Raw genomic sequence first — 59,731 nt, 5'->3', positions numbered from 1 at the left:
ACAAAATAGGAATGATTCATTATTCATAGTAGGAATTATTATTATTTAAAATTTAAAGATGAAAAAGAGGCTTGAGGAGGTTAAACAACTTACCTAAGGTCACAGAACTAGCTCCAAAGCAAGATTCTAGGTCTATCTGGCTTCTAAAAAATCCCTCATTTTGCTTTTTTTTTCTTTTCATTTTAATTTTTTGGATACAACTTTCTCATATTGTCTCTAGCCTAATCACTACCTCCTATTCAGTCTCTGCATCTGTGCCACCTGCCTCTTCCTTCCCCCTCCATTCTTCCAGTCCATAGGTTCTTCTTTTGGTTTCACTTATTTCCATATTTAGTAAAGATTTATTATCAGCTCTTTCAAGGAAGTACTTCACAGCAGGCTCCCCTCTTTCATTGCGCCCACCACATCTGACACAGCCTCCTCCCTACGCTCTCTTCCCAGCTGCTAAGAAAAGGGGTGGAGGAAAAAAAGAATTGTGCTGGGGGGTCGGGGTGGGGGCGGGGAGGGCGAAGGGTGGGAGGGGGAGGACGAAGGGTGGGGGGACCCCCAACCTCCGGAAGTGCGAATACAAAAGACTTCTTGCATTTTTGAGTTTTCCTCCGCGTATCTGTGTTGCTTTCTGGTTCTAATAAAATGAACTAAGTCAGTAAAAAGTGCTTTGTAAACTGTAAAGTGCTCTCCAAATGTAATGGGCAATTACTCACTCTCCCTTTGCATGCCCAAGGCTTCAACTGAGTGAGCCACACAATAGGTGTTCCAAGCAGAGGATGCCACTCGTGTGTTTGGGTAAAAGGAGTAACGCTCTAATGTGGACTTGGCCCGAGGAAATCTCTGCTTGTCATAACTGCCAAACCCCAGCTCAAAACTTCATCAGAATTGCCACGTGCGAATAAGACAGGAAGAAAAGGGTATTAGCCTGAAAACTCCCTGTTTAAAAATCTCTTTCGGAGTGTTTCACACCTCCAGCTCCCAGGAAGTTTTAAGTTCTTGCAAATGTCCTCCCTTTACCTTCTTAGCGCCCCGGCCCCATGCCTTCCCTCCCGGGCCTCTCAGCTTCCTCGCCGACCCAGCCCTCGGACCCTCGCCCCGAGGGCGGAGACTACAAGTCCCGGCGTGCCCCGCGCGCCCGGCCGGGTGCACTGGGGCTGGGCGCGTGGCGACCGGCGAGCTCTGCACCGGGGAAAGCCTCCCGGCGCTGGCCATGCGGGGAGGTAAGTGATCACTCGTGCTACGAGGGCACTGGGAACGCGCCCGTCCTACCCCACCCTGTCCAGGATGGAAGGAAACGAAGAAAGCCACGAGAAAAACTGCCCTGCCCTCCCTCGTCTCTGCTGTGTGTCCGGTGCTCCTGCAGCTTGTTGTACCCCCCGAGTGTGTTATCTGTCACCCCGGAGTGGAAGTGGGGGCAGAAGCGTGCCCGGCCCCGTGGAGCGCTGCGGCTCCCTGGGGGCTGCAGGGCGGAGCTAGCAGGAGGGGACCAGGAGATGGCAAGGCTCGGCTGGGCGCTTACCGAGCGCCACACCTCCCTACTCCCTTTCCAAAGATGAGTTCGCCTGGGGAGCCCCCCAGTCCCAAAGACAAACGATTTCTTCTTGAAAATCTTAGCCAGAAACTTTCCCCTCTGTCACCAGTGCCACAAGCGAGTCGTTTGGCTGTCGGACGTGACCGCTGATTCAAGAGTCTCTCCGGCAGCCCCTCTCCTGCCCTATGTTCTGCCCCCACCGCCCCCTCTCCAGGCCCTCCTCAGTTTCCCCTAGAGACCCTCTAGGGCCCTGCTGAGCTCGGCCCTCCCTTCGGCGACTTCTTGAGATGACTTCTGCAGCGCTGTGTACCCAGGTCTGCGCTCGGCGATTCGGGCTGGAGACGCCTGCGGGCGGATACCTGGAGGCAAGGCAGGGAGGATGGTTCCCCCGGGAGGGTGCTTGCTCACTGGGGGATGAGAGATCAATAAAAGAAGCCGATTGAGGCACCAGTTTCCCATCCTTCCTGACCCATCTCCCTTCCTATCTGAGCCCATTTCCAAGTGTCCCCGAAAGTACTGCTCCGAAATTTCAGCACGAGGACTTCTGAAGTTACTTTAGCACATCCCATGATATCCCGGATTAGAGGGTCTTGTTGGTTTGCATCTCTATCTCTCACTCCTCTTACACACACAAACACAAACACAATGCATACTGCACATTCTGCAAACACACGAATACCACGACACTATGCACACCACAAACACACACATATACCACAGGTACAACACCCACACATATTACACAGCATACGCTTATCACACATACTGCATTTAAGCTATGCCCTACACACACACCAGACACCACACTACACACAAATAGACTTAATTTTTATTAGCAGAGGGTTAATATCACTTTGTGGAGGGAGTGAGGAGGAAGTGGTTGAGTACTAATATAGATGCTTATACCCACAAATGTCAGTTTACTCCAAAATTAGAAATTAGCTGATGAATGAAACCTCCTGTTGTCAGGATATGTGGCTCATTTTTTATAAAATGGGATTGATTTTTCACAACACGTTCTGAAACCCACACCCTTGTCTAACAGGCAAATTTTGATCACAACAGGCAAGACAGTAAGGGATGTCCTCTTCTATACGTAGGAAGAAATTCTTGGAGGAACAGAATCCTTTCTCCTGTGAGGGTGTCTGAGAGTCAATATAACTACACTTGCTTTGCCTCTCTCCTTTCAAGAGTGGTGGGCTGAACCTAGTATTGTTCTAAGCACTGCCATGACAGTGCTGTCAGGGTACTCTCTTCTCTATCCCTTGCCCCCAGGACTCACAGCCCAGCCCCCTTCCATTTGAATTTAGTTGGAAAACAGTTTAGACACCTCAGATCAACTTCAAAAGCATTATGGAATCTGTTGGTGAAAGAGTCCTCTGTCTCCAGAATAGTTCATCATTTTGATCATTGGTGATAAAACAAACCAAGAAAAAAACCCACTTGTTTGAGCTGTGCTCAAAAAATAGTACTCAAAAATAAAAGAATATTTAGAAGTCTTCCCTAAATTATTATTATTTACTCTTTCAAGGGGGGCCATGGCAAAGATGTGCAGAGAGAGCATTTGAAATTTTTCTCAGTGATGATCTTCCAAGAAGTTGAAAATTTCTAATACCATTCCTGCAAGAAGTAAGGGGAAGAAAATTGACTTTGAAAATCAGACTGCAAATTTAGATCATAGTTGCTGATTTTCTAGTACCCTTAAAAATTGCTAAAGAAAAGAGAGACCAGCAGCTTTTTCCTCAGTTCTGCCCACTCTATACAGTATTTCAGCAGGAGATGACTTTTTCTAGGATCCTTCTGCCCTACCTTGAGAGATTTTGTTGACATCTTGACCTAAAAGTGTGCAAATATTGATTGTTTATTTCAGTGACAACCATTTATGTTCCTAGTTATATACAGTATGTTTGTGGAATGGGAATGTTTCCCTTGAGCAGTAGTTCCTAGTCAAGCAAGAGAACTGTAAGATTGATCAGGGTAACTTAATCAAAAGATCATGCCTGGCCTTTATTCTACCTTCCCCTTTCCTGAACTGGGACTTAGGATGGTGGAAGATACTATGAATTTGGGGGTTGGCACAAATCCTTTTTTTCATATGTAATTAATAAAGTAGCAGGTGCTCATAGAAAAGAAATGTTGGATTTGTTGAATTATGCTTTTTACGCAACTGGGGAAATCTGGTAAAATGAAACCTCCCAGACTAATTGTTTTTGTTTCGTAGAATAAAGTTTGTTTTATTTTGAGCTTTTGGCTGACTTCATCTGGTAGGATGAATGCCAAAATTAAAGAATGTGGGCGTCCTCAAGCGATCTGGTCATCTCCTTTGCATCCTCTCTGAAATATGTTACTTCCTGCATAATGAAGTAAAAGGATTTTCTGCTGGGCAGTACTTTCCTTATTCTCACAAAGAGCTTGAAAGCCAGCCCTGGGAATTTTGTCAGCAAAAGAGTAACACAGGACTGCAGCTTCTGGGTGTTCACTGAATATAGCCCATAGGCACTGGACTTTCTCTTATTTTTTCTCCCACAGGGAAGAAAAAAAATAGTTTGACACATGACATTCATGCTCAAAACAGCAAAGACATATGATACAGAAACAAGGAGGGGGAGGGAGAAAATAATAGCCTCTTGATACAGTTTGTTTTCCTTTGATCAAGACAGGTGCAGAGAGAATTCTGCAGCTTGGGGACTTGTGATTCATTCACTTCCACTAATTGTGCTGAAGGTAGTTAGCAAAAGTGAACAGGCACACTGTAGCTTTAAAAAGTCAGCCATGAACCAGAAGGCAGTTGGTGCAGCTTGTGTGTGATTCCTAACGTCATGTTGGCTGAGAGCCAGCCTGGTTTTATTTCACTGTGTCAAATTGTACCTCCTTATTGAATTCCTTTGCCAGCCTACTTTGTGAAAGAAAACATTGGGGTTTCTTTGGCTGTTCTTGATAAGCCATTAAAAAATGACATGTTTTAGTTGCTTCTAGGTAGGTTTTCTTTTTACTCTTCCACAAGAAAAGAAAATAATAATAATAAGACAATGTAGTGTGGTGTTGCAGAGTATCATTGTGAGTGTTTTGTTTTGTTTTGTTTCTGAGATGCTTAGAAAATGGTGAATGTGTAACAGTTTCCAACTGAAGTGAAATCATTCTTTTGGCATGGAGCAAGCAGCACTATCTTCTGTCTACTCTGTAACGGTGTGTGGATGTATGTTAATATCTAGATGTATATTAAATGTTGGATTTCTCTATGAATGATCTAAGTGGTGTAGTGACTGGAAGTTTGTGTGTGTGTGGTATGTGTGTGTGTGTGTATATCAGCAGTGAAGATTATCCCACACTTAACAGTATTATTTGTTAATCATCTACTTCAGTAACAGTGATAAAATCTTGTGAATATACTAAATGATGCACTTGTCATGTCAGAGTAATCCCTAGGGAAGAAGTGCCGAAGTATAAAGTGATTTGAGAGGAAATGTATTTAATTTATGGCTTCAGCTGTAGAAGAACAAGCACGTTTCAGAACTAGTTTTTTTTTTTTTTCAGCAGTTTTGTTTGTAGCTTTTTCGTCTTGCTAATTGCATATTAATTGTAGAGGGATTTTATTTTTTCTGTGTTCTTCCTACTAAACAAAAAGACAAAGTGATGGATGCTACTATATCTCCTTGAATGTTTTGATGATTTTTACATAAATCTAATGAGCTGCCTACCCTCTCTTACACACACACACACACACACCAGCAGCACCTTTCTGTGTTAAGGGCTATCTGACATTTTCGTGAGCTTCCAGCTTTACCAGAGCATGGCCATCTCACAGACAGGTTTTTAAGGTTTTCATTGAGAATATATGAGGTAGGGGAATACTTGCTGACAAAAGCTTTAAGTGCTCTTTTGCATCGCAGTGAAAAAATAGAGGAGAAGTGGGAGTGGACAGAAAAAAAAAAAATACAGTAAGAAAAAAAGAAATCACAGCCCGAGGTGGAAAGGGGAGGAAAAGGGGGATTGTTTTTGTCGACTTTGACTCATTTATGAGTTGCAGTGTCTTAAGTGAGAGCTTGGCACTGGGAGAAGCTGTGCCAGTTCACACAGCACTTGTTTTGAACAAGGATTCAATTTCATTTGCAAATGCTTATTGTCGAGGCAGGGAGTGCCAGCACAGATGAAAGCACCCCAATCTGTCTCCTCCAATTCTTTAGGTTTAATCACATCTCTCCAATCGCTGAGGGAACTGGAGATTTAAGCAAACATATACGTGAATTGGTGTGAGGCTGTAAAAGGGACCATTATGTTTCCGATTCAGAGTATATATTCTTCTCTCACTTTCAAAGAATTAAACACGAGCTTTTCTCCCTTATTGATTAGTTGCTGAAGTAAAGGAACCCTGCAGCCTCCCCATGCTATCTGTTGACATGGAAAACAAGGAAAATGGCTCTGTCGGTGTAAAAAAGTAAGTGAAACTGGCTTGTGAGTTCTGCTTCTGCAAACAACAGAGGGACTTGGGTTCTATTTTTATACTTCTTGCTTACCTACTACAATACACTGTGGGGGCTGTCTTGGTTCATTGGTCTACACTGGCGACCAGCTTCCCCTCTCCCTTCAGCCCCAATTGCCTTTTTCTGTATTCCATTTCTAAGAGATGACTCAGACATCAAAGTGCATAAAGGGTTAGTGTATCAGGCTTTAAAACAGGGAAGGTTGAAGATTCCAGTCCTGAATTCTGTATATTGAAACAAAAACACAGAGCAAACACAGACTCTGCCTCCCAAGTCCATAGGCTACATGGAGTATGGGGCAGGGGGGCGGTATGTGTGTGTGTGTGTGTGTGTGTGTGTGTGTGTGAGGGGGAACAGAAAAGAGAGATTGCGTCTTTTTAGAATAAAACCACCCATCTCAAAAATGAAAGCTATAGGAAGGGAGGGAAAAAAGTGTCAGAATACTAAGTTTAACAACTTCTCTGTCCTCATTTTATGAACTGTTCCTTGAATGTGAAATATTTCTGCATATACCAAAGTCTCTTTTTTATATCTGCTCTTACAATTGAAACTTCTGATTATATCTATTGTGAGTTATATGCTTGATACTTTTAAATAGGAAAATTCAGTTGCATTATGTGGTGTATTCTGAAACATGCTATGTATTTTAGACATAAAATATCTGTAAGTATATGAAAAAATATTTATTGTAGGAGTTATATTTTGGCTCTAACCATATTGCTTACAAGGAAGAAGTATGCTCCAAGACAGTGTTGTCTGTTTCATTTTTTCCCTGTCATTTTAGTTTAAAATCTCCTTCAACTTGAGCTTTGGAAGAAGCTAATGTAATCTGTAGAAGTTGTTATAACTGAATGAAAAAATAGTATGCTATATATGTTTATGAATAGAAGGTATCTTTTATATTAAAGTTACATTAAACTTAATAAAATCTGCTTTAAAATTTTCTCCTGTAATTTATATATCAATGCCATGCTTCCATGCTTGTTCCCATGTTTGAAGTTTGGGGAAGGTAGGTGGAGGAGGAATGAAAGAAACAGATGCTTTTTGTAATGTGTCGGTTAGACCAACTGCTTCCAGTAGTACCCTGGGCAGTGATGAAATGACCTACACAGATATTGTCCACCGTGGTAGCCATGAGCTGCGTGTGGCAATTACAAACGTGAAATATGACTAATGTCTGATGAACTGAACTTTTAATTTTATTCAATTTGAATCCATTTTAAAAGTTAACAGCTTCATTGAAATATGATTGCCATATAATAAACTGCATGTGTTTAAAGTATAAAATATGATAAGCTCTGACATTTGTATACACCCATGAAACTATTACCAAAATTTAGATAACAAACATATCCATCATCCCCACAGGTTCCTCATAAACCTTTATAATCTCTTCTTCCTGCCCTTCTCTGCCCTTATATTCCCCAGGCAACACTGGTAGTCTCTCACTGAAGATTAGTTTATTTTTCCTAGATTTTTATATAAATCGAATTATTCAGAATGTACTTTTTTTAGGGGGAGGGAAGGGGTCTGGTTTCTTTCTCCCAGAATAATTAATTTAGGATTTGTTTATGTTATAATATGTATCAATAGTTCATTGATTTTTATTACTAAGTAATGTTTTATTGTATGGATATACAACACTTTGTTCATTGTTTGTCCACCCACTTGTTCATAGACTTTTGGGTTGTTCCCATTTATTAGGGATTACAACTAAACTGCCTTGGTCACTTGTGTACAAGTGTGTGTGTGAACATATACATTTTTCTTGGATAAGTATCTAGGAGGGAAGTAACTGGGCCACGTGGTAAGTAAGTAAGTGAAGTCGCTTCCGCTCTTTGCGACCCCATGGACTGTAGCCTACCAGGCTCCTCTTTCCATGGGATTTTCCAGGCAATAGTACTGGAGTGGATTGCCATTTCCTTCTCCAGTGGATCTTCCCGACCCACGGATCGAACCTGGGTCTCCCACATTGTAGACAGACGCTTTACCATCTGAGCCACCAGGGAAGGCCACGTGGTAGGTGTATGCCAAACTTTGTAAGAAATTGCCAAACTATTTTCCGAACTAGTTGTGCCATGTTACATTCCCACCAGCAGTGTGTGAGCATTCCAGTTGTTCTGTGTCCTCAGGAACTTGGTGTGATTGGGCTTCTTCATTTCGTTAGGTGTGTTTTGTTTTGTTTTTTAATCTGAAGATGCTTTGTGTAGTATGACCATTTTAACAACATCAATTCTTCCAATCCAAGAGCATGGTATATCTTTCCATTACTTTGAATCATTTTGAGTTTCCTTTATCAGTGTTTTAGATAGTTCTCTCCTTGGTTATTAGGTATGGTTTTAATTTTCATTTCTGTAATGACTGAGGCTGTTGAGTTTTTTTTTTTTAATGTGCTTGTTTTATCTACAGATCTTCTTAAGTATTGTTCAGATCTTTTGCCCATCTTTTTATTGGGCTGGTTTTTTAGTATATTATTATGTAGAATTTTTACATATTCAGGTTACAAGTCCTTTGTTATATACATGATTTGAAAATATTTTCTTGTTGTATATAATTTGTTTTTTCATTCTCTCTACAGTGCCTTTCAAAGTGCAGAAGTTTTAAATTTTGATGAAGTCCAGTTTATAAATTTTTTATTTTATGGATAGTGCTTTTAGTGTCACTTATCTAAGAAATATTTGCCTCGCTCAAGGTCACAAAGATTTTCTCTTATGTTTTCTTAGATTTGGGACTATAATTTTTGAGTTAATTTTTGTATATGGTGTGGAATAAGGATTAAAGTCTTACTGTTGATAGTGGTTTCGGTTGTCGGTTTTTTTGCCTTTGGATACCCAATTGTTCCAGCACCATTTGTTGAACTATCCCTGCAACTTTGTTGAAAAAAATAACTGATCAAATATCTGTAGCTCTAGTTCTGGACTCTATTTTATTCCATTGATATTTTGTATGTATTTATGAGAGTCCCATGGATGGAGGAGCCTGGTAGGCTGCAGTACATGGGGTCGCTGAGGGTTGGACACGACTGAGCGACTTCCCTTTCACTTTTCACTTTCATGCATTGGAGAAGGAAAGGGCAACCCACTCCAGTATTCTTGCCTGGAGAATCCCAGGGACAGGGGAGCCTGGTGGGCTGCCATCTATAGGGTCACACAGAGTCAGACACGACTGAAGTGACTTAGCAGCAGCAGCAGCAGCATCCCAATACAACACTGTTTGGGTAACTATACCTTTATGATAAATCTTGAAATCAGGTAGTATTATCCACTCAACTTTGATTTTTTTTTTGGAACTTGTTTTGGCACTCTTAGGTCCTTTGCTTTTCCATATAAATCAGCTTTTAAATTTCTACCCCCAAAAAATGCCTGCTGGTCATTTGACTGGCATTTCATTGAATTATAGATCAATTTAAGGAGAATTGACATTTTAACAATATTATGTCTTCCAACTCATTAACACAGCATTTCAATCCATCACTTAGGTCCTCTTTAATTTCTCTCAGCAATGTTTCATAGTTTTCAGTGTGCAGGTCTTGCACATATTTCATCAGATATATCCCTCCATATTTCATATTTTTACACTATAATTAATGGTTGTTGTTGTTTAGTTGCTAAGTCATGTCTGACTCTTCTGTGATCCCATGGACTGTGGCCCACCAGGCTTCCCTGTCCATGGGATTTCCCAAGCAAGAATACTGGAGGAAGTTGCCATTTCCTTCTCTATGAGATCTTCCCGACCCAGGGATTGAACTTGCATCTCTTGCATTAACAGCAGATTCTTTAACACTGAGTCACCAGAGAAGCCCCATTATTGATAGTGCTTTTTAAATTTAAATTTCTAGTTGTTTATTGCTAGTATAAAGAAATATGGCAGGTTTTTTTTTAATGTTAATCTTGTATCCTACAACCTTGCTAAACTCACTTATTACTTCTAATGGCTTTTTCATAGACTCTGTCAGATATTTAACATAGACAGCTATGTCTTGTGAATAAAGACAGTTTTACTTTTTCTTTCCCACTGTGGATACCTTTCATTTCTTTTTCTTACTTTATTGTGCTGAATAAGATCTCCAGTAAAAAGTTGAATAGCACTGGTGAGATTAGACATCCTAATTTTTTTCTCAATCTTAAGACAAGAAAAACTTTTACTTTTTTTCTTGTCTTTCTTTTCAGCCTGCTTTTAAATTTTTCTCTGGGTCATTGATTGTTGAGCAATTTGATTATGAGACTCAGTGTAGTTTTATTCATCTTTCTTGTGTTTAAAGTTTGTTTTTTGGGAGGGGGAATCTATGGGCTTAGTTTTTATCAAGTTTGGAAATTTCTTTTTTTTTAATTTTATTATTTTATTTTTATTTTAATTGGAGGCTAATTACTTTACAATATTGTGGTGGTTTTGCCATACATTCACATGAATCAGCCATGGGTATACATGTGTTCCCCATCCAGACCCTCCCTCTGACCGCCCTCCCCATCCCATCTCTCAGGGTCATCCAGTGCACCAGCCCTGAGCACCCTGTCTCATGCATGGAACCTGGTCTGGTGATCTATTTCACATATGATAATATACATGTTTCAATGCTATTCTCCCAAATCATCCTGCTCTCACCTTCTCCCACAGAGTCCAACAGTCTGTTCTTTATATCTGTGTCTCTTTTGCTGTCTCGCATATAGGGTCATTGTTAGCATCTTTATAAATTCCATATATATGCATTAGTATACTGTGTTGGTGTTTTTCTTTCTGACTTACTTCGCTCTGTATAATAGGCTGCAGTTTCATCCACCTCATTAGAACTGATTCAAATGTATTCTTTTTAATAGCTGAATAATATTTCATCGTGTATATGTACCACAGCTTTCTTTATCCATTCGTCTGTTGATGGGCATCTAGGTTGCTTCCATGTCCTGGCTATTGTAAACAGTGCTGCGATGAACATTGGGGTACACATGTTTCTTTCAATTCTGGTTTCTTCAGTGTGTATGCTCAGCAGTGGGATTGCTGGGGGAAATTTTCAACTGTTATTTTTTAAATTTTCTTTGGTCTTTCTCCACTTCTCCTTTGGGGACTCCGGTTATAGGTTTATTTGATCACTTGATATTGCCCCACAATTCACTGATACCCTGCTAATTTTTTTCCCAGTCTTTTTTCTGTGTTTCATTTTTGGATAGTTTCTATTGCTTTTCCTTAAGTTCACTAATCTTTTCTTCTGAAATGTATAATCTCTTGTTAATCCCACCCAATGCATTTTTCATTTCAAACAAGTTTTCATCTCTAGAAGTTCAGCTTGGTCTTTTAAATCTTTCATGTCTTCACTTTACATATCCTTCCCTCTAGCTTCTGAACATATGAAATATAGTCATAAAATTGTTTCAATGTCCTTGTCTACTAATTCTATCACTTCTCAGTCGGTTTCAGTTGATTGGTTTTTCTTTTGACTATGGGTCATATTTTTCTGCTTCTTTGTACGCTTGGTAATTCTTTATTGAAAATTAGGTGTTTTGAATTTTGCCTTGTTGAATGTTCGATAATTTTGTATTCCTGTAAATATTCCAGATCTTTGTCCTGGGATGTGCTTGAATTAGTTGGAAACAAGCAATTGATCCTTTGAAGCCTTATTTTATTAATAAGTATTGTTAGTCAAGACTAGAGCTGTATTTACCCTTTTTTTTCCCCCTTTTATTGAAGTAAGACCCACATTTCTACTCTAACCAATACTCCTGAATGATGCGGTATTCCTCTCTGGAAGATAGAAACAAGCACTGTTCCCAACTCTGTGTGATCTCTAAGGATTTTTGTCTCTAATTCTTTTTCATGATTCTTTCCCCAGCTTATTTCTTCATGTGTATGTGATAATCAGTACTCCACTGAGCACTTGAAGGGAAACTTCTACACATCTCCAGAGTTCCCTCTCTGTAGCTGTCTCCTCTCTGGAACTCTGCACCCGGGCACAGCCTAAAATCTCTCTTCAGGCAGTAAGTGGCCAGGGCTACCATGGTTGTTCCCACCCTTCAGGGACCACTATTCTTTACTGCCTGTGTCCAGTGCCTTGAGTGCCAGTTTCATACATCTTGTCAATTTTTTAGTTGTTTTAGGCAGAAGTGTAGTTCTGGGCCCCATGACTCCACCTTGATCAGAAATAGCAGTCTCAGTTTATATAGCAAGTGGCTATTGGCTAACCTGTTGGCCAAGATAGAGTTAGATTATAATACTGAATCCCTAAAACATAGAGTCTTAAGGCTCTCTCTGAGATCTGTTCAAACTGGGGTCACAGTTGCTTCCATTTTGTTTTCCAGGCATGGAAAATAAAGTTGCTTTATTAGACAATGTACTTCACAAAGGATCATTTCCAAAGAAGCCTAGGATAATGACCTATTCACTGGCCGTGTGCTACTGCTCAGAGCTTTAGTTTTACAAGGCTATTGTTTATGGAGTCCTTTCTCTGTGTCTAGCACTTTGTGTGAGCCTTGTTAATCCTCACAACCATATTTTGAGGTATGTGCTATAATTCCCATTTTATAGTGGAGAAAACGAAAGCTCCAGGAGGTAAAAGACCTTCTAAGAGTTCATTGCTTATAAGTCCTGATGTTGGTATTTAGGTTTAAAGTCTGGCATTGAAGCCTGAGCCCTTTCTTCTGCACTGGGGTGACTAGGTTTTCAAAGGTAGCTTTCAGTCTCTTTCACCAGAGGCACAGCTCTCACTCCCAGGGGGCTATAGAAGCCTAAGTACCCAAGATTTGTAAATGATGGAAACATTCAATATTATGACCATAACTTAACGAAGACAGGACTTCCCTTTTCAAAATGGCATATTTCTTCTAAGTATAAGATATATCATAAGTCTGTTCTAAGTTATGCTAGGCAGTATTTCTCAAAGTGAATTTGTATCACTTGGAGGGCGTGTTAAAATACAGGCAGCTGGGCCACACCTCCAGAGTTTCTGTTCGGTACATCCCAAAGGCCTGGGAACTTGTGTTTTAACATGTTCTCTGGTAGTGTTGATGCTGATGTCCAGTGGCTTTGGAAAACAATTTGGCATTATTTTCCAGTGTTGAACCATGAAATATTTTATAACTCAACAAGTCCATTTCTGGATATATGTTAGTGCCAGATATATACTAGAAATGACATTTGAACCATAGATGTAATTTAACATTTTCTGGTGGTCATATTTAAACAGATGAAATTAATTTTAATATAGTTTATATTTGACTGAAAATACCCAGGATGTTATCATTTTTAAATGTAGTCAATATAGCACATTATTAATGAAATAGTTTATATTTTTGTGCTAAATTTTATCAGTGCACTATATATTTTACACTTAGAGTATGTTTCAGTTTGGATGGAAAAATTTTATTATAAATATCTGATCTCTATTAGATTTCATAAAATTTGTGATTGAAAAAGTAGAATCACATACCTAAATAATTCTTAAAAGTCTCAATAAATGAATCAAGTACCAAAAATTATTTTCCTTTAATACATTTGTGTACATTGACACAACTTGTTCTTCTATTTTGTATATTTCCTTTTTGTTCATTTATTTGTCTGCACCAGGTCTTAGTTGTGGCATGTGGGATCTAGTTCCCTGACCAAGGATCGAACCTGGGCCCCCTGCATTAGGAGCGGGGAGTCTTAGCCACTGGACCACCAGGGAAGTTCCTGGTTCTTCTCTTTTAGATTTGACTTGACTTGGAAGCAATAGCGTATCCTTTCAAAACTAAGTTAAATTTGCTGATACTCAAAAAAATCATATTGTTAGCATTAAATTCAAAAGTGTATTACATAAATTTATAAGACATATAAATTTATCCAATAAATCATTCTTCAAATTTCTCTTCAAATTGATTTATGTTAGAAAGATGTGTAAAATTATTTTTATTATACTCTGAAAAGTTACAATTTCAACACAAAATTTTGTGCCTCTTTACCTAGGTTACAAATCAGCATTTCCTTTTTTTTCTTTTTCAGGAGCTTCAAATTAATCTCATTTACATGTAGTCTGATATATCAATGAGAAAATACGAATTTCTCTGCCATTTTTTGTCTTTAATTATTGAATATTTGGAAAGCATTTTTTGTTTTAATGAAATCTTGAATTGGACTTAACAATACAATAAGTCTTTGTATATTTCTTCTATAACTTAACGAGTATTGGCAAAGAACACAGATCTTTAAATGTGCTCTGTTTCTTTTAAGAGTTCCATTGTTCGGCATTGATCTGTGGTATTTACACATATTTATGGAATGATTTAACAATGGCATTCTTGACACATTTCAGGAGTCCGCTTCAAAAAACCGAACACATGTATCATACAGTAGAATGAAGCAATGAAATACGTCTCCTGTTTTAAAAGTATATTAAAACCAGATTTTTTTAAACTTAGTGTGGCTGAAGTACCATCTACCAGGATAGGATTTAATTTTTTCAAATCTAGCTGAAGTTATTCTTCAACAAATATAAAACATTTAAAATATTTAAATAGGAATTCAGTTTTTCAGGCCATAAATTGATAACATTTCTTCTTAAATTTGGAAGTCTTCTGAGATAAAGCAGACTCGAAGTATGAACTTGGCAGTGTCTTTGATGTTATGGGCTTCCCTTGTGACTCAGATGGTAGAGTCTGCCTGCAATGCAGGAAACCCTTGTTTGATCCCTGGGTCAGGAAAATCCCCTGGAGAAGCGAATGGCTACCCACTCCAGTATTCTTGCCTGGAGAAGTCTATGGACAGAGGAGCCTGGCATGTTACAGTCGGTGGGGTCACAAATAGTCAGACATGACTGAGTGACTAACACTTTTCACTTTTGATGTTGCACTACTCATCTAAAGCTAAAGAAAAGTAGTTGTGTTTTTCCAAATTTGAACCAATCGATCTTAGATACTGTTAAAAAGATCTTACATTCTTCGGGCAATTGTTTGATGGCATGATTGAAAAATGTCTCACTTTTGATGAACTGCCTTTTTAGTATTTTATCATAATATTCTAAAAACTGAATATAACAACATAGCTATTGAAAAATCTGTGTTCTTTTTTTGTGCTAGAATCCAAGTTGTTTATAGCTGGGCAAATTTATGAGCTCAGATTCTGTTTAAAATCACTTCAAAATGTTTTGTTGGACGTTGAATTTTGATTACAGGTGTCTAATGTTATTAGCTCTTTTTGACTGTTGAGATGCAAGTTACCAAATTCACTATGTCTTTGCTAAAAATGTCACTTAATGTTTATCCATTTTTCTTTTTTTTTTTTTTGTCTTGGTATTTTTCCTTAGGTTGGGTGTTTTTTTTTTTTAATTTTATTTTATTTTTAAACTTTACAATATTGTATTAGTTTTGCCAAATATCAAAATGAATCCGCCACAGGTATACCTGTGTTCCCCATCCTGAACCCTCCTCCCTCCTCCCTCCCCATACCCTCCCTCTGGGTCGTCCCAGTGCACCAGCCCCAAGCATCCAGTATCGTGCATCGAACCTGGACTGGTGACTCGTTTCATACATGATATTATACATGTTTCAATGCTATTCTCCCAAATCTCCCCACCCTCTCCCTCTCCCACAGAGTCCATAAGACTGATCTATACATCAGTGTCTCTTTTGCTGTCTCGTACACAGGGTTATTGTTACCATAAACAGCTTTTTTCCTTTTGCTCTGCTCCAACGAATTGCAGTTGCTGTTCATCATGAAATTTCCAATATACTTTGAGTCGGGCTCCTTTTTTCTTTACTGTTCTGACTCTGGTGCTAGTTTCTGCATCTCCTTTTGATTCTGCATCAGTGGTATGCCTCCTTTTTACATTTTAAAATGTATCCATACTTACTTTTAACTAAAATATTTTATTGCAATTAAAATTGTAAGATTATTAATTACCAATTACAACATACAAAGAGAGTCTTATAACCTGTACTGTCGGCATCAAACACATTACAATATCACATGGGTGCATAGAAAAGATCATTTATCCTGAATCAATGTATAGATGCCAACTGGATTGCCATGTGTTTATGTGTAAAACTAGAGAAAGAGAGCTGCATCTGATTGAACTTCAAAGTAGTTTCTAGGCACTGCAATGGTTAAAGGGAAATGTTATCACACCAAAACAATAAAGTTGTGTTGATCAGAAACACAATTTACTTTAATTCGGGTTTTTAAATTTAAACTAGTTAAAATGAAAAACCCAATTTCTTAGTTGGATTTTTAATGCTCAACAGCCACCTGTGTTTAGAGGCTACAATATTGCACAGGTTATAGCCAAAACAAGCTCTTGCACACATGCATGGGGAGAAAGGTTAAATGAATATGGGGTTGGGGAGGATGATTCCCTCAGGTCAGGGATGCAGGGGTAGGATGGATATAAGCATTGTCAAGATTATAGTTTTTTAAAAAAATATTATAGCTTCTATTTTGCATGATGGATTCATGGTGATTATTAAGTTTTAAAATAATTAAATAATTAAGAGGGAGCCATCTTAATAGTTTGGGGTATGTTCTTCTAGACAGTTTCTATATAGAGCTCTCTGTATCCATATATATGTGTGCTGTGCTTAGTCACTCTGTCATATCCGACGCTTTGTGACCCTATGGACTGCAGCCCACCAAGCTCCAAGCCCGCCAAGGACTCTCCAGGATACCACACCAAGAATACTGGAGTGGGTAGCCATTCGCTTCTCCAGGGGATCCTCCTGACCCAGGGATCAAACTCAGGTCTTTTGCATTGCAGGCAGATTCTTTACTGTCTGAGCCACCAGGAAGCCCAATGTATATGGAGACATAAACTTTTATTGAACAAATGGGATCATAATGTTCTCTTTTTTATGGATTTCAGAATCACAGATTTTGAATTAATCAAAACTTTGGTACATGACACTCTTGCTATTGATCTATGTTTAATCATGTAGAATTTTCAATAAATTATAAAAAATTCTAGGTGTTTCACATATATGTGCGTATCTATACAACTTACAAGTATACATGTGAATATTTTCCCCCATTCATTTAGTCTTGTTACTCCATTTTTCATCAGTTGGTCTTTTATCCCTTTTTTCCTTTTCTTCTAGGAGGGAGGAGGAACTAATATTCCCACACACAATAGATGCTTTTAGTAAGTTAGCAGCTTTTCAAGTGGTTTATCTCCCCACCACCACCAACCCCTCACCCCACGGTGGAGAAGCTCTACTGCAATAGAATGCCCACAGCAACAAAGCTTAGCAACCTTCAAAAGAAGCTATTTCTTATTAAAATCATGCCTTTTCTTGCTCATGTATCTCACCGTCTTCTTCTGCCTTTGTGTTCAGTTGGTTGTTTTATTATGAAGCAAAGACTAAATTTTGGAACTAACATTTCTTTTATAATTAGTAAAGTGATACTTTTCTTAGTAATGAATATTGGAAAGTTTTCAACTCACTTTAATATTGAAATACTAGCTTTTAAACATTGAGATATAATTTTCATATAATGTATCAGTTTCAGATATACCACATAATAATTCATTATTCACCACGATAATTCAAATGTTCACCACGATGACTGTAGTTAACATGAATCACATACACAGTTAAAGTTTTTTCTTCTGATAAGAATTTTTAAGATCTACTGTCTTTAACAACTTTCGAATATACAGTACAGTATTATTAGTTATAGTCACCATGCTGAATGTTACATCCCCATGAATTACTTATTTTATAACTGGAAGTTTGTACATTTTGACCACTTTCACCCATTTAGTGCTCTGCAACCCCTCCCCTCACCTCTGGCAACCACCAATCTGTTCTCTGTATCTTTGGTTTTGGATTTACTTTTTTTGAATATTTTATTTTTAGATTCCACATATAAGTGAGATTATGTATTTGTCTTTGGCTGACTTATTTGACTTGCAGAGGGCATTTAAAATGCCCTCACATTCAATTTATATTGTCAAAAATGACAAGACTTCCTTTTTATGGCTGAATACTATTATATTCTATATATATATATATATATATATATATACACACACACACACACACACCACATTTTCTTTATTTTCCGGTGATGGACACTCAGATGGCTTTCATGTCTAGGCTATTGTAAATAGTGATGTAATGAATGTGAGGGAGCTATATCTTTTTGATTTAGTGTTTTTCTTTCTTTTAGTTAGATGCCCAGAAGCAAAATTGCTGAATTGTATGGTAGTTCTGTTTTTAATTTTTTTCAGGAACCTACCTCCTATTTTCCATACTACAATTCTACCAATAATGCCTAAGGGTTCCCTTTTCCACATCTTTGCCAGCACTTGTTATCTCTTGTTTTTTTCTTATGCCTTTCTAAAGGGCATAAGATACTTCCTTATTGTTTTGGTTTGCATTTCCCTGATGATTAATGGTTCAGTACATCTTTTCATATACCTGTTGGCCATCTGCGTATCTTCTTTGGAAAAAATGTCTATTCAAATCCTCTGCCCATTTTTAAATTTGATTGTTTATTAATATTTATTTTTACTGTGGAGTTATATGTATTCTTTATGTATTTTGGATTTGCAAGTATTTTCTCCTGTTCAGTAGGTTGCCTTCGCACTTTGTTGGTTCTGTTTGCTCTGCAGAAGATTTTTAGTCTAATATAGTCCCACTTGTTTATTTTTGCTTTTGTTGCCTCTGTTTTGGGAGTCAGATCCAAAAAAAAAAAAATCATCGCCAAGACTGATGTCAAAGAGCTTACCACTTACGTTTTCTTCTACAGGCTTTATAGTTTCAGGCCTTACATTCAAATCTTTGACCCACTTTGAATTAATTTTTCTATGTGGTATAAGGTAGTGTTCCAGTTTCATTCTTTTGCACATCGTCCTCTTGTTTTTCCAGCACCATTTATTGAAGAGACTATCTTTTCCCCTTTGTATATTCTTGGCTCATATGTCATTAATTAATTGGCCATATGTGCATTAATACTAACTTTTGAAATAGCCCTCTCTGAAGACTGTTAACTATTAAATATTAAGCTAATTATTAAATTTAAAGAAGTCATTTTTAATGTGAATTACAAGATTAGGAAGTGAATGATAGAAGTAAGATATTAGGATAATGTTAGAAATTATTATTGGTATTACTAGAATTTCTATTGGTATTGCTAGAATTTTTAGGTAGGGCTTCCCTGGTGGCTCAGATGGTAAAGAATCTGTCTACAATACATGAGACCTGGGTTCGATCCCTGGCTTGGGAAGATCCCATGGAGAAGGACATGGCAACCCACTCCAGTATTCTTGCCTGAAGAATTCCACAGACATCAGAATTCAGGTGGGCTACAGTCCATGTGGTTGCAAAGAGGTAGACACAACTGAGTGACTAACATGCCAAATTTCAAAACTCTGACTTCATTGTAGAATTATTAAAGAGACCTTTCATATAACAAAAATAACAATAGCTACCATTACTTACCTCATTAAAAAAAAATCCAGCAATGTTTATGTGTATAGCAACCCACATATCAGTCAGGCATCTAATTCTAAGGGAATCAGTCACATCTAGGGTTAAATAAATAACTTCACAGGATATTTATTTATTTGCCTGGAAGTCCTGCAAGGTTCCTTAGGGAAGGAGGAAGAGGAAGCTGTTAGAAGTAATTGTGCATCTGATCACTGGCTTCAGCTTTTGTTCATTTACTTGTATTCCTGTCCTTTTGTGTTGTCAAGTAAATAATCAGCAGTCCTTAGATGTGTGTTTTTTAAAAGCAAGGAGGAGATTGCAACCAGCTTGCTGCAACCAGACTCCACAACCATACTGCTTGAGTCTACCTGCTTGAGTGAGGGTTCCTGGCACGCTGTTCTTTCCAGGGAACAGCAGTCTGGAACAGGGAGTGATCTCAATGTAAGATTCCACTCTACTAAACACATGGGAGAATAAAATAAAGCTCCCAAGACGTTTAAGTGGCTAAATATCAAATACTTCTTAACAGATAGTTTGTTAGAAAGAAAGGAAGAAAGGGAGGGAGGGAGAGAGAGAAGGAGGAAAAAAGAAGGAAGAAGAAAAGAGAAAGAGAAAGGAGAAGGGGGGAGTGGAGAGGAGAGGGGGAAAGTGAGCCACTAATTCAGACATGCAACATGACCTTTCTAATCAGAATCTGATGTCGTAACCCTTCTGTGGATATATTTGGTAGGATAAGTCAGAGTGCTATATGTATGGATTCTTGAATCAGAGAATATATGGTAGTTGATAGTGATACTTTTAATTGGTAGTTTTATTTTTCTTCAGTTCAGTTCAGTCGCTCAGTCGTGTCTGATTCTTTGTGACCGCATGAATCAGAGCATGGCAGGCCTCCCTGTCCATCACCAACTCCCAGAGTTCACTCAGACTCATGTCCATCAAGTCGGTGATGCCATCCAGCCATCTCATCCTCTGCCGTCCCCTTTTCCTTCTGCCCCAATCCCTCCCAGCATCAGAGTCTCTTCCAATGAGTCAACTCTTCGCATGAGGTGGCCAAAGTACTGGAGTTTCAGCTTTAGCATCATTCCTTCCAAAGAATACCCAGGGCTGATCTCCTTCAGAATGGACTGGTTGGATCTCCTTGCAGTCCAAGGGACTCTCAAGAGTCTTCTCCAGCACCACAGTTCAAAAGCATCAATTCTTCAGTGCTCAGCTTTCTTCACAGTCCAAATCTCACATCCATACATGACCACTGGAAAAACCATAGCCTTGACTAGACGGACCTTTGTTGGCAAAGTAATATCTCTGCTTTTCAATATGCTATCTAGGTTGGTCAAAACTTTTCTTCCGAGGAGTAAGCGTCTTTTAATTTCATGGCTGCAGTCACCATCTGCAGTGATTTTGGAGCCCAAAAAAATAAACTCTGACACTGTTTCCACTGTTTCCCCATCTATTTCCCATGAAGTGATGGGACCAGATGCCATGATCTTCGTTTTCTGAATGTTGAGCTTTAAGCCAACTTTTTCACTCTCCTCTTTCACTTTCATCAAGAGGCTTTTCAGTTCCTCTTCACTTTCTGCCATAAGGGTGGTGTCATCTGCATATCTGAGGTTATTGATATTTCTCCATGCAATCTTGATTCCAGCTTATGCTTCTTCCAGCCCAGCGTTTCTCATGATGTACTCTGCATATAAGTTAAATAAGCAGGGTGACAATATACAGCCTTGACGTACTCCTTGTCCTATTTGGAACCAGTCTGTTGTTCCATGTCCAGTTCTAACTGTTGCTTCCTTACCTGCATATAGGTTTCTCAAGAGGCAGGTCAGGTAGTCTTGTATTCCCATCTCTTTCAGAATTTTCCACAGTTTATTGTGATCCACACAGTCAAAGGCTTTGGCATAGTCAATAAAGCAGAAACAGATGTTTTTCTGGAACTCTCTTGCTTTTTTGATGATCCAGCGGATGTTGGCAATTTGAGCTTTGCTTCCTCTGCCTTTTCTAAAACCAGCTTGAACTTCAGGAAGTTCACGGTTCACGTATTGCTGAAGCCTGGATTGGAGAATTTTGAGCATTACTTTACTAGTGTGTGAGATGAATTCTTTGGCATTGCCTTTCTTTGGGATTGGAATGAAAACTGACCTTTTCCAGTCCTGTGGCCACTGCTGAGTTTTCCAAATGTGCTGGCACATTGAGTGCAGCACTTTCACAGCATCCTCTTTTAGGATTTGAAATAGCTCAACTGGAATTCCATCACCTCCACTAGCTTTGTTCATAGTGATGCTTTCTAAGGCCCACTTGACTTCACATTATAGGATGTCTGGCTCTAGGTGAGTGATCATACCATCATAATTATCTTGGTCATAAAGATCTTTTTTGTACAGTTCTTCTGTGTATTCTTGCCACCTCTTCTTAATTTCTTCTGCTTCTGTTAGCCCACCCTCATGACCACATTTAACCTTAATTGCTCTATCTCCGAAAAGCCCCTGCCCACACTGAGGGTTAGGACTTCAGCATAGGAATTTTGGGGGTCAGGTGGACACAATTCAGTCTTAACATACTTTCTTATGATAAAAGTTTGGTTATGTTTGGTTATTCCCTTAAATAAATGACAACTTGGGTTAAGGATTGAATCTGTTCAATTTACCATTTGTGCATTGTAAATAGCTACCTTAAGGAAGTATACATTTCAAAAAAGTAAGAGGAGCAAAACTTAGAGTCAGCTAATCATATCATCATATTTTAAATGTGATAACAACAAGGAGTTCCTATCAAAGTCAGCAGAATTCACAAACATGCATTATATATCTTCTATACATTAGTAGCTTGAAGGGTTGCTGTTTTCTACATAGATTCTGGTGTGCTACTGATATTCCTACAAAGGAAAACCGAGTTTGTTAAAGCATTAAAGCCACAGTCAGTCCTTTGGAATAGTGACCACTGTGCCTGGCTCAGAGCAGGGAGGGGGAGCTCTGCAGGCCGTCTGTATGCAGTTGTCTTTAATATTATTACGGGAGTATGAAACATTCCTATGTTTATGTGTAGTGTGAATGTGGGTGTGAATTGTATCTGATAGCAAATAAAATACAAAAATGCATGGAATCCTCTTGAGAGGAATGTCTTTATTTCCTCCAGGTCAGAGGTCTTTATTTGTACTAGGAAGTTGAGAACAGGTGGGGGAAAAGGCAGATTTGTTTTCAGAAAAATGAAGTGGGGTGTTTGGGAGACATTCCTAGCAGAGGAATGCCAAGGACAGAGTGCCCTGTGATTTCAGAGGAAACGCATGAGCCTGAGGGAAGATGTCTCTTAGGAAAGAAATGATGCAGGAAGACTGACCTCCCTGTTCCTGGGACCTGATCCTGGTGTTGCTCTGGATTCAGGGCTCCACACACGTAACACAGCCTGACTCACACTGCCCTCCCTCCCTCCCTCCATTCCTCTTCTTCCTTAACTGCTCTTTGTAATAAAGCAGGGAACATGTTAAAACCGTTCTTCATCATGCAGCTGACTTGAGATTTTCCTTTTCACTAGACTGCAAGTTCCCAAGCCTTATTAAGTGCCAGACTCGTCGTGAGCAGGTGAAACTTAATTGATGATGGGAATAAAAGATTGATTGAGTTTATTAGAAAGGAGATGTTTAACCAGTATCTATTTTAAATAAGTAGAGTTCTAACCCTTAAAAGCTGAACAAACAGGGTTTTGAGTAGCATAACCAAAGCTGTGGATATGGGAAGGTCCAGGATGTTGACTGGTTGGATTTCAGTACAAACTTGGAATGGGAAAGAAGCCTGGAAAGTTATGTTTGAATTAAATCCCTGAGTGCCAAATATACAGAAGAGCTATTTGCTCTTTCAGTACTTTTGTTGCTTGGGTATGTGGCAGTGAAATGCAGTCAACTCTTATGTAGCTGGATATTAAAAAATGAAAAATGTCCTATCAGGAAACTTTAAATCATCCTGTCTCTTTGTCTGGCTGTCTTTAAGCCAGATACCTACTTGTTAGGATGAAGGGAGAGGGAGAAAAAAAAAAATGGAGATAAACTGAAAGCTCATTTGGTTGCTTCATCCTTAGCTATGTCCATAGGCCAAGAGATCAGTGTTGATTTATTGTGATCAAATTTATATTGCTTTTAGCCAAAGGCTGTTTTAAGATATGACCAAAGAGTAGGTTAATATAATTGAAAAGTAAGTTATCAAGATCAAAATAGTACAAAGTTCAAGTGTATTTCTGAGTGGAAACGCAAGTAACATTGAGAATTAGCTTTATAAAAGGAGTAGCATGATAAATAAATGTCACCGTAATATATTAACTAGTAGAAAGTAAGTTTCGCTCTGAACTTTAAAGTTGAAATGCAATTAATAGGTATAACAGGGTTTTGAAATCCCATATGGGCTGTATTTATCCAGAGTTTCCTTCTGGTCTTATCAACCTTCAGAATCTATAAAAGCATAACTATCGTAAAATATACACACTAAATTCCAAGAAAGAGTTTCGAATATTTTTCACCTGTTTCCACAAATAAAATTAAAGGGGAATGGGCACTTCTGCTGCTAGCACTTCAAATTATCATGTGCCAACATGAAAACATTCACCATAAGGTCATAATCTGCATGTATCTGCCAAATTTGTTATTTATTGCATTTCTGTCCTCACGGTTGTGTCTCTTTAGCTCTCTCTAAAAGTGAGGTGATTGTTTAATTAAGGGATAATCAGTTCCCAGTGTGAAGTATTCATGCATGATATAATTCTTATCCATACATGATGTTCCCAATCATATGCACAGGGACTGAAAGGAGACAGTGTTAAATGGGAACATTGATTCGAATAAGTGATGGGACTGGAGACAAATTCTGCTGTTCATTTCTTGCTAGTCTTTTTTATAATAAGGGAAAAATGCATATATATATTTTCAAAGTCTCCATGCCTGGAAAAATATTCATGAATTTATCATCTTTATATTTACATTGTATTCTAGGAAATATTTTGCTGTGACAATAATAATAAATACCAAATGATAATGGAACTGTTATATCTGCCATCTCATTTCATTAGCAAAATTAGCAGCCACAAAGGGAACCACCATCTGGGAGCTGTTTCAAACAGCACCATTTAAATTCCTCCTGGAGTTTGACATGGACATGTTTGTTATAAGAAAAGATTTGAAGAGAATGGCCCATTTAAAAGGGAACAGAGCATCTGAGTTTGGCCACAAATAACAGTCCTTGAGGAAACATATGGCTTTCCCAGTGGGGAAAGGTGACGCTTAAATCCATCCTCTGAAATGTTCTCATCATTTTTTCTGGCCTTGACACTCTGGCCTCCTGAACCCCCACCATCATGGGCCTTGGACCACCTCTAGGTTTCTTCTTAATACTGTTGCTGAAACCACTGGACAATTCTGCAGACAATTCTCCTCTCAGGGAGGACCTGAGTGTGTGTTTGAAGCAAGTGATGCCTTTCAGAATTGCATTGAAAATTTTCAAGTATCCTAGTCAAGCAGCATTCTCCAGGCCCTCAGGTGCATGCATCCTCAGAAGCACCAGTTCATTCCCCCAATTCTAACACTTAGAGTACGCTGTTTACATGTCTGCTTCCCCTCACCAGAGTGCCGGTTCCGTGAAGGATATGCGTGCCTATCCTCATAACCTGTCTCTAAGCACAGCACTGAGAAGACAGTAGGCTTTTAGTAAACATTTATTGTATCAGTAAGTATGGGCTGGAAAAAGAATTGATATGGAGACAAACAGGTATGGAATTCAATCCTGGTTTTATATACTATGTGATATGCAGTGAGTTCTTAACCTTTCTGAGCCTTAGTTTCCTGAAAATCAGGTCACAGTAGCCAGTTTACAAGGAGCTAGAAGACTGACAATAGGTTATAAGTGAAAAGCCTATTGTAGACTGTAAGTACCCTCTGGATGTTAGTCCATTAATGTAACAGATCTTTGCTGTGTATCAACTGTATATTCCAGTCCAACCAGTGCTGGGTGCTGGAGAGATGCAGAGATGGAGACAGTTTCTCCTTTCAAGATGTGTGTGGTCTAACATTGTGATTTTTATGTTACTTTGTCTTTTGAGCTAATCAGCTGTAACTTAAGTGGATCAGACGTTCCCCTAGATTCTTCTGTAAGGATCCCCTCGCCCTAAGTAGGAGACTTTCCTCATTACTCTTGCTCTTCATGGTAGGCTGCCAGCACTTTTGCAAAGCCTTTGTTCTCTGCTATGATGCTAGTACTCAAGAATATTTCAGAACTGAGGAAGTGATGATGTCATATCCCAGCAGAATAAGAATCAGGAAAGGCTCCCATCCTAAAATTACAATGTAGCATACTTTGTATGTATATATATTATATATATATATAAAAATATATTATATATATATAAAATATATATATATAATATTTGTATGTATAGATGTAGAAGCTCTATACAGTCAGCAAAAACAAGACCAGGAACTGACTGTGGCTCTGATCATGAACTCCTTATTGACAAATTCAGACTTAAATTGAAGAAGGTAGGGAAAACCACTAGACCATTCAGATATGACCTAAATCAAATCCCTTACGATTATACAGTGGCAATGAGAAATAGATTCAAGGCATTATATCTGAAGAACTATGGACGGAGGTTCATGACATTGTACAGGAGGCAGTGATCAAGACCATCCCTAAGAAAAAGAAATGCAAAAAGGCAAAATGGTTGTCTGTGGAGGCCTTACAAACAGCTGAGAAAAGAAGAGAAGGTAAAGGCAAAGGAGAAAAGGAAAGATATACCCATTTGAACGCAGAGTTCCAAAGAATAGCAAGGAGAGAGAAGAAAGCCTTCCTCAGTGATCAATGCAAAGAAATAGAGGAAAACAATAGAATGGGAAAGACTAGAGATCTCTTCAAGAAAATTAGAGACACTAAGGGAACATTTCATGCAAAGGTGAGCACACTAAATGACAAAAATGGTATGGACCTAACAGAAGCAGAAGATATTAAGAAGAGGTGGCAAGAATACACAGAAGAACTATGCAAAACAAAGTCTTCATGACCCAGATAACTACGATGGTGTGATCACTCACCTAGAGCCAACATCCTGGAATGTGAAGTCAAGTGGGCCTTAGGAAGCGTCACTACAAACAAAACTAGTGGAGGTGATGGAATTCCAGTTGAGCTCTTTCAAATCCTAAAAGATGATTCTGTGAAAGTGCTGCACTCAATATGCCAGCAAATCTGGAAAACTCAGCAGTAGCCACAGGACTGGAAAAGGTCAGTTTTCATTCCAATCCCAAAGAAAGGCAACGCCAAGGAACGCTCAAACTACCTCACAATTGAACTCATCTCACACACTAGGAAAGTAATGCTCAAAAATCTCCAAGCCAGGCTTCAACAGCCAGTGAACCGTGAACTTGCAGATATTCAAGCTAGACTTAGAAAAGGCGAGGAACCAGAGATCAAATTGGCAACATCTATTGGATCATCGAAAAAGCAAGAGAGTTCCAGAAAACCATCTACTTCTGCTTTTATTGACTATGCCAAAGCCTTTGATTGTGTGGATCACAAAAAACTGTGGATAATTCTTTAAGAAATGGGAATATCATACCACCTGACCTGCCTATTGAGAAATCTGTATGCAGGTCAAGAAGCAACAGTTAGAATGGGACATAGAACAGCAGACTGGTTCCAAACTGGGAAAGGAGTACTTCAAGGTTGTATATTGTCACCCTGCTTATTTAACTTTATGCAGAGTACATCATGTGAAATGCTGGGCTGGATGAAGCACAAGCTGGAATCAAGATTGCTGGAAGAAATATCAATAACCTCAGATATGCAGATGATACCACCCTTCTGGCAGAAAGTGAAGAAGAACTAAAGGGCCTCTTGATGAAAGTGAAAGAGGAGAGTGAAAAACTTAAAGCTCAACATTCAGAAAACTAAGATCATGACATCTGGCCCCAACACTTCATGCCAAATAGATGGGGAAACAATGGAAACAGTAACCGACTATTTTCTTGGGCTCCAAAATCACTGCAGATGGTGACTGCAGCCATGAAATTAAAAGACATTTACTCCTTGGAAGAAAAACTATGACCTACCTAGAAAGCATATTAAAAAGCAGAGACATTACTTTACCAACAAAGGTCCATCTAGTCAAAGCTGTGGTTTTTCCAGTAGTCATGTATAGTTATGAGAACTGGACCATAAAGAAAGCTGAGCTCCAAAGGATTGATGCTTTTGAACTGTGGTGTTGGAGAAGATTCTTGAGAATCCCTTGGACTTCAAGGAGATGCACCAGTCAGTCTTAAAGGAAATCAACCCTGAATATTCTTTGGAAGGACTGATGCTGAAGCTGAAACTCTAGTACTTTGGCCACCTGATGTGAAGAACTGATTCATTGGAAAAGACCCTGATGCTGCAAAAGATTGAGGGCAGGAGGAGAAGGGGATGCCAGAGGATTAGATAGTTGAATGGCATCACCAAAGCGATGGACATAAGTTTGAGTAGGCTCCGGGAGTTGGTGATGGACGAGGAAGTCTGTCGTGCTGTAGTCCATGGGGTCGCAAAGAATGGGACACGACTCAGTGACAGAACTGAACTGATATTTTGTTATCACAATTTGATAGCTCTTCTTAATGAATAAAGGCAGCTAATTGAAGATAGCCACAGGGATGGTGAATTCAGATGTTTTCTGGGGGCACTTAAGAGTGTATTAGATGGGTCACTGTGCTTACTGCTAGAAGTGAGCTGATTAAAAAGCCTAAAAAATGTTTTAGAACAATGAACTCCTTTCCAAACATTTTTTCAAGCCTATCTTAAGCAAGAGAGGGAAGGTAAATGGTACCTAGAAAAGAGTCCTCAATGTCAGCTCATGACTGCTTATGCTGATAGGATGATGGAAAATCCCAGCATGATAATACCCCACTCCAGTACTCTTGCCTGGAAAATCCCATGGATGGAGGAGCCTGGTAGGCTGCAGTCCATGGGGTCGCTAAGAGTCGGACACGACTGAGCGACTTCACTTTCACTTTTCTCTTTCATGCATTGGAGGGGGAAATGGCAACCACTCCAGTGTTCTTGCTTGGAGAATCCCAGGGATGGCGGCGCCTGTTGGGCTGCTGTCTATGGGGTCTCACAGAGTCAGACATGACTGAAGCGACTCAGCAGCAGCAGCAGCAGCTTTAATTTGAAAATACATGTTAACACCCTAACATGTTAAGAATGTTAGGATGAAAAATAGTTTTTCCCCATGTGTTTTGCCTAAATGGTAGGAAAGCGTTGTGGGGGTGGGGGTGGGGAATCAGGGTGAGGTGAGGGACATGTGGCATGTGTGAGTGAGCAAGTACATGAGTGTGTGCACACAAGGGCAGTACTGACAGATTTACAATCTCTATGCCCAAAAGGGACCGTACCTCTAATTAGTAAGCATTGACTCTGTTTTTAAATTAAGTGTTGTGTTAATAAGTAATTGATCACACGTGCCATTGATTATGGAGAAGGCAATGGCACCCCACTCCAGCAGTCTTGCCAGGCAAATCCCATGGACAGAGGAGCCTGGTGGGCTTCAGTCCATGGGGTCGCTAAGAGTCGGACACGATTGAGTGACTTCACTTTCACTTTTCACTTTCATGCATGGGAGAAGGAAATGGCAACCCACTCCAGTGTTCTTGCCTGGAGAATCCCAGGGACGGGGAGCCTGGTGGGCTGCCATCTATGGTGTCACACAGAGTCGGCCACGACTGAAATGACTTAGCAGCAGTAGCAGGAGCCATTGACTAGTGACTCCTTTTTCTTTAGGAGAGAATTTTGTTGTTGTTATTGTTGTTTTAATTACTTTTTACTGGAGTATAATTGCTTTACAATGTATTAATTTCTACTGTACAGCAAAGTGAAACAGCCATACATATACATGTATCCCCTTTTTTGGATTCCCTTCCCATTTAGATCACCACAGAGCACTAAGTAGCATTTGATGAGCTACACAGTAGGTTCCCATTAGTTATCTACTTTATACATAATATCAGTAGTGTATACATGTCAGTCTTTATCTCCCAAATCATCCCACGCCCCACTTACAGCCTTGGTGTCCACACCTTTGTTTTATACACATGTCTCTATTTCTGTTTTGCAAATAAGATCATCTACACCATGTATCTAGATTTTTTTAATCAAATATTTTAAGTTTCTACTATGAGCAAGACATTATTCTGAGGGTGAGGCAGAGGTACAGCTCAGCCCTTGACTTCTAGATATTTGAAGACTTTCAGAAATGCACAGACTCTGGGCAATTTTATTTCTATTGAAAGTAACATGAATCTTTTCAATTTGCACTGAATGTTGAATGTTTCCAAGCTTAGTTCTTGGACCCAGTTCTCTCCTTGTCCCCTCCCAAGGTTTCAAATGCCATCTGAACACTCTGACTCCCCACTGTGTACCTCTAGCCCACTTGTCTGCTTTGAGCTCCAGACCCATATTCCGCATTAAATCTCAACTTGGATGTAGATGGTACCCCGCACTCAGTGTGTCCAGCTAAACCTGGGGGTGTGGTCTAAGTGAAGTTACCACCATCCAGCCAGTTACAGGACACTTTCATCTCCTTAGTTCTCATGTCTAGTCCACCACTGGGCTCCTCAGGTGGTGCTGCTGGTAAAGAACCCGCCTGCCAATGCAGGTAGACATAGCAGACATGGCTTCAGTCCTTAGGTTGGGAAGATCCCCTGGAGGAGGGCATGGCAACTCACTCCAGTATTCTTGCCTGGAGAATCCCATGGACACAGGAGCCCGGCAGGCTACTATTCACACGGTTGCAAAGAGTTGGACACGACTGAAGCAACTGAGCGTGCAGGTACTTTGTTGTTCACTTGCTCGGTCGTGTCTGACTCTTTGCGATCTCATGGACTGCAGCATGCCAGGCTTCCCTGTGCTTCACCATCTCCCGGAGTCTGCCCAACTCATGTCCGTTGAGTCGATGATGCATCCAACCATCTTGTCCTCTGTCATCCCCTTCTCCTCCTGCCTTCTCTCTTTCCCAGCAACGGGGTCTTTTCCAGTGAGTCAGCTTTTCAGACCAGGTGGTCAAAGTATTGGAACTTCAGCTTCAACATCAGTCCTTCCAGTGAACACCCAGGACTGATCTCCTATAGGATGGACTGGTTGGATCTGCTTGCTGTCCAAGGGACTCTCAAGAGGCTTCTCCAACACCACAGTTTGAAGGCATCAATTCTTCAGCTCTCGGCCTTCTTTATGGTCCAACACTCACATCCATATTTGACTACTGGAAAAACCATAGCCTTGACTAGACACACCTTTGTAGGCAAAGTAATATGTCTGCTTTTTAACATGTTTTCTAGGTTTGTCATAGTTTTTCTTCCAAAGAGCGAGCATCTTTTAATTTCATGGCTGTAGTCACCATCTGCAGAAATTTTGGAGCCCATGAAAATAAAGTTTGTCACTGTTTCCATCATTTGCCCATCTTTTGCCATGAAGTAACAGGACCAGATACCATGATCTTAGTTTTTTGAATGTTGAATTTTAAGCCAGCTTTTTCACTCTCCTCTTTTACCTTCATCTAGAGGTTCTTTAGTTCCTCTTCGCTTTCTGCCATAACAGTTATATCATCTACATATCTGAGGTTATTAACAGTTCTCCCAGCAATCTTGATTCCAGCTTGTGCTTCATCCAGCCCAGGATTTCACGTGATGTACTCTGCATATAAGTTAAATAAGCAGGGTGACAATATACAGCCTTGATGTACTCCTTTCCCAATTTGGAACCAGTTGATTGTACCATATCCAGTTCCAGCTATTTCTTCTTGACCTGCATACAGGTTTCACAGGAGACAGGTAAGGTAGTCTGGTATTCCCATCTCTTTAAGGGTTTTCCAGTTTGTTGTGATACACACAGTCAAAGGCTTTAACATAGTCAGTGAAGGAAAAGTAGATGTTTTCTAGAACTCTCTTGCTTTTTCTATGATCCAACGGATGTTGGCAATTTGATCTCTGGTTCCTCTGCCTTTTCTAAATCCAGCTTGGACATCTGGAAGTTCTTGGCTCATGTACTGTTGAAGCCTACCTTGGAGGACTTTGAGCATGCGCTTGCTAGCATGTGAAATGAGTGCAATTGTGCAGTAGTTTGAACATTCTTTGCCTTGCCTTTCTTTGGTATTGGAATGTAAACTGACCTTTTCCTTTCCTGTGGCCACTGCTGAGTTTTCCAAATTTGCTGGGATTTTGAGTGTAGTACCTTAACAGCATCACCTTTTAGGATTGGAAATAGCACAGCTGGAATTCCATCACCTCTTCTAACTTTGTTCATAGTGATGCTTCCTAAAGCCCACTTGACTTTGCACTACAGGATGTCTGGCTCTAGGTGAGTAATCACACCATTGTGGCTATCTAGGTCATTAAAAATTCTTTTTTGTGTAGTTCTTCTGTGTATTCTTGCCACTTCTTCTTAATCTCTTCTGCTGCTTTTAGGTCCATACCATTTCTGTCCTTTATTGTGCCCATCTTTGCATGAAATGTTCCCTTGCTATTTCTAATTTTCTTGAAGAAATCTCTAGTCTTTGCCATTCAATTGTTTTCCTCTGTTTCTTTGCATTGTTAATCAATCTCTTTAACAAGTGGTGCTGGGAAATCTGGTCAACCACTTGTAAAAGAATGAAACTGGACCACTTTCTAACACCATACACAAAAATAAACTCAAAATGGATTAAAGATCTAAACGTAAGACCAGAAACTATAAAACTCCTAGAGGAGAACATAGGCAAAACACTCTCGACATACATCACAGCAGGATCTCTATGACCCACCTCCCAGAATATTGGAAATAAAAGCAAAAATAAACAAATGGGACCTAATTAACCTTAAAAGCTTCTGCACATCAAAGGAAACTATTAGCAAGGTGAAAAGACAGCCTTCAGAATGGGAGAAAATAATAGCAAATGAAGCAACCGACAAACAACTAATCTCAAAAATATACAAGCAACTCCTACAGCTCAACTCCAGAAAAATAAACGACCCAATCAAAAAATGGGCAAAGAACTAAATAGACATTTCTCCAAAAAAGACATACAGATGGCTAACAAACACATGAAAAGATGCTCAACATCACTCATTATCAGAGAAATGCAAATCAAAACCACTATGAGGTACCATTTCACACCAGTCAGAATGGCTGCGATCAAAAGTCTACAAATAATAAATGCTGGAGAGGGTGTGGAGAAAAGGGAACCCTTACACTGTTGGTGGGAATGCAAACTAGTACAGCCACTATGGAGAACAGTGTGGAGATTCCTTAAAAAACTGGAAATAGAACTGCCTTATGACCCAGCAATCCCACTGCTGGGCATACACACTGAGGAAACCAGAAGGGAAAGAGACACGTGTACTCCAATGTTCATCGCAGCACTGTTTATAATAGCCAAGACGTGGAAGCAACCTAGATGTCCATCAGCAGATGAATGGATAAAGAAACTGTGGTACATATACACAATGGAGTATTACTCAGCCATTAAAAAGAATACATTTGAATCAGTTCTAATGAGGTGGATGAAACTGGAGCCTATTATACAGAGTGAAGTAAGCCAGAAGGAAAAACGTAAATACAGTATACGAGACAGCTGAAGAAGGCCTTCTTATCTCTCCTTGCCTTTCTCTGGAACTCTGCATTCATTGTGTATATCTTTCCCTTCCTCCCTTGCTTTTTGCTTCTCTTCTTTTCTCAGCTATTTGTAAGGCCTCCTCAGACAACCATTGTGCCTCTCTGCATTTCTTTTTCTTGGGGATGGTTTTGATCACTGCTTCCTGTACAGTGTTATGAACCTCTGTCCGTAGTTCTTGAGGCACTCTGTCTATCAGATCTAATCCCTTGAATCTATGCATGCACTAGTCCACCACTAGCTGTTGCTGATTCTGTTGGTTAAATACTTTTTAAATCCATATGTTTCTCTCCTTTTCTACAATAGTCTCAGTCACCATGAGCTCTTACTTGGTCCTGTCTTCTCTGGCTCCTCTCCAATACTCTTTTTTCCAGAAATGTGAGTCAGATCAGGTCACGCCCATTACCTCAGACCATTTAACAAATCCCATTGCTCCTAGACAAAAATTCAGAATCCTCAATGCGACATCCAAGACCAACATGGCTCTCTGTATGTATTCCTGTCAGAGAGCCTGAAATCATCTTTACCTGACTTCTTCATATGATTAACTTTCTGGCTGCTCTCTAGACCTTACCTGAAAAGAAACTTCCACAAGAAAGCTTCTCATAGGCCCTCCCACTGCCATAGGACAGAGTACCCATCCTTAGCTGCATTGCATGGCTATGCATTTGGTTGTATGATTGTGAGTCAGTGTCTACTCCCCCTGTGCTGTGTGCTCACAAAGTAAGGACTGTTCTGTTTTACTCACCAAATGTATTCCCAGTTGGAGGACTAGGAGAGGGCTTGGTCCTGAAGGACCTCCTGAGCCAGGTGAAGCTATTTGGAATTTATCCAAAGGGCAATGGGAAGCCTTTGAAAGTTTGGAAGCAGGGGACAATGTGATAGGATGTATACTCTAGAAGAATCACCATGGACAAGGCGTAGAGAAATCCAAACAAGTACTCTTGAAACACGGAAATAAGCAGAAACACAGTAACTGCAGGTCCACTCTTTCTCTATTCCACCTTTCCTCCTCTCCTCTCCAAATCCAGTGAGGTTACCCAGATACCCTCTCAAACAAATGCTTGATCAATATCTAGTTGCCTGAACATTGAGTGACTTCCTAACAACTTGGTTGATGCAAGGAATTATAAAGTGAGAACTGGTCCAGACCCAAATGTACATCTTCAGCCCACATCTCCCACTTTAGTAGAAAGTCTAGAGACTGTCTAATAAGCAGAGTATAATACAATGTGGAAAGTGCTCTGATAGGAGTTAGAATGGAGGTCTGGAACTCAGAGGCGGTTATAACTAATACACTTTCAGGTGGAGCAGAAAATGCCTCACAGGGACTGTGGCATTTGATCCAGTAGGAAGGATAGGATTTTTTCAGAGACAGCTGAGGGGGCCCTCAGTGGCTAGAACAGCACGTGAAGGGCATGGCTGTTGGGGAATGGCTTTAGCTCTGGATGGGGATGGGGGTGGGGAAAGTGGTGATGTGCTGGGGCCTTATTGTAGAAGGTCTGGTATTCTTAGTTCAGGAGTGTGAATATGATATTCTGGGCTGCCAGAAGTCACTGGACCACTCCGAATATCTCTAAATTAAAAAACAATACATGAGGGAATACTTTATATTAAAGGTTTATAGAAAAAGCAGTGACTGGGCCAGTGAGAGCAATGATCTTCTGAACCCAAGAAACACAAGAATGATTCTGGTCCTGAAGCATGTACCATGGGGTCTGGGCCCCTGGTTGCAGTGAGCTGACCCAGGCCTGCCCCGGGGAGACCGAGTGGGGACCTGGCCACACACGGTCGTGAGCATGCTCTGCCCTGATAGCCATCCTGATTGGTATTTTATTTTGCAGTTCCATGGAGAACGGGAGGCCACCGGATCCTGCAGACTGGGCCGTGATGGATGTTGTCAATTACTTCCGAATGGCAGGATTTGAGGAGCAAGCTAGTGCATTTCAGGAACAGGTAACTCAATCTAGAGAAATACACAATGAACATGATTGCCTCCCTTCCCCACAACAAGCAGAAGGGACTGAGAAGGAAAGGCATAGAGAGCAGTGAGGGATCAGTGATGCCCCAGGTCACCCCAGCCCCCGGGAAACTGAGAGGGTGGGGAAGGGAAGTATGGAAGTGACAAGCTAATGATTCCTTCCTGCAAGAGGAAAACCCAAGTTCTGAGACAGAGACATGGGTGCAGCTATAGAGAGGAGGTCCAAGTCTCATCTCCATCTGCATCTCAGAAAGCAGAACACAGAAAAAAGAGGAAAATGAGGGGTGAATCTGGCAGAGAGACACACTTCTGTCTGCTGCTGGCCTCTGCGCCACCTGAGCTGTTAATTAAGCCTCCTCCAATTTGCTTGCTGGGTGCTGAGCAAAGTCGAATGGAAAGAACACAGGGTTTGGACTTCAATCCTGCTTCTTATAATTCTTTGTGATCCCAGGCAAGTTGTTATGACTCTCTGAGTCATGTTTTCACATCTGTAATACCAGGCTGTCAGTGCCTAGGGTGGTATTTTGAGAGTTAAAGCGTGAAGGCACGGTGCCTAGGGTAGGTGCTGGCCCAACTTTGATGCCCCCCAAATGTGAATTCCCTCACTCAGATCCAGTGTTGGTACTGGAGAGATGGAGAGAAGAGCAGGGGATCCCTCCCAATTGTCTGGGTGATTCCTGGTTCCATTTTCCAGGCTGGGCCAGCACTGCAAGGGATGGTTCTCAAAGGGCTTTGACCATGAGGAAGCAAATCAGGGTACATGTGATCACCACCAGACCAGCTCTGTAGGAAAACACAGAGTTCCCATTTCCCTGTCAATGAAGTCTGCAGTCTTCTAAGCATTCAGTTCACTTTTCTAATTTTATAATGTAATTGAGAGAATTATAAACTGAGCAATACATTTCGCTGCTTCTTGCACATCCCCTTAGCCATTTCTTTCTCTCTCAAGATAGGTTTGGATAAGTGCAGTTTTCTAATATCATGTTTTCTAATGAGATATATATCTTGTATTCTAATAAATATCTAATATCGTATATAGACAAGTACACTTCTCTAATATCATAAATAAATCTAATCTCTAGATTTCCTTCAGCCAGTTTTTTTCTTCAACTTTATCCCTGCATATGTGTTTTTTGTTAATTTGGAAAATTTGCCAGAATAACAGCTTAAATCACTTCACACCCACCAGGACAGCTAAAATTAGAAAAACTGATAGCAAATGTTCATGAGGATATAGAGCAACCACACTCTCCTACATCGTTAGTGGGAGTGTAAAAAAACACTCATATATCTACCCCATGATCTAGCAGCTTCATTCCAGAGTGTTTACCCAAGGGAAATGAAAGCATATGTCCACCAAAGATTTGCACAACACTGTTCAAGTAGCTTTATTCCTAATAGTACAAAACCAGAAGCCCAAGTGTCCATCAATAGAGTGAATATACAAACTGTGGTCTAGCCATCAGATCAGATCAGATCAGATCAGTCACTCAGTCGTGTCCGACTCTTTGCAACCCCCTTGAATCACAGCACGCCAGGCCTCCCTGTCCATCACCAACTCCCGGAGTTCACTCAGACTCACATCCATCGAGTCAGTGATGCCATCCAGCCATCTCATCCTCTGTCGTCCCCTTCTCCTCCTGCCCCCAATCCCTCCCAGCATCAGAGTCTTTTCCAATGAGTCAACTCTTCACATGAGGTGTCCAAAGTACTGGAGTTTCAGCTTTAGCATCATTCCTTCCAAAGAAATCCCAGGGCTGATCTCCTTCAGAATGGACTGGATGGATCTCCTTGCAGTCCAAGGGACTCTCAAGAGTCTTCTCCAACACCACAGTTCAAAAGCATCAATTCTTCGGCACTCAGCCTTCTTCACAGTCCAACTCTCACATCCATACATGACCACAGGAAAAACCATAGCCTTGACTAGACGGAACTTTGTTGGCAAAGTAATATCTCTGCTTTTGAATATGCTATCTAGGTTGGTCATAACTTTCCTTCCAAGGAGTAAGCATCATTTAATTTCATGCCTGCAGTCACCATCTGCAGTGATTTTGGAGCCCAGAAAAATAAAGTCTGACATTGTTTCCACTGTTTCTGCATCTATTTCCCATGAAGTGGTGGGACCGGATGCCATGATCTTCGTTTTCTGAATGTTGAGATTTAAGTCCACTTTTTCACTCTCCTCTTTCACTTTCATCAAGAGGCTTTTGAGTTCCTCTTCACTTTCTGCCATAAGGGTGGTGTCATCTGCATATCTGAGGTTATTGATATTTCTCCCAGCAATCTTGATTCCAGCTTGTGTTTCTTCCAGTCCAGCATTTCTCAGGATGTACTCTGCATATAAGTTAAATAAACAGGGTGACAATATACAGCCTTGACGTACTCCTTTTTCTATTTGGAACCAGTCTGTTGTTCCATGTCCAGTTCTAACTGTTGCTTCCTGACCTGCATACAGATTTCTCAAGAGGCAGATCAGGTGGTCTGGTATTCCCATCTCTTTCAGAATTTACAGTGGAATAAAGAAAAATGAACTATACTGATACACACAACAGTTTGGATGAGTCTTAAAACATTATGCTGAATGAGAGAAGCTCTGCATAAAAGAGCTTGTTCTGAATGGTTTTTGTCTTATTCCATGTGGGTTGCTATAACAAAAATACCATGAACTGTGTAACTTATAAACAACACTTATTTCTCATATTTTACAGGTAGGAAGTCTAAGATGAAAGCATTAGCAGACTGGGTGTCTGGTAAGGGCCCACTTCCTAGGCAGCCATCATTTTGCTGTGTCCTCACCCAGAGGAAGGAATGAGCAAGCTCTCTGGGCCCGCTTTTATAAAGGCACAGATATACATGGGGGCTCTGTTCTCATCATCTATTAATAATTGCCTCCCAAAGGGCCCGCCTCTTAATATCATTACTAATACCCTCAAGATCCATTGCGGGGTTGGTTTCAACATACAAATTTGGGGGAGAACACATTCAGACCACAGCAGTTCTGTTTAGATAAAGGATGAAAACAGGAAAATACACTAATGATAGAAAAAAAATCAGACAGTGCTCGCCTCTGGGTAGGTAGGAAAGGGGAATGACTAGGAAGGAGCATGAGGGAACTTTCTGAGGGATGGTAGCATTTTGCATCTTGATAAAGCTTTGGGTTATGGGTATATGCTTTGGTCACTGCTTATGCACAAACATATGCAGATGATTCAGATTTGTGTATTACACAGCCAGTAAATGTTTCCTCAAAAGTAAAGACCTATAAAAAATAATTAATGGTATGCAAACTGAAGTATTTAGGGGAGAAGTATACTGATTATGCAACTTACTTTGAAATGCATCAGAATACAGACTCACAGTTGCATAGAGGGATGAGTAGATGGATAGACATATGATACAATAAGCATGGAATATAATCATTGTAGAATCTAGGTGGTGGCAATACAGGTGCTCCCTATAATATTCTTACAACTTCATGTTTGAAATTTTTTATAATAAAATTGTGGGGGAAAATAACTGCGGTTGGAGAGTGGAAGGCTGATCAGCTGAAACCTATTTTGTTTTGGTCTAATGTTATAATGTCCCTTTGTGTCATTGCAGTTGAATAACTCACTTCTAAAATTAAATTTAAATAGTATTATGAAAGGTTAACAAAAAAAAGAACTGAGCTAAAAGGTCTCTTGGCCAGATTCCCAGCTGCCCAAAAGCATTTTTCAGAAGGAGCTTTTGCTCAGACTCCTCTGATACAGATGGCCCAGACTGGGGGTGGAGGGTATTCTTTGGGCCTTTCAGACTCTGAAATGGAACTGGCAAGCTCTGAGCTCTGCCCAGGAGCAGGCCCTTTCTCCCAGGAATGACATCAGTCTAGCACCAGTGACATGGGAGTCAAAAGGGGACACAGTTCCCCAAAGCATCTCATTCAGAAGTCCTTCAAGGGAGAAAAGGAACACCGTCTTGTTTCTTCAACTCTGGAGCCTGAGAAATGAATTCCTGAGGGAGTGGAATTTTGCAAGCATGGTCTAGATGCTCAAGTTACTTCATTCTTATGGAAAGGTGATTGGAAAGGAAAAGAATCTGCCTTGAATTATTCTCTGGAAGTGACTTGAATCTTCCTCCTACTTTGAATCTCATATCTTTCCTCTTCTCATTAAAGGAGGTAAACTTTGCAAGGAAGCAACCACTGGCCAGACTCAGGCTGACAAGACCAGCAGCTGCTGTGCTTTTCATGAGGACTGAGGATCAGGATCCTCTGCTATGTTATCCTCTTCCATCACCATGCTTCAGAGGCCTTCAGTGCTTCACCTCCAGTGATCTTCCTGGAAACGAACCCCAAGCAGTCAGCAGTCACTCACCACATTCATCCCTGATGGGAAGACTACAGGCTACCCCCAGCCCAAACACAGGACCCTTTTAGGCACTTCTAGGTCACAGCAGCTGAGAGAGAAAAAGAATGGCCACATCCTTAAATCTCCATAGGGTAGGCTCTGCCCTTCCATGTGACAGAAGCAGGCCAGGAAAGTGAGCATCCTCTAAACCACCTTAGAAAGTGGCAGGTTCAGAAAGGGTAGTACAGTTGCCAAACGCAGCACGTCTTGGTGTGAGAGCTTAGTTTCTTGGCTGTTATGGATGGAATGTTTGTCCCCCTCAAATTCATTTTAAAACCCTAACTCGCAATGTGATGGTGTTTGGAAGTAGGGCCTTCAGGAGATAGATTTAGATGAAGTTTTGAGGCTGGAACCCTCGTGGTGGGGTAAATGCCCTGGAAAGGGAGCTTGCTCTTTCTCTCCGTATTATATGTAAGGATATAGCACAAGGGCAGCCATCTGCAAGGTGGGAAGAGGGCCCTCACCAAGAGCCACATGTTGGCACTGTGATCTTGGACTTCCTGCCTCCAGACTGTGAGTAATAAATCTCTGTTGTTTAGGCCACCTGACCCTTGGTGTCTTGTTACAGCAGCCTAAGCTGACTAAGACACTGACATTGATGCCAGACATGTCCACCATGACATGTGCTGACTTTCAGGAGAATGTCTATCTTCTTGGTATGGTCTCACAATATATTACTGGATATCCTGTTGTTGTACCAACCAGACTAAGAGGTTTATTTCTAGCAGCGTGTTCCTTTGGAAGAGGTCAGGCCATTGATTTGTCCAAAGTGCAGGGATGTCCCATGTTCCTGTGGTATGGAGGGGCAGCTGGATTAGCCGAGGGATCTTTGTGTAACCTCCTTTTCTCTATGCAAGCACAGTGATACCTAATAATTATCTCCCTAAGGTTCCCACTGATGCAGTTATCACCATCAGGTTTTCCTCTGATCAACTTCTTTTGAGCTTCTGTGTGAGCCACAAGTACAGACCAAAAGAATTATCAAGAGGGAAGGCCTAAGAACCTGCCCAGTCCCCTCCACACCCCTGCACCAAGGATCCACTGTCAACAGTGTGCATGTTTGGGGTCCTTTCCTGCTCTGGCCATTCTGTCATGACCAGTGACATGGCTCTCTGTCGGCCCACTGGCCTCATTAACGTTGCTCCCCAGATGACTCACTGGCTCATAAGAGGAGGCGGCACTGGGATCCCTTCCTAGACAAGGCAGTGATTACGGCTATTGCCAACACTGTCTCTCATCCCCACCAACACGGTGGTGTGGTGGCTCTTTTCCCAAGTGTCTTCCAGCATTCAGACCTCTTAGGCTGTGGTGTGAAGGATATGAGTGAGAGTCATGACTCCTGGTTTCTTTCCTTCTGATCAACTCATGGTCATTAGAAGACCCTGCAGGGTTGGCCTTTCTGGGACTCAGATTTCTATGATGAATGTTGAGTTAAACAAGCCGAATATTGCTCAAGTTCCTGCTTTAAGAGCCAATTGTTACCTTGCAACTGGCCCTCACGAAGTAAGCTTTCAATGCACAACACAGGGCAGAACTAGATGATAAAAAATTGGCAGTGGCCCAGGGATGTGCGTCACCTGCTTTTCAAGAGTCAAAGGTAACTTAGGAATTTTACTTTCCTAAGGGTTTAGTTTTTAAGAAAGAACTTCTTGACTAACTCATTCAGAGGCACCTCTACCTTCCTTACATAGAACATTTAGGATAGAGTTTATTTTGTTAGACTCTGAAGGCTGAGAAGCTTCTGACGGTGCTTTCAGTTGCCAATTAAGTCCATCACAGCAAATGCATCACTCCAACTGGACCCTACCTGCCTGTTGTAGGGTAGTCACTTCATATCTTCTTTATCTGACTCACACACTCAGAATGTATGTGAAGAAGATGGAAATGGAGAGCTGCCATTCAGTCACTGTCACATAACTCATATCGTTCAGATCCTCAGACTCACAAGTGAGCGACATCACTGACTCTGTTTCTAGAATAATATGTATCACTAAAATCATTTTTTTTCAGAGTATCATGACAAAATAATATGCAACTCATGGTGACTAATTTTAATCCATTATCTCCTCACATTCTCCAAACCATGTGACTGGAACAGTATTTTACTGTGAAATGTCCAACTGATTGTTAAAGCTGTTCATCTGAAATGCCAAGACTGATCATTCTTTTAAGATGGCTTATTACTAACTTCGTTTTCTGAAGGTTGAGCTTTAAGCCAACTTTTTCACTCTCCACTTTCACTTGCATCAAGAGGCTTTTAAGTTCCTCTTCACTGTCTGCCATAAGGGTGGTGTCATCTGCATATCTGATGTTACTGATATTTCTCCCAGCAATCTTGATTCCAGCTTGTGCTTCTTCCAGTCCAGCGTTTCTCATGATGTACTCTGCATATAAGTTAAATAAACAGGGTGACAATATACAGCTTTGACGAACTCCTTTTCCTATTTGGAACCAGTCTGTTGTTCCATGTCCAGTTCTAACTGTTGCTTCCTGACCTGCATACAAATTTCTCAAGAGGCAGATCAGGTGGTCTGGTATTCCCATCTCTTTCAGAATTGTCCACAGTTTCTTGTGATCCACACAGTCAAAGGCTTTGGCATAGTCAATAAAGCATAAATAGATGCTTTTCTGGAACTCTCTTGCTTTTTCCATGATCTAACAGATGTTGGCAATTTGATCTCTGGTTCCTCTGCCTTTTCTAAAACTAGCTTGAACATCAGGAAGTTCACGGTTCACATATTGCTGAAGCCTGGCTTGGAGAATTTTGAACATTACTTTACTAGCATGTGAGATGAGTGCAATTGTGCGGTAGTTTGAGCATTTTTTGGCATTGCCTTTCTTTGGGATTGGAATGAAAACTGACCTTTTCCAGTCCTGTGGCCACTGCTGAGTTTTCCAAATTTGCTGGCATATTGAGTGCAGCACTTTCACAGCATCATCTTTCAGGATTTGGAATAGCTCAACCGGAATTCCATCACCTCCACTAGCTTTGTTCATTCAGAAAACGAAGATCATAGCATCCGGTCCCATCACTTCATGGGAAATTGATGGGGAAACAGTGGAAAGAGTGTCAGACTTTATTTTTCTGGGCTCCAAAATCACTGCAGATGGTGACTGCAGCCATGAAATTAAAAGACGCTTACTCCTTGGAAGGAAAGTTATGACCAACCTAGATAACATATTGAAAAGCAGAGACATTACTTTGCCAACAAAGGTCCGTCTAGTCAAGGCTATGGTTTTTCCTGTGGTCATGTATGGATGTGAGAGTTGGACTGTGAAAAAGGCTGAGTGCCGAAGAATTGATGCTTTTGAACTGTGGTGTTGGAGAAGACTCTTGAGAGTCCCTTGGACTGCAAGGAGATCCAACCAGTCCATTCTGAAGGAGATCAGCCCTGGGATTTCTTTGGAAGGAATGATGCTTAAGCTGAAGCTCCAATATTTTGGCCACCTCATGGGAATAGTTGACTCATTGAAAAAGACTCTGATGCTGGGAGGGATTGGGGGCAGGAGGAGAAGGGGACAACAGAGGATGAGATGGCTGGATGGCATCACTGACTCGATGGATGTGAGTCTGAGTGAACTCCGGGAGTTGGTGATGGACAGGGAGGCCTGGCGTGCTGCAGTTCATGGGGTCGCAAAGAGTCGGACATGACTGAGCGACTGATCTGATCTGATCTGATCTGATTACTAACTTTTGATAATGTTTATGAGGCCACTGACTTACTAACTATAAATAAAATAATTTATTGCTACAAATTGCCAAGTAACACTAACCTCCTCAGATGGAGCAGTAAAGTGGACAGGCCAGTCAGAGCAACTCTGAGCCCTACTCTGTGTCCTAAGTTGTGATCAGATGGACTTCAACTGTCATGATTCTAGACAGACACTTCTAATCAGACCCAAGACACATCCAGGTTTGTGGAGGTGGGGGGAGAAAGGGGTAAAGATTATACAATTATAAAAGCCTTCTTTTGTAATAAAAGTACAAAATTATGATACAAATTTGCTAAGACGAAATTTAAGCTTCCTTAGCTTCATGGTAAATCCAGCTCTGAATTAGACCAGTTAAAATCCTGCAAATTGGAAATAACTTTTATTACCTTGTCAGCATATTACAATACCAAGTACTAGAAGTATTCCAGGTGCTTTGACACATGATATTTCTCAACAGTTGAAGGCTTCTGAAATGCTTAGACTATTTTGTAGCATAATGAACAGGGGAAGTGGCAACTCAAACTCTGCTGATATGTCCTTTAAGCCCACAAAAGTTTTGAAAAGAAAGAGTTAAAAAAACAAATGAGTAATGTTAGCAATAAGAAAACATCCAAAAGAATGGAAAGCAAAACTGATAAGAAACTTCTGAATTTTTTGATTGAATAAAGTAGAATAGATTTCTATAAACCAAAACCCCAAATGATTTTTAAATCATTTGTTTGAAATGAGAAGTTATAAGATAGCCAGGTACATGGTGCTTCTTTGGCTTATTCACTTGTTCAGTTGTTTCTATAGTAGTTATAGCTTTTTCTAACACTTATGAAAATAAATATAAAACTATTAAAACAAAATAATGGACATTATTACAAATATTTTATTTTACTCTAATAAGGCCACCCAAAAGCCTTGTAGGTATAAGAATCATTTGAAGGAAGCACAGAAGATTCTGGGCAGAAGGAGGATTAGATACAAAGTTATGGGGACATGAAAAAATATAATTTATCTTGAAAACTCCTAGTACCTTGAAGTAAGAGATGTGGAGCAGGGAATCCCTGAGGATAAAACTGAAAGATAAATAGGGGTCCAGATAACAGACAGTCTGTTTGCCTGAGAGGGACTAGGAACCACTGGAGGATATTGAGTGGGGAGTACCATGATGAAATTTGTGTTTTTCAAAGATCAGTCTATTGTCAATGTTGGAAAGCAAGGAGACAAAGCACAGGAAATCTGTAATTGTTCCATTGGGGATGGAAAGGAAGAAACAGATTAGAAAGTCTAGGGAAGATGGTCAAAGAATTTAGTAGATCATTGGCAATGGAGGGTGAAGATTTGTCCTGTTTCAGTTCTCTGCCTTAGCACCAGGATTGAGCTCACTGCTCAAAATGGGAGAGGGAAGAGGCTTGGTTGATGACTGCTAGATTTCTAGATTGGTTAGTTGCAAAATTATCCCATTAACCAGGACATCTATGAGAGGTCAGTTCTTTTTCTTTTTTTTTTTTTTAACTTTTTATTTTGTATTGGGGTAGAGCCGATTAATGATGAATGTTGTGATAGTTTCTGGTGAATAGCAAAGGGGCTCAGCCATACATATACGTGTACTCATTCTCCCCAAACTCCCCTCCCATCCAAGCTGCTACGTAACGTGGAGCAGAGTTCTGTGCTACACAACAGGTCCTTGGTGGTGTAGCACTGTATACATCCATCCCAAACACCCTAACTATCCCTTCCTCCTAGCCTTCCCTCTGGGCAATCATAAGTTCATCTCTAAGTCTGTGAGTTTCTTTCTGCTTTGTATGCTTCATTTATATTATTTCTTTTCAGATCCCACATATAAAGAATGTCATATGATATTTCTCCTTCTCTGTCTGACTTCGTTCAGTAGGACAATCTCTAGATCCATCCATGTTGCTGCCAATGGCATTATTTCATTCTTTTTTATGGCTGAGTAATATTCCATTGTGTATATGTACCACATCTTCCTTATCCATACAAGAGGTCAGTTTTAAGAGTTTTACGAGGAATAAATGGATGGATGTAGAGATTGATCCAGCCGGTCAGCTGATGACAGTAGGGTTTCACTGGAGCTGAGGGGAGGCCTGGGAGGTGGAGGACACTTTCCTTCAAGTAGAGGAGTGAATGGGAGGCGAGTGGAGGGAGAACCAGCAGTGGGAGGGTTGTATAGACATGAGGGCTCTTTTCTAAGAGAGGATACTTATTTAGATGCAGGGAAGTAACCAAAATAATTGGATAGTTTAAAATAGAATGAAATTTAGAACAGTTTAACGAAGCAAAATCCCTGAGTATAGGAAAGGGATGAGATCAAAGAGGGTGGAGGGACAAGGATATGGAGAAATTTGAACCCTCGTGCATCACTGGTGGGAATATAAAATAGTGCAGCTGCTACAGAAAACAGTTCTGGCAGTTCTTCAAAAGGTTAGGCATATAATCACCATGTACCTAATCCTGTCCAACTCTTTGCAACCTCATGAACTGTAGCCCACTGGGCTCCTCTGTCCATGGGATTATTTCCAGGCGAGAATACTGCAGTGGATTGCCATTTCCTCTTCCATGGGACCTTCCTGACCCAGGTATTGAACCCATGTCTCCTGCATTGTAGGTGGATACTTTACCACTGAGCTATCAAGAAAGCCTTGAAAAAAGAGAAATCACCATATGACCCAGCAATTCCACACAAAAGAACTGAAAAGAGGGACTCAAATAGATAATTGTACAGAAATGCTCATTGCAGCATTACTCACAATAACCAAAAGGTAGAAACAACCCAAGTGTCCATGCACAGATGAATGGATAAATAAAATGTGGTCTAGATCATAGAGGGCTTCCCTGGTGGTTTTAGCAGTAAAGCAGTGCAGGAGACATGGGTTGGATCCCTGGGTTGGGAAGTTCCCCTGGAACAGGAAATGGCAATCCCTACTCCCCCCAGTATTCTTGCCTAGGAAATCCCATGAACAGAGGAACCTGACAGGCTACAGTCCATGGGGTAGCAAAAGAGTCAGACATGACTCAGCAACTAAACCACCACCCTCATGGAACATACAAAGGAATGTTATTCACGCATAAGAAAGAATGAAGTTCTGATACAAGCTGCAAGATTAATGAACTTTGAAAATATTATGCTCAGTGAAATAGGCCAGTCAAATATTATATGATTCCGTTTATATGAGATATCTTAAATAGGCAAATTCATAGACATACAACCAGGTTAGAGATTATCAAGGGCTAATAGGGGAGGAAGGGGTTATCGATTCATAGGGTTTCTCTTTGGTGATGGAGAAGTTTAAAAATTAGTGGCAATAATTGCATAACATTGTGAATATAACTAATGCCACCACTGAATTGTACACCTAAAAATAGTTAAAATTGTCTTTTTTGTGTTATATATATTTTATTGGGCTTCCCTGGTGGCTCAGACAGGTAATCTCCCAGCAATGCAGGAAACTCAGGTTTGATCCCTGGGTTGGGAAGATCCCCTGAAGAAGGGAATAGCAACTCACTGCAGTGTTCTTGCCTGGAGAATTCCATGGGCAAAGGAGCTTGGTGGGCTGCAGTCCAGGGGGTCACAAAGTCGGACACAACTGAGTGACTAACACTTTCACTTTTCTTTCATATTTTACTGCAATAAAATGTAATGTCAGGTAATATACATGATTCAACTTGGTTGATAAAGTATTCAACTATTATATTTTTAAAAAGAACATGAAAGGGTTAATTCTGATCAAGACTGGTACGTCGTCCTCTGTCCTTCCCGTGCTCTGGGAGCAAGGAAAGCATGTGCACAGAAACAGCTGAGATGTTCTTTTCCCTCGGGGACATTCAGGGAGTTCCTGACAGTTTCTGCTTTTTTTTTTTTTTTTTGCTAACCAAGAGGCAAGCGTCTCTGCTCACAGTGGATAGGATGGGTAGAGGTTTAAAAAGGAGCTAGAGGAGAGAGTAGTGAAGTTAAGAATGGCCACCAAGAGGAAAGGGAAAGGGAGCTGAGCAAGGATAAATAAAAGAACTGTTGATATATTCTCCTGACCCAGCCAAGACGGGCATACTGCACATGTTTAGTGCTTATCTTCATGGTTTCTTGATTCCCACCCCCATCCTCATCCCCACTGCACCAGGTACAGGAATCAGAGAACCTGGATTGATTGCTAAATTGTTCCTGGGTGGAGTGTTCATGGCATGGGCACAATGCAGGACTCAACCATAGAGGGTGATTCGAGAGAGAGCATGTAAAAAGAGTGGTTCCCAGGGCCACCCAGTGCGTGCAGACTTGATACAAAAGAGGAGTCAGCAGGTGACACATTACCCTGGAGAAGGAGAAAGAGATGAAAAAAGTGGGTTTAATGGGAGGCAGGAGTGGGAGAGAGATGAAGATATTGGACCTTCATTGTTACAGAGGTGGGGCGCTCCTGGCTGATGACATAGGTGATGTGATTGAAATGGTTGGTGTACTAAGAGCAGACGTCATGAAAATGGGTATAATAGCTTAACTACGGTAGAGGGTTTTTACTCTATAGTCTAAGGAGATTGGTTGGGGGGTGTTCTGCTTCACTGTAATTCAAGGTCCTAGGCTGATGGGAGCTCTGTCATCTTCAGCAGGACACTTTCAAGATCACTTGGGAACTGACATCCAGTTGGTGTAAGGATAAAGAGCAAGAAGGAGCACATGTGGGTGGTTCTATGGGTCATGCTGAAGAGAGGTCATCCTTTCACTTGTCATTGGCCAGACTGTGGTCACACAGCCACACCCAATTACAAGAAAGTCTGGAAAATGTGTAGTTGTGTGCCCTGGGAAAAAGAGCAGCCCTGCTACAATTGAGCTTTAAAGCCATTCTTTAAAGCATTGGCTGTCTTTAAGTCCAGAGAGGCTAACTTTAAGAGAACAGCTGAAGTGAAGAAGCCATATCTGACTGTACGTGGAAGTCTTCACTTCTAATTCTGTTCCTTCAATCTGTTCTTTCTTCTCTGGGCAGAAATCTCTGTAACCTAGTTTCCTCATTTGATGACATGAGTTTTGTTCCTTTGCTTCATCAGAAATGTGTACATGATTTTTTGGTGTAATAGAGCCCTTTATCACCCACTTTGTACCAGAAGCAGATATCCACAAGGAGATATCCATTACATTACTGAAGGCATAGCCTGCAGAAGGAGCCAACATGGATTTTGTGTTTGATATAAATGATACAGGGCTCCCCTGGTAGCTCAGCTGGTAAAGAATCCACCTTCAATTCAGGAGACCCCAGTTCGATTCCTGGGTCAGGAAGATCACCTCGAGAAGGGACAGGCTACCCACTCCAGTATTCTTGGGCTTCCCTGGTGGCTCAGTTGGTAAAGAATCTGCCTGTGATGCAGGAGACCTGGGTTCAATCCCTGGGTTGGGAAGATTCCCTGGAGAAAGGCATGGCAAACCACTCCAATATTCTTGCCTGGAGAAACCCCTTGGACAGAGAAGTCTGGCAGGCTACAGTCTACATGGTCACAAATAGTTGGACGTGACTGAGTGACTTAGCACAGCACAGCACATAAATAATATAAATGCAAGACCTCATTTGTTTAAGTAACAGCTTCCGACTGTTACTTTAATGAATGAGATAGATTTCTTTTTGAGCCACACATTCTCTGCTAACAAGCTGCTCAGTGTTTTTTAACTAGATGAAGTCCCTCCAATATGTATACTGCCCACCCCAAATTTTCCACCAGTAGGATTGCAAGACAAGCACAGCATCAGCTGATAGTCACTGGTTGATAGTGTTGAGCTCATAATCACTCCACCCATGCTGAGCTGCAGACAGCGGGGCAGCTGTGGGGACAGTGTAGAGGATATCAGCCCCAAAGAGGAATTCCTCCTCAAGAGGTTTTGTCCCAAGAACCATGTAATAAGACTCAAAAGGCCTTAGTGTAGACTTCTGTAGCTCACCATCTTCCTTTCTGAAGTTTTATGGAAATTCTTCAGATAATACACTCTGTCTTGGTGAGGAAGAGTCCTTTAAAGAAATATGGTGAATTACTACAAAGTCCTAGGGGTGCCTCAAAATGCTTCCTCCTCTGATATTAAGAAGGCCTATCACCAGTTAGCGCTTCAGGTCCACCCAGACAAGAACTCAGAAAACCAGGAGGCAGCTGAGGAGAAGTTCAAACAAATAGCAGAGGCCTATGCAGTCTTGTCAGATGCCAAGAAACGAGACAACTATGACAACACCAGGAGGCACTGCATCAAAAGGGAAAACAGAGGAGATGGCAGGGACAAGGATTATTTGAAGGAGGAACTGCGCTTTGCAAGGCCACGCTGTGACTTTCAAAGCATCTTTGAAGATCAAGACTTCTTCTCAGGAGGCTGTTTTCCCACTGACAGTGTGGGAGGGGCCAGGAGATTCCACCCCTCCTTCTTTGATGTGACCCCCATCCCGGACACAGGATTTTCCACTTTTGTATCCGTGGGCTCTGGGCCAAATTCCCCTTCCTCCAGGACATTTGTACCCTTCATAAGCAGTGGAATGGGAAACTTCAAACTGGTCACCACTTACAGCCAGATAGTGAATGGCAAGAAAGTGGTTATAAAGAAAGTTCTAGAAAATGTGGGCTAAAAGACCAAAATGGGAAAAGAACATCTGTTTCATCAGATTCCTCCACGCCATGGGTAAGGAGTTGCTGCTGTGTTCTTTCATAGGGAGACTGCTGTGAGGCTGGTGTGTCTGGTGCTGATCCCAGACAGAATTGGAATCTGAGAATGTGTTGAATTGGAATGGACAGGGTCTGAGTGAGTGAGTGAAAGTCACTCAGTTGTGTCTGACTTTTTGAGACCCCATAGACTATATTCCATGGAATTCTCCAGGCCAGAATACTGGAATGAATAGCCTTTCCCTTCTCCAGCAGATCTTCCTGACCCAGGACTCAAACTAGGGTCTCCTGCATTGCAGGGCAGGGTCTGCTTAGTCCAAATTTTTCATTTCACAGAAGAAGGGACTGATGGGCCAAATGCTCCACAAGGAGGAACTAGGAAGCCACAGAGTCTGGCTTACAGCCTAAGTCTTCTGATTCTAAACTGAACCTCTTTCCCCCTGTACTCTATCTGGGACAGTAGAGACCACCACAAATATGGCCTTCTGAGAGGTGTACAGAGTCCTACCGTCACAAATCCCCCTGACTTCTCTTCCTGACTTCTTTTTTCTACCCTACCTTGCTATTAGCCATTGTCTCTGTCTTGATGGCCCTATTCTCTTCCAACCTCATCATCTTTCTCTCCATACATTCCCAATGGACTATATCAATTAGGCTTAGTTGAAAGAGTCACCTATATATAATGTTGTTAGAGTGAAAAGTAAATGGGTGAAGATTGCTTAAATATACTTTAAAAACTCGCCAGCATTTTATCAAATGCTCAGTAGAAGTCGGGAATTCCACTTCACATGTGTTATCTCAATAATCTTTTCAGCAGTGAAGTACTGCTTTCCCCCATCATACAAATAAGGAAATGAGGCTTAGAGAGATCAAGTAACTTGCCCCAGGCCCCACCTAATAAGCAATAAGATAGTGTCTCACTCTAAAATACAGGCTTATCTACTGAGCTGTAACATCTATTGATTCTACTCATTTATTTTTAGATCTAGGTTCTTGCCCTCATTGGAAATTTACACCTGTCATCTCTAAATCTTACTTCCATGCATGGATATTTCAGGAACTTAAGTAGGCAAGCATTTTGAGTCTTATTGCCCAGCAGGCACTTGGTTATTCTAACATGAAAACAGAAGCAATTTAAAAAGTTTCACTGAAACTAACAAATGATTACCACTTAACACAGAAATATAAACAAAATCCCAAGGTGTGAATTATATTTTTGTTTTGGATTAAGACAAAATCATGGGATGTTTTTGTTTGTCTAACTGGATCTGGTCAGACTGCAGCTCCTTTATTTATATAATACAACTACACTCCAGAGGATCATTTCCTTGTGGAAAGTTACTGATGGAGTCTGCATTAGACACCTCTGTCTTCTGATTTCCAGTCTCATGCCATTCTAGTATACTGTGCTGACTGGCAAAATTTGGGCTTCATTTGCCTTGCAAGCTTTTATAGAAGTTATATAACAAATGATTAACTTTCTTAATCTAATCTAAAATAGGGAACTTTCCTATGTTTGTGATTTTTATAAGACACATTTTTATGTAGTCTTTGAACTTTTTAAATCTCAGTGGATTTTCTGAACTTAAACAAGAATATGCCTGCATCCCATTGGCAAAGGGTAGCTTTCAGGCAGGGAGAACGCGTCCAGAAAGGAAGCAGAAGATGGGTTTGGAATGGGAACACATCCCATTTCTATCAAAGCTTATACTTTTCCACTTAGTAATCATTGAGAACATCCTGTATGTCAGACACTGTGCTAGGTGCCTTATACGAATCATTTTTTAACCTCCCAAATCCTTCAGGGGTTTATTTCCATTTTACAAGCTTGGAAACTGAGGCTCAGGGAAGTTTAAGTCCCTTACCCAGAGCCACACAATAAGTTGTGGAGACAGAGTTCAGTCTGCAGTTTGTTTGACCTGAAAGATCCCATTTCCATTATGCCATCTTCACTCCCTTTCAGTTGAGCTGTAATAGTTATGGTTTAAGTTTTGTTATACATATGAATTCTGTTCATTTCAAAAATTTTTAAATGAGGAATTCCAGATGGAGTTTTCTTTTACAAACCCTCATCCGAGGTGAACTGCAGTGTGGCTACCAGACAAAGGAAAATCAAATTGGAGCGTGAAACATAATTTTCCATTTTGTCTTAAATAAAATCCAAATTTCAGCATTTTTCACAGACGAACTTGGCTTTTGACAGAAATGCTGAGTTGTAGAAGGACTTTTTGCCAACAAAGATATAAAAATTTTCATTTTCAGTTAGTCAAGGAAGTTTTCTTGTATAGAAATGAAAGCACTGTCATCTCTTCCTGGTGCCTGTTTCAAATATGTGGTAAGTTAAGTACAGGCAAGCAGCAGCAAAGGAAAAATGGAGAGCAGGGAAGGCTTTGCTGTTGTGTGAAGCATCCCCAGTGAATCCCTACTCATCTCAGGGCATGAGGTAGAGCATGAGCTTTGCTGTAACCTGTGATTCAGATTCCTGTGACCTCACAATGCCCAGAGCTGCTACTGCGGTGTCCAGGAGTCAGGGGTCATCTGCCAACTCTCAGGCTTGTAGGTTTTGCTGACGGGACAGTCTTTGGGATTGCTAGCTGCCTAAATAGAAAATAATTAAGATTGAAAAGTCAGTTCCTATGTCCTTAAATAACTGTAAATGAATCCTCTCAAAACTCAATATTCCATACTATCAGCTGAGGAGATAGAGCAATGGACTTGCCTAAGGTCACAAAGTGGGTGTTTCTTTAATGCTGTTTCTCCCACACATTCAGAGCACATCTTCCTCACAGCTGGCGATATACATGAGAGGCTTTGGAGGAATGGCATCCTTGGGGACAGTGTGGGAGGGAGTCACAGCTTTACGTAGCGGCAGGGGCACAAGGTGTCTCCGTGTCTGCCCAGTAGTGGGGGGTGGGGGGAGGGCGGGCGGGAGCGGGTAGAATCATGTACAGCTGTGTGGAGTTTACTGAGCATGCGCAGCTGGTCCATCTCGCGAACCCAGGTTTCCTTGGAAGTAGCTTAGCGAGGCCTCACAATAACGAAGATAAGGTTGTATTCAGCGCTCTTCTCAGTGCTTCTTTTCCAAAGGTTTCAAACTACTTTCTATATTTCGGGTCCTCATCTCTTTCACAAGAAGCTTGCTTTTATGTCATTTCAAAGTTTTGTAGTCTCCACGGTAGAAGTCCGAGGGGTTGGGTCCCTGAGAGGAGGGGGGCCATGGACTGTAAGGAGAATCTGGAAGGGAATTTCCGGTGGGCACAGCCCTGCCCCTCGCTGCCTTATCTGGATTCTTGAGGCTCCACTAAGACGACGCAGGTAGCATGACAGTTGATTTTCGGATTGAAGCAGGATGGTTCTCCTTTTAAAGGGCAGGGAAGAAGTTCTCGGAGAGTGAGTCATTTTTCCAATGCCCATTGTTCTGATTGAAAAGGTTTCAGAAAACCTGACTCTGGCCCCCACTGGTCCATCGAGACAACACATATTTGCTTCTAAGTGTCAAGAGAAACAGAAGTGAGTTATGAGAACATGGGCTTTGGCTGTAGGCAGATGGGAATTCAAATTCTGTACCATTCTTTCGTAACTTCTGGGCAAGCTAAGTTTTTGCCTTTATCCTTGGTTTGCCTATAAAATTAAGTTGATAATTCCCACCTGTCCTAATTTATGGAGTGATTTTGGGAATTAAATAGACAAAAATTCTTCTTAAACTTCAATAATATTTTATAAATGCAAAGTGTCATTCTTCCTTTCAGAAGCTTCGTCTTTGATCCTTCAGGGTACATACTCCAGGCTTGCTGTCAGTTTTTTAAGATGTGACATTTATGATGTGATCTGAAAACAAGATCAGCTATAGATTGTATTTAACTCCAAAATAAATGGTGAAGATGGAAGATAAAAATAAAAGATTACATTTGGGGCACTAGTTTTTAAAAAATAGTAATGTTTTTAGTGTGGAGACAAAAACTTCTTCCTTTGACCTTCCGTTTTTCTTCATTCTCCTTGAACTTTTGGACTTACATGTTGGCTTTACCTTCTGCTTCCATTATAGGAAATTGATGGAAAATCCCTGCTACTGATGACAAGAAATGATGTGTTGACAGGACTTCAGTTAAAACTGGGGCCTGCTCTGAAAATCTACGAGTATCATGTAAAACCTCTTCAGACAAAGCATTTAAAGCACAACTCTTCCTAGTAGTCAAATTGGGGTCTTGGACCTCAAAAAATACATAATGAAAGAATTTGGTTTCATGTGATGAAACTTTGTAAACAGAATACATACATGTGTATATGTAAAGAATTTCAATCAAATGAAACGTTATCCTATGGGATAGACTAGGCAATCCATCGGCTAACCTGAATTCAGCCAGGAGGAGTGAGGACATGCGAACAGGATGGTTTACCTTGTTGACCTAGTCAAATAGAGTGGTCTTTGATGAGATTAGGTACCCTTCCCCACAAGGAGGGTTTTCTTTAGATTACGTTCCCAAATTCCTTGAAAAAAGAACTGAATGGAATGAACATCTTCCAGTTACAGGTGTAACTGACTGTAACAGGGAAGATCAAAAGCAAGAAAACTTGGGGAGGGGGATAAAAGAGAAAGGGATTGCACCTCCCTTGAAGTCCTCTGCTCCTTAGAGCTTGTGTTATTTGGATGGAATTGCCAACACCCTTTTTTATAGAGGGTCCTCCACTTGACCTTATTAAGGTTTCACTGGGATATGCTGCCGTGTTGGAGATGGACGTACATCATGGCCCCTTGAGGAGCAGAACTGTGGCTCTGGAAAGAGAAACTCTGTTGTGTTTGGGGATATCCATCTATCTTCAGTTAGCTTTCATGGGGGTTAATGGTATTTTCTGCATAGATCTGCTTTTAAATTGATTCTTGGTTTCTGAAGAAGACTTTCTTTTTTCACATTATGGTTTGTATTTATAATAATTTGTTTCTGAAGAAATTTGCCAAGAGTTATAGATCAAAAAGCCTTGTTACCAGTACAGAATATTTTTCTATATATATATTCCTTCATGATGGTGTAATATTTTTTTAATTGCTCCAATGCTTTGTTTGATTTCTTATTTGAGTACTTGTTTTTAAGAACTTGAAAAAGTGGGCTTGCTACATCTCTGTTCAAAGAGACATTTGTTCAGTCTCTGTGTGTCAACGCCATATTGAACTGGTGCTTTGTGGTCACAATAAAGCATTGCTTAAGTTTATTCTCCGTGTATTTTTTATCTTTTCAGTTTCGTGCTTCTTTGGTTGGGCTTCAAGGTCACTCCTTGAAACCATGGAAAGAAAGTTAATCCTGCTTTAAGAAATTAATTATATATATAGAAAACATATAGATCTATATGTAGATTTATCTTCTTTATAAACTGAATTGTCTAAGTTAGCCTTATTCCTTACCTGTATCCTACAACTAATTTTATTATCATTTAGGGTATCATTTTAGCCAATGTTTGTCTGTGTTTTTCTATTTTTTGCTATAAGCCAGTGGGGGAAGGGGTGTCACGAATTTTTTTAAATTCCAGTGAAAACTTTGGACCTTCCCTCCAGATGAAAGCTCACATTCCCACATACAAAACATTGCAGAGTTGATGGACTCTGCAAAATTCCCTTTTCCCTCCTCAAGTTAAATAGTCCTTATTTCAGGACTGTTACAATTCAATCTCCTATGGAGATGTTTTTTCTAAAGAAGAGAATGTCCAAATGAGTGGGGTTCAAAACTGTATTCCAGATTAATTCAATTATGGAGTTTATGGTGTGTTGTTTTTGTTTTTTTCGTCGCTTCACCATGTGGCTTGGCTTGTAAAATCTTTGTTCCCCAACCAGGGCTTAAACCTGGGCCCTTGGAAATGAAAGCTCAGAGTCCTAACCACTGGACATCTAGGGAATTCCATGAAATGTAATGCTTTGTCTTGCATAAGTGGGAGAAGTGTTTAAGAAAGAGACATTCTCCATCCTGAAGTTTTCACAGTCTACAGAGCATATAAGACCAAAAGGCAAAATATAGTTAGGTACTGTGAAGTGCCATAGTGTTCAAAGACGAGGACTGTACCTGCTGGAAACCTGCATTGGAAAGAAGTGGCAGGAAATCAAATAGAAGGAAGATGGAAGGAAGAACTTAACCTCTCTGAAGGAGCTTTCCACAAGTGAAGTAGTGATGGTGCTTAAACTCTCTCTACTTCAAAAGGATAGCATGAGGATATCCAAGCCCTCTTCTGTGCATCTATCTAATTGATAGATCCACAGATTTGACTGTGAATGATAAAAAATATTGTCTCCCTCAATCCTACCCTTCTTCTAATTCATGTAAACAAAACAGAAGCTTGCTTCTCTTTATGGGAATGTCCAGATAGAGGGACTAAGTGGTAAGGTCCTCCGTGATTGTTAGGGACTTAAGTTTCTCTTTTTGCTCTATCACACAGCTATTCATTCCCATAATCATTTTACAGCCCAAGACGGCTGCTTCAGCTGTCACCATCACCACTTGAATTCCAACTAGTGGGGAGAAGAAAAAAGGAACATACATCCTTCCTTTAAGAACACTTCTAAGAAATTTAGTAGTGTTACTTCCTCATATTTTTCTGTCCAAAATTCAGTCATACCTAAGCTACAACCAGGGCTTGAAATATCTCTTTTTCTTAGAGCCAATGAGCCCAACTAAAAGTCCCATTATTCTGTAGACAAGGGGAAAGGGATATTAGGGGACAACTTCCTTTACCACTGTCAGCAAGCCATTGAACACTGGGAACAAATGACACTGAAAGTGTGTGTTTTTCTCTATGTATTTTCTATATATTATATTTTCTCTAGATTTTAACTTGGACTCACACTTCCTTCAGTCTCTGGATATTTTTATCACAGTCTCCTTTCGCAGCTATTAGAAACCTTGTTCACTACCCCCAACCTAACTCAACTAAGCTTTAGACCTAACTACTCTATAAATGCTTGTCAGGGAAAAAAATAAATAAATAAGGAAAATATCTTAATTGAAAAGCAAACTGAAAAAAATACAATTATTTCTCAGTCTCTGTTGATAGCTTTCAGACAAAATTAGCAAATTAAAGATAGTCTGCCTTTCTTATACCCGGAATAAAGGCCTATGACAGGCAGGCCTGAGTGCCTTAGCAATATCGTTAGGTGCTTTCATCCCTACTCCTTCCCCGACCCCATCTAGGGAAAAAACAGTGTGACCTAAATAGGCCATAGACACAGTCTGGAAGTACTAGAAATTCAGCAGGTAGACAGCCTTTGTGTCCAGACAGCTGTAAAACCAGAGATGTCTGATGTCTTCTCAGATCACACTGGATTTCTATTAATGTCATCTGGGTCTGCAACTAGCAGCAAATACACATGCAGTATAAGGAAGCACTTCATGAGTATAAGTGGGAATGAGTTTGCCTTGATGTCAATACATTTTGTGTGAAAACTGTTTAATGTTGAATTTGACTATTCTCAATCAGTGGGACAGACAAGATATCAGAATCATGGGAGATTTAAAAAAGTAATTGCCACTCCACCTCCCCTCCCCACATTTGAACCTTGAATTCAGACTCTATGAAGGAAATTTAATGAATTGATTTAAAGACAAGGTCACAAACTGGTTGCTTTTCAGTAGAGTCTAAGCCGACATGTTTTCCTTTGGCCATTGCAGTATGTGTATATTTTTACAACCACATTTATGTTCTTATAGGTGACGCTGAAAACTCCAATTTATTACAGATTCTTTGATTCCCTAATATCTTGCAACCAGCAGCTGCACACTTTTACATTATCTGTTTAGAACCTGATCTAAAGCAAAGAACATATAGAGAGAGCCTGCTTAGAGTAAGTTAACTCAGGAACTAGAAACTGCATGTAGATTTAGTTTAAAAGAAAACAAGCCAGCATATTACATTGGAATGTGAAGCAGGTTTAAGCATCATTTTTTGATGCATAGTGGACAGGATGACAATGAAAAAGAAACCAATTGGCAGCTGTCTCTTCATTTAGTCCTTGACAAATATCCCATGTGAGCATGAATTTTGTCCCTCTGAGCTTAGCATATACCATCAGGGGCATACTGCTCTTCCACTGCATTAGTGAAATGTATCTTTGAAGGAATTTAATTTGGAAAAGTCTAATGACCCAGAGTTGCCCAACCACTCTCATATTTAGAAGCTGAATGAAAAAAGTACTTGCTGATGGTGATCCATCTGTCTTTGACGGTCATTACAAATGGGATCTGCAGGGGTCAGGTCTGGGCGCAGAGCCATTAAGTGTTTTCTGTAATGATTTGGAAGATGAAGTTAAATGTTCAAAGAGCTGACTGCTATAGGACTGATATGCCTTTTAGAAAAAAACTTGTTAATTCTGTTTCTAAACCAGGAACAGAATCTACAGGAAGGAGAGAGAACTCAATGGGTGCATTAATGAGCAGCTTGTTAGCTTCATGCTGTAGCTCTGTAGGCAATTAAGTATTTTGTGTATCATTCCTGGCTAGTAGTGGCAGTGCTATAAAGAGGGAAAGAGACTAAAATGATCACATCCAGGCTCATTTGGCGTCTGTGGCTGCCATGTCTTTGTGAACCTCAAAAAAAATAGTTGTGTCTGTTCTAAAACGGAGGCAGAATAATGGAGGCCCTCTGAGCAAAGCAAGGACAGTCTTTGGGTCCCCACAGTAGGTAGCTAGGTTGATGTCTCTTTACTGTAGTTGGGCTGGGTGTTCCCGTTTACAGTTGTCTTTAGGGAGAAATCACAAAAGCTGGGAATGCCTGGCAATCTCCAAATAAAAAATATGTCCCTCCTCCACAGAATAAGTACATGGGAAGGCCTACCACTTTTATCATAGTAGAGGTGGGCAAGAGGTCAGTGAGAAAATTTGTAAATAATACTGAACTTGCTGGGCCATGGCCTGGGCAGCCAGATCTGCAGACAGCCAAGATAAGAGCGCATGTGCCACATTCAGCACATGCTATCACCTAGGCACCAACCCACAGGGCACCTTGGGTCACAGAACTTAGAGGCCTTAAGCTTCCAGAAATGTCAAGGAAAGATCTGCCATGGGGGTCTCCAGCTCTGTCATGCGTGGAGCATATTTATGGCCAAGTTTTCAAGTTAACTGTCTTCTTTCTGAATTAAAGATAGCAGAATGATTCAGTAAATTGTGTCTCAGTCACTTTTTCAGTGAATTTTACTCTTTTTATATACTGGAAAATAAAAAAAAATTGAAATTAGACTATGAAATTTATTAGATTATAAATACACTTTGAGAAAAACTCAGTAAAACTCTTCAAGAAGCCAGCAGTTCCTGCCTTTAAAAGTGAATGTCTGGGACAGTACCCTGTCTCCTGTGCCAGAACCCAGTGACACCGGTTGAGATGCACTGTGGTGTCGTGGTGGAAGCCCTGGAGCTGCTCCAGGTGTTTACGAGCTTGATCCAGCCCTGCCATTGACTTGACCTGGGAACTTGGGCAAGTTGAATGACTCCTCTTAGCCTCAGATGTCTCATCTTTTCTTCAATGCAAATACAGAGACAGACAAAGCAGTACAATAATGTGAGCCACATATGTAGTTTAAAGTTTTCTAGTAGTCACATTTTTGAAAGTGGAAGGAAACAGAAGAATATATTTCAGTTCAGTTCAGTTCAGTTCAGTCACTCAGTCATGTCCAACTCTTTGCGACCCCATGGACTGCAGCATGCCAGGCCTCCCTGTCCATCACCAACTCCCAGAGTTGACTCAAACTCACGTCTATCGAGTCGGTGATGCCATCCAGCCATCTCATCCTCTGTCGTCCCCTCCTGCCCCCAATCCCTCCCAGCATCAGAGTCTCTTCCAATGAGTCAACTCTTCGCATGAGGTGGCCAAAGTACTGGAGTTTCAGCCTCAGCATCAGTCCTTCCAAAGAACACCCAGGACTGATCTCCTTCAGAATGGGCTGGTAGGATCTCCTTACAACCCAAAGGACTCTCAAGAGTCTTCTCCAACACCACAGTTCAAAAGCATCAATTCTTCGGTGCTCAGCT

General features: G+C 40.6%; 1 protein-coding gene across 4 annotated transcripts; it reads left to right on the top strand.

The window, feature by feature from the left end:
* The first annotated feature begins 476 nt into the window (after window positions 1-476).
* Window positions 477-54,938, top strand: SAMD13 (sterile alpha motif domain containing 13). Of its 4 annotated transcripts, none has more exons than XM_061411447.1 (4): window positions 1,132-1,211; window positions 5,873-5,957; window positions 34,868-34,979; window positions 53,776-54,938. In XM_061411447.1, exons 1-4 carry the CDS (start codon window positions 1,202-1,204, stop codon window positions 53,917-53,919), a joined length of 351 nt encoding a protein of 116 aa, XP_061267431.1. In that variant the 5' UTR covers window positions 1,132-1,201; the 3' UTR covers window positions 53,920-54,938. The 4 variants fall into 4 exon arrangements, with proteins under 4 accessions (XP_061267428.1, XP_061267429.1, XP_061267431.1 ...); XM_061411446.1 differs by lacking the exon at window positions 53,776-54,938 and adding an exon at window positions 39,158-41,806; XM_061411444.1 differs by lacking the exons at window positions 5,873-5,957; window positions 53,776-54,938 and adding an exon at window positions 39,158-41,806 and having other exon boundaries at window positions 477-1,211.
* The last annotated feature ends 4,793 nt before the right edge of the window (window positions 54,939-59,731 follow it).

This window comes from Bos javanicus, chromosome 3 (assembly GCF_032452875.1).
Source record: "Bos javanicus breed banteng chromosome 3, ARS-OSU_banteng_1.0, whole genome shotgun sequence".
In the NCBI taxonomy this organism is placed as follows: domain Eukaryota; kingdom Metazoa; phylum Chordata; class Mammalia; order Artiodactyla; family Bovidae; genus Bos; species Bos javanicus.
Note: the sequence above shows the minus strand (reverse complement) of the source record. Positions and strands in the feature narration are given on the sequence as shown.

Bases quoted from the DNA above. Each gene is read 5' to 3' on its own strand.
- SAMD13 (XM_061411444.1), top strand. From the start codon at position 994: ATGTCCTCCCTTTACCTTCTTAGCGCCCCGGCCCCATGCCTTCCCTCC. The intron at 1,212-34,867 runs GTAAGTGATCAC...TTTATTTTGCAG, and splicing joins GGCGCTGGCCATGCGGGGAG to TTCCATGGAGAACGGGAGGC. The intron at 34,980-39,157 runs GTAACTCAATCT...TTCTCATTAAAG, and splicing joins CTAGTGCATTTCAGGAACAG to GAGGTAAACTTTGCAAGGAA.